Source organism: Physcomitrium patens, chromosome 2 (assembly GCF_059467195.1).
Source record: "Physcomitrium patens ecotype Gransden chromosome 2, ASM5946719v1, whole genome shotgun sequence".
Taxonomy (NCBI): domain Eukaryota; kingdom Viridiplantae; phylum Streptophyta; class Bryopsida; order Funariales; family Funariaceae; genus Physcomitrium; species Physcomitrium patens.
The window spans coordinates 17,025,315-17,087,600 of record NC_143411.1 but is presented as its reverse complement, the minus strand read 5'-3'; the positions used below and the strand labels follow the sequence as shown (position 1 = coordinate 17,087,600).

The 62,286-nt window shown below is 30.3% G+C and overlaps 4 protein-coding genes across 15 annotated transcripts in view; 1 reads left to right on the top strand and 3 right to left on the bottom strand.

The window, feature by feature from the left end:
* Nucleotides 1-29,502: 29,502 nt before the first annotated feature.
* On the bottom strand, nucleotides 29,503-30,400 carry LOC141044530 (uncharacterized). The gene is made up of 2 exons (XM_073529052.1): nucleotides 30,121-30,400; nucleotides 29,503-29,823 (listed from the first exon to the last, which is right to left on the bottom strand). Exons 1-2 carry the CDS (start codon nucleotides 30,310-30,312, stop codon nucleotides 29,641-29,643), a joined length of 375 nt encoding a protein of 124 aa, XP_073385153.1. The 5' UTR covers nucleotides 30,313-30,400; the 3' UTR covers nucleotides 29,503-29,640.
* A 234-nt stretch (nucleotides 30,401-30,634) lies between these two features.
* LOC112278831 (ACT domain-containing protein ACR3) lies at nucleotides 30,635-35,808 on the top strand. 12 transcript variants are annotated; one of them, XM_090248137.1, is made up of 8 exons: nucleotides 30,635-30,869; nucleotides 32,340-32,465; nucleotides 32,595-32,640; nucleotides 33,137-33,251; nucleotides 33,381-33,448; nucleotides 33,556-34,173; nucleotides 34,371-34,472; nucleotides 34,669-35,808. In XM_090248137.1, the coding sequence occupies exons 2-8, from the start codon at nucleotides 32,353-32,355 to the stop codon at nucleotides 34,993-34,995; spliced, it is 1,389 nt and encodes a 462-aa protein (XP_090104263.1). In that variant the 5' UTR covers nucleotides 30,635-30,869; nucleotides 32,340-32,352; the 3' UTR covers nucleotides 34,996-35,808. The 12 variants fall into 12 exon arrangements, with proteins under 12 accessions (XP_090104263.1, XP_090104252.1, XP_024368438.1 ...); XM_090248126.1 differs by having other exon boundaries at nucleotides 30,638-30,699; XM_024512670.3 differs by having other exon boundaries at nucleotides 30,692-30,712.
* Nucleotides 35,809-40,821: 5,013 nt separating this feature from the next.
* On the bottom strand, nucleotides 40,822-45,715 carry LOC112279018 (SWI/SNF complex subunit SWI3A). Its single transcript, XM_024513051.3, has 9 exons — nucleotides 45,235-45,715; nucleotides 44,394-44,783; nucleotides 43,896-44,071; nucleotides 43,443-43,625; nucleotides 42,603-42,923; nucleotides 42,116-42,294; nucleotides 41,805-41,860; nucleotides 41,466-41,623; nucleotides 40,822-41,284 (listed from the first exon to the last, which is right to left on the bottom strand). The coding sequence occupies exons 1-9, from the start codon at nucleotides 45,584-45,586 to the stop codon at nucleotides 41,111-41,113; spliced, it is 1,989 nt and encodes a 662-aa protein (XP_024368819.1). The 5' UTR covers nucleotides 45,587-45,715; the 3' UTR covers nucleotides 40,822-41,110.
* A 16,118-nt stretch (nucleotides 45,716-61,833) lies between these two features.
* Nucleotides 61,834-62,286, bottom strand: part of LOC112279034 (uncharacterized) — a 1,701-nt gene continuing 1,248 nt past the window's right edge. Inside the window, exon 2 of the mRNA XM_090248113.1 lies at nucleotides 61,834-62,111. Coding sequence (XP_090104239.1) covers nucleotides 62,011-62,111 — 101 coding nt within the window. The 3' untranslated portion in view covers nucleotides 61,834-62,010. The remainder of the gene's footprint in view (nucleotides 62,112-62,286) is intronic.

Here is a 62,286-nt window from a genome sequence, read left to right as displayed (position 1 = left end):
TAGTCATGTGATGTTTATTTAAGATCAAAAATTCCTCATCATCAACATTACGGACTTCTTCAACCATTACCTATTCTAAAACAACCATGGTCTTTTGTTTCTATGGATTTTATTATGGAATCTTTCAATCTCTGGTTTTTATGACTCTATATTCGTGATAGTAGATTGTTTTACTAAGATGGCACATTTTGTACCATGTACAAAATTTATTATAAGTGAAGAAACAACTAAATTCTTTCTTGATAACATTTATCGATATCATGGATTACTCAAAGATATTATATCACATAGTAGAATTCAGTTTGTATTAAGATTTTGGTGGACTTTTTTTAAGATTCTAAAAGTAGATATAAAACTATCTTTGGCATTCCATCTTCAAATTCATGGACAAACAAAGCGTGTTAATTAAGTTTTGGAGCAATATTTGAGATGTATCATCAACTACCAATAAGATGATTGGATAACTATTTCGCCATTAGTAGAGTTTGCTTATAATAACACAATACATTCTACTACAAAACAAATATTTTTTTTTGCTAATTATGGTTATCATCCATGACTTGATACTTTTGATTTTTCAAAAGCTAATAATCCTGTACCAGAAGATTTGAAAAATCATTTATCAGAGTTACATGCAACAATGAAGGTGTAGTTAAAAGAAGCTTAAGAACAACAAAAGATCAATGCGGATGTCTATCAAAAGGAACAATTACCATTCCACAGGAGTGACAAGATATAGTTACTTCATTGTAATATCAAGATCACTCATTTTTTGACAAGTTGGACTATCATAGACTTTGACCATTTCCTATATTTGCACAAATCAATCCAATTGTATATTGTTTACACCTACCAAAATCAATGAAAATCCATCTAATATTCTACGTGTCTCTTCTTGAACCATATAAGATAGTAGACATATCAAGAAGAAGACAAGCTCCACCTCCTTCTATAGAAGTCGACAATAATGAAGAATTTGAAGTGGAAGAAGTCCTAGATTAAAGGTGACACCAAAATAAATTGGAACATCTTGTCTATTTACACGGATATGATATTAGTGAATACACATGGGAGCTAATAAAAAATCTTGCAAATGTAGCAAAGGCGATAGAGGCTTTTCATCGATGTCATCTATCAAAATTAAGATGAAAACCTTCTTTATAAAAGAAACAAGATCTAGGCAAGATAACATTCTACTTTCAATCCTTGTTTGTAGCTTCTTTGTAGTTGTGATGCTAAGGAGATGGAGAACCAACAACTAGCAAATTTGACTAAAAAGCCTTTATTTGCTGACTTACTGGATGAGACATTATGATTCTCACAACCTTCAAGACGATGCAATCGAGATGAAGATCCTCAAGAATAACATATTTTTCCTTGAATAGATGGTAAGATACAATGCGTTTGATATCACGACTTTGGAAGAGACTCTTGATGTTTGATAATTTTATCAGAGGTAGGAACAATTCATGATGGTATTCCAAATATTTTATTTGAAGGAAGTTATGAAGGCTTCAATAGCAATCAGATAACATGATGGTCTTTCCACCCTGGTATGAGTCACTATTGATGGTTGAGAGGCCCTATCAACCATCTTCGAAGAGAACAAAGATTTGAGTATATTGCAAATACAATTCATCGCATCATAGATTTTCTCAAAATATGATGATCCCTCCTCGTAGAATTCATTCCTAGAAAGAAGGATAATGTCATGGACATATGCATGTAAGCCAATAATTATCTGTATAAATAAATAAAAGTAAGTAGAAGTAGATAAAAGCAAGTTAATTCTATAATATCTTCTATAAAAGCTTCCTAGAAGCTTCATAGATGCTACTTTGACTTTATAGGTGTCTTTAATTGACTTTTTGGATTAGAAACGTGGTTAACAAGTTGGCCATATACCACACATGTTGTTAGCTTGAAAACCAAATTAACTATGTAATCCACACATAAAAAGACTTGCCTTGTAAGTCAAGGCATGTATCATACAAAGTCAACACATATTAGAGGTCCTATAGAACATTGCCACATAGCCCCTAATTAAATAGTATATATAGAGACAAGAGTGAAGCCCGCTTCACTCTTGTCAATTCCTTTCTTCCTTCTAGTCTACTTTCAAGAATCTCAAGTTTTCTTGTCTTTTGGCAATAAGCCATTTCAGTTCTTTTTAATATATGTACTTCTTTATTTGTATTTTGTGACTCTTTTTTTGACATGGATTTCATTGGTTTATGCATCATCTTTTAATTCATGTCTTTGACACATGGTGATGAAGTCTAAGATGTAATAAATTATATTTGCAAGGTTGTTGATAAGTCTTTTTTTTTATTGATAGTATCTTATACTAAGGCATGAAGACCACCATGTAATATGAATATTGTTGAAATATTTATATCTTATTTCAAATAAATCATTTGAAATACCATCAAAGGTGACTTCTATGTAGATTGATTAATATCATATCTATACTATTGTATAGGATATTCCAACATATTTTGATTATTCTTTAAGTCTAAGACTTCTATTACTTCAAATTCTTGATTATTGTCTACTTCTAAAAGAAATAATATTTTTCTTCTTTTTGATATATTCATTGCCTTATATGATTCAAAAAAGTATACAATGAATACAATATAGATCTTCACAGACTTTAGTAGATGTAATTAATATACAACTAGGTTAATTTTTTCACAAATAGAAATAGTCTCAATCTTTAAATATTATACTTATTACAATGATAAATAGTCTTGATATTACAACATACTAATTATTCTTTGTTGTCAATGTAGAATTGATGTTGTTCTTTATAATATATATTTTCATTGATCTTTTATTATTATTCTTTTTTTTCTTTTTTTTTTTTAATGTATCTTTATTGTTGTATGTAACTTTGATTAATAATTTTTAAAATCTTTTACTATATGATTATTGATTATTAAGTCAAAAGCATCAAATTATGGATAATAATAATAATTAAAATAAAAAATATTTTTTGAATAGAAGAATATATTATATTATTATAAAAAATTCCATCAATGAAAAAAGAATTATTCAATCATTTTAATGGTAATTAATGGTACATTTCAAATATTGTTCTAAAATTTAATTCATCCATTTTTTTATCCATCAATTTAATGATGAAAAATCCAAAATAGTTTTATATCTACCTTCAATATTTTGAAAAGGATTCTCCAAAATCTTAATATAAGTTGGATTCATCTATCCATTATAATATTTTTGGTTTTTTAAGATAGTAATAAATAATATCAAAGAAAAATTATATTATTTTTTATTTTTTATGTGTGATGGTTTTTATATATAGAATATAATGTGTTATTTTGGTGAAATTTTCTACTATTACAAATATATAATCATAAAAACTTGAGATTATAAGATCTGTAATAAAATCCAAAGAAACAAAAGACCATGGTTGTGGTTCTTAGATACCTAGGTAGTGGTTGGAAAAGTCAATAAGATTGATCACAAGGAATTTTTTATCTTAAAAGAATATCACATGATTATACAAAGTTTTTAATTGTCTTCTTTATTTGAAACTAATAATAATCTTTGAAGATTAATTTTAAGGTCTTGTTATATTCAAAATGTCTTTTAGTTTAAAATTATGTACAACTTAAGAGCACATGATTGTATTTCACCTTTGCAAATATATGAATATTTTTTCATATACAATAGATTTTTTAAAAATTCAAACTTAGAATTATATAGAGATTGAAAAGAATTATTTTTAATATCATAAATAAGAAGATTTGAAGGCATATTTAATTAAACTTAATAAAAAAAAATTGGATCAGTAGCCAATGTTGATTTTAATTCTTAAAGATGAAATTACTTTACTTTTAAAAGAATATTTTATTATTATTAAAAAAAATAAATCTTCTTCTTTTAATAGAAGATAAAAATATTTACAAAGAAAATTTGATAAACCTTATTGTTTTCTTCACCAATAAGTAATATTAAATATAAATCTTCACAAGAACATGTCTCAATAGGATTGATAACAATTTAAAATTCATATTGACATAAATTATTCTAAGCTCCTATGATCTATATAAACAATCATTGGATTAGAAGTTCATTTCAAATAATAGCAATATTCTTTAAAAAAATTGACAATTACAAAAAAATCTTTGTCATAAATCTCAATAATCTACAAATATCCACAAGAATCTATATTTTTTCTTTACAAATAAGATAGGAGCTCATATTAAAGTTTTTGAATTACGTATGAGGCTATTAGCCAAGTTTTCATTAATATATTTTTTGAATGTAGCCAGTTTGTTTTATCATAAGCTACAAATTGATTCAAATGGTGGTTGAATTCTTTTTTGAAGATTATTTGAACAATCATAAAGATAATGTTTTAAAAGAATATTTGTATTTTTTTTTACAAGAACATTCTAATAATCTTGATATTGAATCAAAATATTACTTAAAGTTTTTCTACCATTAAAAATAGATGTAATATAAATAGAAAAAAATTATATTTTTTTTAATCATATAAGAAAATTCTTGCACCTATTAATAAGAATTTTTATGTATTAGATCCATGACTTTCTACTTAAATAATAAAAATTTGGATTATTCTATAGAAAACATCAAGATTATAAAAATCCAATTTATTTGAAGATTACACTTCTCTAGCTACAATAAATCTAAGAATGTTTAGAATAGAAAAAGATTTAATAATATTTAATACGATTAAGCTTTTATATCCATTTATTTTTACATCTATAAAAATAGTTTTATAAATGACATCTTTGAAATAAAAAAAGATGGCTATCTATTCCCTCTATATGTACAATCTTATTTTTCTCACTAAGGATATTTCTTGATTTTTTAAAAAAATCTTCATTTATAAAAACAAACTAAGACCCTTAAATCAAATAAGGCAAAGGCTTTATAATTTTTTGGTTCTAAAAAAATCTATTTTAAAAGAAGATAAGAGATTTGAAGAAAGAATATGAGATTTTTAAAGTGTTGCATAAGATTTCAGCCATATGGTCCTTCTTGTAGCTAAAACAATTTATTTTTTGATACATTGTTTTCTTTAGTAGCCATGCTCTTCTTTTTATGGTTATATTATTTTTTAAAATAATATTATGTTAAGTACTTAGGTTCTCTATAATATAAGCACAATAGTTTTTGACAATGTTGAGACTTTTTTTGCTCAATAAGCAATTTAAAATGTACTGTATGAAATCACATAGTTTTTGGTTTAATTAAATAAGTTTCTAAAAACTTTGGAATTATTGCCATGATTTGGCTCATTCTTCTTTCACCAAATCTTTGTTCTTAACATATTTTCAAAAGTTAATTTTTGAACATAAATGCTTGAGCAATCAATTATTACAATAAAATTGCTTTTGGAATTGTAAATTATAAATCTTTGAGATTATCTTGTAATCTATATTGAAATTGATTGATAAAAGCTTTATCATTTCAATCTACGTTAGAAGCAAGGTTTTGGAATTTAGTAGTATGTATGATATTTGATTGTAGTTTTTTTCATAAAGATAAGAGTTTCATTTTATTTTATTATTTTTTTAAAATATGTCTTTAAATAATTTCAAAAAATAATTTAAATTATATAAGAGATATGAATCATTTTCTATTAATGATACATATAAAAAGATAATACTTCCAAATAAAAATACCACTATGAATTAAACTTTAGTAAATCCATCAAAATATTGGATAGCATGTAACCTTAGATATTACTTGACTTATTGTAGAAATCTTTAAAATTTTGATCTTGTTCTATCAAACTTCTTTGACATACTAATCTTTACTTTTCTTATACTTGTAGTAACAAGACTTCTTAGATTTACTTTTGAGATTGATCTACTTGCTTCTCTCAACTACATAATTTCATAGCATAGACATTAGCCTTAATTGTTGACTTCTTCTATAGATTGTAAATAATAGTTCTATGATTGATATTAGTAATACGTGAAATTTTTGTCCCAAGAGTATTAGCAAGCTTATAAAGTTCAACAATAGTTGCAAATCTATTTTCATTCCTATGAAGTGAAGCATCTATAATTTTTCCATCTATCTCTATAATAAATAACTTTAACAAATCTATAAGTCAATGAAAGAAAATTAATCCAAAACTTCTAATATCAAATAAAAGTATTTACAAAGAAAAATAATCTACTTTCTTTAAGAAATTAATCAATAATAGATAATAAATTTGTTTATTTAAAGGTGGATAGACTGCAACCTTTTAAATACAACAAAAAAAGTTAAGTAATCCACTCATTTCTTAAATAAAATAAGAATAGAAAATTATCATTCTTGTCAAATTATCAAGGATGTGAATTACAAAATAATTAAAGAATCAATATATTCTTGGATTACTAGAAAAATTAAATATTCACTTAAAAATATTCATAATATTAAATTTAAAATAAATATTGTTAAAGACTAAAAAAAAAACTAAACTCTTGAAATAAGACTAAAAATAAGAAAAGAATTGACAAGAGTGAAAAAGACTTCACTCTTGCTTCTATACATACAATCTAATTAAGAGCTATGTTATTGTATAATGTATTGTCTTACTTGAGAATGCATTAAATACTTAGTTGTAGAAGGTATATTCGAAATTGCAACAATAAAGGTCCTAAAAAATCTTATAGAAATTTAAATAAATTCCAATTAAACCTATAAAATCCTAATCAAAATTTAATCAATTTTTAACAAATCTTTAAGTAATTCTAAAAATAAATTATAAAAAAATCATATAATTTTTTTTAAAAAATATTAAAAAATTATAAATTAAAATTTTAAGAAATACTAAAAAAATATAAAGAAATAAAAAATATATATTAAAAATAGAAAATTATAAAAATTATAAAAATAATCATAAATAAATCATAAATGAATCTTATAGAAATTCTAATCAAATCCTAATGTAATTATAAATAAATTCTAAACAAATCTTAAATAATTTCTAAATAAATTCCAAATAAATCTTAATAAAATTACTATAGTATTTTTAAAATCCGAATAACTATTAATCAAATCATTGATTTCGATTAAATATTTTCTTAAATTTTAATCTTTAAGCAAAAAATAAGCATAAAAATTTTGAAAAAAGAAACATACTAATTAAAAAAAAGAATTCCTAATACTCTTAGGTATTGGTCGTTCTCTTTTTTCAACTTGGATGTTAATCTTTCAGCAATAATTATTCTTTGTTGAATCATTTAATTGCTCTTTGAATTATAGCAAACATAAAAATCAAAATCTATTATGCTGTCACAAAATTTTGATTCAATCAAATCAGAAAAGTTGCTAAAGATTATAAAAAATCTCACTAATCCCAAAGTTAAAATATTTGAGATTTTAATCCAATTAAATTCTTATATCCCTTAATCTGATCATTTAATTAATCTTAAATTTTTTTAAAAAATATTTAAGACAAGCACATTTATAAAATTAAAATATTCAAATCATACATCTTTTATAAAAATTTATAAATTCTTCAAATTTGTAAACTTATTTTTATTTTTTTAAATCCAAAATCATTGAAAAAAAATTTTATTTTTTGAAAAGCTCTTAGAAAATCAATGTCTATCTGCATCACTTAAAAGAAAATCTAAAATAATCCTCTTAAATTTATTTTTTTTCCTAAACTTGCTCTTCAATCAACAAAAGAACCCAAGAATTGTTGTATGTACACAATTTTATGCCTTGGGGTCTGATTTCAACCTTAGTTCATGACCAACCTTCTTTGGATATTGGTTATTGATTTCTTAAGGTAATTTTTGCTACAAATTATTCTTAATTCTTTCATAAAGATGTAAATATTATATAATTTTTTAATCTATTTTATGTTGCCTTATTTATGGCTATACAAAGTAAGTAGAAGTCTTATTTTTTTAAAAAAAATTATCAATATTAAACATTTTTACTACCTCTTTGGCTTTTACTTATATTTTGCTATAATATTTTTTTAATAGAATTTTGCATTAAAATGAATTGATCTTAAAAACTCCATTGATTATTCTTAGTATATTTTATTCTAAATAAGTCTAGTCCACTATATTGCTTGTGATATATTAATCTTGCATAGATTATTGTTTTTATTTTTGAATTCATAACGAGCAATTTATATTTAAATCTATCAATATTATAACTTAAAAGCCCTAATAATTTGAGTATCTATTGGTTTCAAAAATAAAGTTATGTTTGAAGAAAAAAAGTAGCAAGTAATTTTTAAAATATTAACAATATTAAAATTATAAATTATATAGTTGTTAAAGAAAAGAATGATTTATTAATCTTTTCATTATTGGAGACAATTGAACTGTTTAAGTCATTCAATGAACAACATAGATGTCATTTAAGCTTTTAAATTTTAACAATAATAATTTTAATAATAAACCTAAACCTGGAATAATAAATTCCAAGCTACTTATCCAATTTCTTTTCAAATATGTGTGATTTCTAGATCTTGCTAATAATAAATGGCTATAATTTTTTAACTTTTTAAAATACGTACAATAATAAGAAGAGACAAGTGGCCTTATTTTAAGTCACAAATTAGACAAGTGGGCTTATATATAAGTTGTATCTAATCTTCATAAAAATAACATGTTGTATAATAAAAACTATGATCTATAATATAATAAGTAAGTATAAATAGTTATTTTCTTGTTCAACAACTTAAACAAACCACAACTAAATTTCTTTTATAATTGCAATTCTATTCTTTATTTAATTATAAAACAAAGATTGCACAACTACCACACTTGTCTTAATTACATTTATTTATATCAAAAAAATATTATATTATATGTAATTTTGATAAAATTAACATATAAATCTATTGTAAATATAAAAAATAATTAATAATTCATATTAAAATAAATAAAAAAAGAAATATATACAAATAAATATAGAAATAAGTAATTATTTTTTATTTTAAATATTAACAAGAGGCATCTAATTAAGGCTATAAAGTCTATCTAAAGATTCAAGATCAAAATCTTAAAAGATGATATTAATAAGAATTCAAAAACTAAAAAAAAATCATTAAAAATAATCTTTATAATTTTTTATTGTAACATATTGCTTAAAAAACAAAAAAAAAAAAAAAAAAAAAAAAAATCAAATCAAATCAAATCAAAGCAAATCAAATTGCTCAAATTCTTATTTTTGTTTTCTATCTATCTCTCAACACAAAACCAAAACTACAAACAATACCTTACTTCTTTGTGATATATATAAGACTTCTTCAAGATATTCATGCATAAAAAAAGAAATATACTTTACAAGCACAAAATCACACTCACTTCTAAACTTTGATGATTTTCTAGAAGTATATCATTATTCATGTCTTTGCATTAAAAGATCTCATCTTCATTTGAGATTAGTAGTTGCAAATATATGTTTGAGAATCCTTTGGAATTGTTCTAGTCAATCATGTTACAACATATACAACACTTGGTTAGAACAATAAGAAACAACATCAAGAAGACATAAAAAATCTAAGATGCAAAACACAAGATATAAAACAAAGTTGAAGAGTTTAAGAAGGCAAAACTAACATAAAAAAAAACTTGATAACAATTCTACAATGCACCATAGATTTTAGTTCTCTATCAAAAGAAAAGACAATACTACATGGTACAATATACAAAAAGATGTCTTATCTTAAGAAACTTGGTTGTCCTATACTTTTGTTCTTTTTAGAGTTGGTTAGTTTTAACTATGTTTTAAGAATACCAATAAACTTACATGGCATTTCTATTCATAGTCTTTAGTCCATGTATCACTTTGCCACATATATCAACCAAATGATTAACTTTGTAATGTCAAGCAGTGTCAAATTCTTACTGGTTTAAAATGTTGACAATAGCCTTGCCGTGACTCCTTCAGTAACCTTTGACACACTATGTGTTGATCTCTAGCACTAACTCTCTTGTTGTTACAAGTTCAATCCATATTCTAAACATTGTTCCACAATGCACAACAGATCAACATTCAATTAGAGGCCAGATCTTCCGCTTCTCTGATCTAGTCTTACAATCTCGCAACTTGCGATAAGGTTTTTGAAGACGAGTTTTTCGCATCGCTGCTACGAATCTACTCAAAGCAATGAACACAAACATCCACTAAGCGCACGAATAAATTCACGTCCACATATATACAATGACGGTCCAAAACCATACTGCTCACCTATTGTTGTTGTAGTCTGCACTCATTCCCCTCCTGCAAACATTGTTACATTCAACAACATATGCGAGCGTAATCTTGAAGTCCCCAGATATGTGTTCAACATCGGCAGCTACCCACATGAGAAGATAGTTATAGGGGGAGGAGCAGGGCTTTATACAAGAGTAACTGGGATTTAGGCTTCCAGATGGGTTCTTGCCCGTAAGATGGATTCTGTTCGTTTCACAACTTTGTTCTCTTTGGCTTTGTTTAAAACGTGGCTTGTTCAGCAATCCTAAATCTCTCAAACAAACATGTTGTGGCCATCATTTCAACACGCTCATGCAATGTCCTATTAGAATGTAGACTGAAATACATCACACATGCAGTGCTTTGGTAACACCTTAAGAGGCTTCATCCTTACATCGTAGAGTTGTCACCATGCGTTGTGACATTTGTACAACTTTTGCTTGTATTGATCTGCTAGTTTCGGGAGTTGCTCAAACATGCTTTGACGATCAGGTGAAGCTTCAACTTTACTTCAGGAAGTTATTTGTTGATGCCCATTCTGAGCCTTTTGATGTTATTGATTGCATGAGAATTTACATGATTGCAAGAAAATCAAGAATCTCTTTTGTGCAGGTTGATTTCAGGAGTGCTATACCATGCTCTCTAGTATTAATCAACATGTCATGCGAGGGGAGTCGACGCAATCGGGCTAGCCGAAAGGTATTAAAGAGCATCCCCGATTGCATTCACAATCTATTATTTCTATCACTGTTGAAATTGATATTCTTTCTTGATGTATTCCCAGGTTTTTCTTGAAGCTAAACTCTTTTGGTCGTTCATACTTGACCACAATCTTGTTTTTTTCACACTATGATTGACCGTGTAGGAAAAGCTGACATAATGGTTTAGCTTAGATTCTGTATAGCTCGACTAGTTGTAAGATTACTGCTATTGAGCCGAAACATTTTTCAATGTGTATGAGACTGAGTGACGGCCTTAAATTTGAAGTTCTACGTATAGAACTTCATACAAAAGGATAGGGTCTGATGGTGTTTCAGAGAATAAGATAAGTTGAATGCTGCTAGAACAAAGTGATAAGATTTGAATGGGTGGAGGGTCTAGATTCTTTTCTCTGTCATGTGTGCTCACAAGGTGATGTATGCTGCACCATGTCTGCAGCCTGCATCACGTTCAAGTCTCCAACCCAGTGGACAGGTACGACTCATCTCATTGCAATATTACCATGCCTCTCCCTACAGTTGCATTTGTGTTGTTTACTTCCATTATGTGAACCTGTGGACGTTGTTTAATTACTTCAATGTTTCTATGCATAAGAAAAAAGAGCCACATGTGTCTAACTTGGACCCTCCTCCTGAGCAGTAAGCACTACCAACCAGCTAAAAATTCCACATTTTGATTCTTGAGTATGCAACATGTAACATAAGATTATCAAGGTCTTGTGTGATGCCATTAGAAGAGCAGTTAATGTCAAGTTTGCTGCAGCAAACGGATTGTATATATATTCTAGACATCCTGTGCTTTGGGCTTGATACACTGTTACTATGTACATGCTTGAAATACATTTTTCTTCACCTTTGTGCAAGTACACACAATATTTATATTTTCAAGTAAGAACAAGATTTCAAGTATATGTATAGTAGACTTGTTTACTATATTATATAATAAATCTCAAACCCTAAATGCATAAAGAAATGATCTCTTTTTTTGTTATATCCATATTTATTTATTTTAAAACTTAAATGCATTAATAAATTATCTTTATTCTTGTTAAATTCACATTCATCTATTCATTGGAGGAGAAATCAACACTTATGTTATAAATTTTGTTGTTAAATTTCTCAATTAATTTTTGAATTTTCACATGTTTGTATTAATTATGCAAAGAGCAAGGTTATAAATTTACCACCCTAGAATAACCTCCATTCTAGCAAATATTATAAGCTAAGCAAGAAATATTAGCTAAAAAGTATGAATTTTGCATAGTACAATTGTATACATTGTCATGTTATAACACGACTATATGGTGAAAATATAATCAAAAATAAAATTTTAATTAATATCTAATTATCTTGATTCAATAATAATTTAAGATATTTAAACATAGTTTTTATAAAAGCCTCTTAGTTTTTTTTCTTATCTTAATAATTAGTAGGTTAAAGGTTGATTAATAATTTTACCTTCTAGACTATAGAGATTTCACAATTTAATGTGCTACTCTGTGAAATTTTGTAATAATCTAACAATGTTGTTGAGAGATCTCTAGATTTTGATACAAGAAGGTATTAGAAGTTGGCAGTTTGGAGTTGAATAGGATTTCTATGATATTTGAAGATGTACTAATTGGATTAAAGTAAAATTTGGCATGGTATTAAAAGACTTAAAGATTAACTTACAAATCAATTTTGAGTTCAAGTTAACAATTAAAGAAGGAGAAATCGTTGTTGAAATATTTGCATTAACTTTTAAGTTAGAGACCAAGTAACATTAGTGTGATTTTTGGACGTTTTCTTACAATTTATAAGTTGGATTGAAGTGAATTCTTTTGAGCACATAGAAGACTTATAGTAGCATTTGTGTGAAATTTTTTGCTTCAAGTGGATGGTTAAATTAGGAGCTACAAATTGCTAAAACTTATTGATTAAGATTAGGACTTGCAAAGAAAAATCAAAATTACCTAATTATAAGAATAATAAGTCAATTGGAGATTATATATGGTTGATATTTTTAAGAAGAGTTTTTTTGAATACTTTGTATTGGATTTAAGTACTTTGAATTAAAATTAAAATTACATTCTTCTTATAAGAGTGAAATATACTAGGATTCTTGGATATTTATAAAATACAACTTCATCTTTCATAGTCAAATGCCCAATGCATTCTCAAACATGACAATACGTAATATATATATATATATATATATATATATATATATATGTATATATATATATATATATTTAAAATATTATTTATATAGATGTAGATTGTGAATGATAGATATTTTGTGTAGCTTTAGTTGGTTTATAAAATTGATTAGTTGAATTGTATGCTTTGGTTGTTAAGTTATCAATTTTTTTTGTTGTATATTTAAATTTTGTAATTAGATAAGAAAATGAATGTATAACTTTTATATCATTGAGCTTTTGAAGTTAACAATGATGACAAGTGGAGTTCTTGACCATGTTTTAAATATTATTTTGTAATTAAATAGTATGTATTAAATAAAAAAAATGATAAAAAAATAGTAGTTAAAAAAAATTGTATTTTTAATATTTTTTTTCTTAAATGATAAATATTATCATTTTAATAATTTTATCATTAAAATAAATAAATAAATTATATTTTTATTAAATATTACAATTGAAGAAAGAAATATTTGATTAAATTGGTATGGTAATCTTTTTAATTTTTTAGATAAATTTTCATATAATATTATATACTAATGCTTATAGATAAATAATTATAAAATTTTTAATATTTAATTTATAATAAAATTATATAGAGGTATATTTTACATATTTATTAGTATCATTATGTAATAGAAAATTAATTTCAAGTTACATATCATGTTTAAATGATTTTTTAAGATGTAATATTTTATCACAAAAAAATTTCAAAGACTATAAAATATAAATATTTTATTTATAAATTCATAATATTGATAATTATTAGCATAAAAATAAATATAATAGAAAATAAGTTCTAAACATATATTTTTTTAATCTTGTATTTTATTATATCTATAAGTAAAATATATTTTGTATTAAAAAATTATGAATAACTATGACATTGCAAAGGACTTTTGTAGATATTTGTACAACCATTCTAATATCCATTGTTGATGAATTAAACAAGCCATACAAAGAAGATGAAAAAAATAAAATTAATAATTAAAATAATATTATTATATGTTAGTTCATAATTATCCATAAGATTCATAAAGATGGTTGTGTTGCTCAAGATCATATGTTGAAAATATTATTTAATACTAAAACTCTAAACTTACATAATATTATAGGCAATGATTGATGTGTCAAAGTAATGAAAATATTGGTACTTTAGATTGTAAACAAAAAATAATTGTTTGTTAACCTTCATAAGCCATTATTTTAGAATGTTTTAAAGACACTTTGCTTATATTACAAAGTTACATGTCCTCACACACTAGAGAAAGTACTTGATAATAAGTTTGCTACCAAACGCTTAAAATTTTATTCATTATTAGATAGTAGAACTTCTTATTTTAGACTTATTATAGACTATTGATTATCAAAAGTATTTTGTGGCCATACTACTATTACTATCTATTAGGTGAATAAAGATTAAGAGTTGTATTTGACAATCTTGTCATTTAAATATTTTATACATCCATATAATACCACAACCACTAATAATATTATATATAAATTACTGCAAAAAGTTTGCATGTTAATATGCATTATAGATATCACTACCAATAGTCACATTGAAATACCAAATACAATGAAGTATTTAGAAGAATTGGCAAATAATAAACATGCTTGCAATATTGATGAGAATTTTCTCATCTACTCCCTATGTCTTGATATTGACTACATTATAATGGATATAAAGTCTTATATAAGGAAAGGTTTCAATAAAGCATGTGAGATATTGAATCTCATTTACTACAATAATATAATATATTTTGAATTATACACAATTTAAATTTATTTAAGTGAAACAAATATTATTCAAATATCATGACTTAATTGTAATAAGAATTAGAACTTATTGTTTGTTATGGTAAAAAATTTCTACAAATTGAGCAATATAGATATATTTTTTATTGAAATATTGAGTTGTTGTCATGGATATATATAGGTACTTTAATAAATACATATATGATTAGGTAAAAAAAGGTAAAAGTAAATAAAAGTAGATTAATTTCATAATACCTTCTAAAAAAAAATTCTAGAAGCTTCATACATGTTACTTTCACTTTACATGTGTTTATAATTAATTAATAGGTTAGAATCTTAGTCAACAAGTTAACCACATATTGATAGCTTGAGAAATAAGTTAACTATGTGGTGCATATATATAAAATTATCTTGTAAGTTAAGATATGTATCTTGCAAAGTCAACATATTTTGAAGGTCTTATAAGACATGGCCATCTAGCTCCTAATTAAGAGTGTATATGAAAGCAAGAGTAAAGCCTTCTTCACTCTTGCCAAGGTCTTTTTAGTCTCTAGTCTTATTTTTAGACTTTTTAGTCTTCTTATTTTTGACAATAGTCATTTTTATTCAATAATATATCATCTTTGAGTGACTTTTAAGTTCTTTTCAGTGTCACAAGAATATATTGAGGATTTCTTTCTTTAAGATTCATGTCTTTTGATAGTTTGGCAAGACTGCTAACTTATTATTTTTATCTTGTTTTAGAAGTGAGTGAATTATCCTATTTCTATTGTTAAGTTTTTGAAGGTTATTAACTACCTATCTTTAAATAAAAAATCTTATTTTTTAACATTGATCTTTTCTTTAAAAAAAGTGGACTATTCCTCTTTGTAGAAATTTTTATTTGATATTAGAAGTTGTAAATTATCTTCTTCTAATTTAATTTTTTGAACTTGTTTGAGTTGTCTATAAAAAGAAAGATTATGGATGCTACTTTCAATAGAAATGAGAATAGATTTGTAACTATTGCACATCTTCATGAGCTTACCAACACTTTAAGAGTAGAAATCTCACATATTTCCAACATGATTCATAGAAGTACTATTCCTATGTTTATAAAAGACGTTCAAAGTCTGCGGCAAGAAGTTGTGCAATTGAAAGAAGCAAGTAAATTGACTTCATAACCAAATCTAAAGAATTTTGCTTCTACAAGTATAATGGAGACAAGGATTAGTGCATCTAAGAAGTTTGATAGAATAAGATCAAAATTTCAAAAAAATTTGTAAGAAATCAGGCTCTATTTAGGATTGTATCTCTTCCAATATCTCAATGGATTTACTCAAGTTGGATTCATACGCACACTTCTATCAAGAATTGCTCTCTCTTGGATTGTACCTTTAATGAAAAAAGATTCACAACTCCTTTATGATTTGAATTCATTCCTAAAAGTATTTATGGCCATATTTAGAGAAAGTGATCGAAAAAGAGTAACAAAGACTAAGCTCTTATCTTTGTAGCAAAGATCATTGTCAGCCACCATATATACTGTTGAATTCAAAAACCTAGCTTATGATATGGACTGGAATGACAAAGCCCTTATCAATCAATTTTGATATGTGTTGAAGAATAATGTCAAAGATTTATTATTAAAAATGCCAAAAATAAAAAATTTAGAATGATTTATTGCTAAAGCCATTACTTGTAATAATTAATTATTTAAAAGTTGTCAAGAACAAAGACTTATTTGAAGAGGAACAAATCAAATAATGATAGCAGCTCTCAAATTTTCAAAAACACATTCATCAAGGCTAGAACCAATGTAAATTGTTACAATATATTTTAAATCTCTCATAAAGCAAGAAAAGACTCAACAACGTCAAAAGATCTTATGCTTATATTATAGAGAAGCTAAACATACTATTCAATATTGTCCAAAAAAACAACACAACCACAAAATGAGAAGTATGGTTGTAAAAGAAGATGATGTATCAAAAAATAAGTTTTTCTAGCTACAATAGATACTATGTAGTTAGAATCTTATATAATTCCTAATAAAAAGGTCCTATTCTCTCCTTAGATCTCTCACCTTGTTTTATAATAGAAGTTTATTTAGGACCAAAAAATCACAAAGTCTTAGCTTTGTTAGATTCAAGAGCCTTAGTCTATTTTATAGACAAAGATTTTATCAAAAAATAAGATATATTATTAATTAAAAAAACTAAACATATACATGTAGAAGTCATAGATGGTCGTTTGTTATCTTCTAGAGATGTTACGCATGAGATTGTTCCTTTAGATATAGCAATTAAAGATTATAATAACATAGTAATATTTAATATAATAAGATCTCCATTCAATCTAATTATTTTAGGATTATCTTGGTTAAAAAAGTATAATCCTTGGATAGATTGAATTTTTCATAATCTAAATTTTTTTGATAGCTCAATCCAAAATCTCGTTGGTCAAGTAGAAATACATAAATCTAATACATTCAAACTTTATTGATAAGTGCGAGAGTTTTTATGTATACTACAAAAGAAGAATTATCTTTTGTTTTACATACCTTGTCCATTTCTAATAGTGAAAAGATGTCAAGTGATATTCCTAGTGAGTATCAAGATTATCAAAATGTTTTTGAAAAAAAATATAAATATTTTTTTTTAGAACATTGTCTTTATGATTATTCTATCAATCTTCACAAAAGAGCTCAACCACCATTTGGACCAATCTATAGCCTATCACAAATCAAGTTGGTTGCACTCAAGGAGTATATTGATGAGAACTTGGCTAAAAATTTCATGTCATTCTAAATCTCCAATTGAAGCTCCTATCTTATTTGTGAAGACAAAAGGCTGATATCTGCAAATGAATGTGGACTATTGAAGACTCAATAAGATCACCATTAATTATAGGTATCCTCTACGTTTGATTTTAGGACTTTTTTATTAATTGAATCAAGTAAAGATCTATATAAAAATAGATTTATGAGGAGCATATAATTTGGTATATATTAAAAAATGAGATGAATAGAAAATTATATTTTGAATCAAGTATGGATATTTTGAATATAATTTCATGCCTTTTGGATTCACAAATATACTAGTTACTTTTTAATATCTAATAAATGATATTTTTCATGAGTTTTTTGATGATTTTGTTATTTGTTATTTAGATGACATCTTAATCTATTGTAAGAATACAAAAAGGCATGAAGTTCATGTTTATCATGTTCACTTAGATATACAAGATTATATGTCAAGTTACAAAAACTTAGATATACAAGATTATATGAAAAGTGTGTATTTCACATTACTTAAGTTGACTCCTAAGATATATTATTTCTAATGAAGAACTAATAATGGATTCAAAAAAGCTTTAGACTATCATAGATTAGAAGATTCTAAGAACAGTAATAGATATATAATACTTTTTGGGCTTTGTCAATTAATATCAAATCTTCATCAAGAATTTTTCTCAAGTTGGAGCTCTACTTATATATTTGACTTATAAAAATAAACTTGAGTGGAGTAAAGAAGTCAAAGCATTGTTTGATGCTTTAAAAAAAAAAAAAAAAAATTGCACCAATCTTATATTGTGTTGACTTTTTTAATGTATTTTCATGAAAATAGATGCATCAGACTTTGCCTTATGTAGAGTATTATCACAAATGGGAGTAGATGACAAACTCCATCTAATAGCTTTTCATTCCAAAAACTTTTTAGTAGCCAAGATTAATTATGAGATCTATAAGAAAGAACTTCTAGCAATTATCGATTCATTTTTAGAATAACATCATTATTTAAAAGGTGCTTTGAGTCTAGTCACTATATATATAGATCAAAAGAATCCTAAGTATTTTATGTTGGCATGTATTTTGAATTATTGCCAAGCTCATTAAAGCATGTCTTTATCAAGATTTGATTTCAAGATTACTTATCAACTTAAAAAATATTTAGGTTTATTGGACACCCTTTCTAAATATTTTTATCTTGTACCAAAAGAAAGAGATGTATCTTTTCATCAATAAAGAATAATCTTTTTGAAGTTAGAGCATTTTCATCTTTGAGCAATAAAATCAACATTAACTGTTGATTCAACATTTGTTGAAAAAATTCAATCAAGTATGTCTTTTGCTCTTTTTGTCCATGATATCAAGAATAATTCTTCTAAGTCTCATGATACTTCCAAGTTCAAGTTCAAGTTCAAGTTCAAATTCAAGAACAACCTACTCTATTTCAAAGAACAATTACACATTCTAGAAGGTGGGGCATGATTACATATTCTTCAAACTTGACATGACTTTTCAATAGCTGGATATTTTTGTTACAACAAGTCTTTGGAGCTAATATCAAGAGATTTCAAGTGGTCTTAAATGTAAAAGACAATCAAGGACTTTGTACAATCATGTGATATTTGTTCAAAGTCCAAAATTCCTCGCCATCCATCTTATAGACTCTTCAGCCATTACCTATTCTAAAAAAAACCATAGTCTTTTATTTCTATAGATTTTATTACGAATCTTCCAGTTATAGATTTCTATGATTCTATATTTTTGATAATAGGTCATTTTACCAAGATGGCACATTTTGTACCATATACAAAATCTATTACAAGTAAAGAAACAACTAAGCTTTTTTTAACAACATCCATCACTATTATAGATTACTTAAAGATATTATATTGGATAAGAAGATTCAATTTATATCAAGATTTTGGAGAACCCTTTTCAAGCTTTTAAAGATAAATATAAAGCTTTCTTTGGCTTTTTATCTTCAAATTAATGGACAAAAAATATAAGTAAATCAAGTTTTGAAGTAGTACTTGAGGTCTACCATCAACTATTATTTAGATGATTAGACAACTCTTTTACCATTTGCAGAGTTTGTATATAATAATTTGATATATTCTTCCATTCAACAAATACATTTTTTTATCAATTGTGGTTATCATCCACAACTTCATACTTTTGACTTTTTAAAAATTAATAATCCTATAGCAAAAGATTTGGTAAATTATTTGTCAAAGCTACATTCAACAATGAAGAAGTAATTAAAGGGAGCTCAAGAATGATAAAAGATTAATGCAGATGCCTATTACAAGTAACAATCATAATTCAACGTAGGTAATAAGGTATGATTATTTTATTGTAATATCAAGATTATCTATCTTTAAGACAAGTTAGATATCATAGGCTTGGATCTTTTCCTATTAGTGAACAAGTCAATCATGTTGCTTATTGATTATATCTATTGAAGTCTATGAAGATCCACCTTATATTTCACATATCTTTTTTTAAGCCATATAAGATAGTGAATATCTTGAAAAGAAGACAAATACCACCTCTTCCTGTAAAAGTGGATAATAATCAAGAATTTGAAGTGGAAAAAATCTTAGATTCAAGAAAGCATTGAAATAGGTTGAAATATCTTGTTCATTAGTGTAGATATGATATTAATGAATGCACATGGGAGCCAATAAAAAATCTTGGAAATGCAGCAAAGAAAATTGAAGCTTTTGATTGATAACATCCATCAAAGTCAAGATGAAGAATAAAAAATCTTTATTATAAAAAAAATAAGATCAAATGAAGAATAACACTCTAGCTTCTATCATTTTTTGTAGCTTTTGTATATTTGTGATGCTAAGGAGATAGAGAACCAACAAGCATTACATTCAACTTAAGAGCTTTTATTTATTGACTTACTACACAAGACATTGTAATTGTCACAACCTTTAAGATGATGTAATTAAGATAAAAATCCTCAAAAATGACATGTCTTTCTTTAAATAGATGATAAAATATAACATATTTGATACCACAACCTTAGAAGAGAATCTTAATGTTTGATGATTTTATTAGATGTAAGAATAATTCCTAAAAATATTCTAAATATTTTGTTCAAAGATGTTACAAAGGCCTCAATAACAATCAAATAACAAGGTGATTTTCTTGTCCTGATATAAAATACTATCGATGGCTAAAAAGACCTATCAACCATCTTCAAAGAGAACAATGATCAAAGTATAAGATAAATATAATTTGTGACATCTTAGATTTCAACAACTTATAATAACTGCCACTTATGATAGTCATTCCTAAAAGGGAGAGTAATGTCACAGATATACATAAGTACTCTAGTAAATACCTATATGATTATGTAGAAGTAAGTAAAACTAGATAAAAGTAGATTAATCTCATAATATCTTCTAGAAAAGCTTCTTAAAAGCTTTATAGATACTACTTTGATTTTACATGTATTTGTAGTTGATTGATAGATTAAAAACTTGATCAACAAATTAATCACATACTAGTAGCTTGTGAAATAAACTAACTGATATAGCACACACATAAAAAAAAATTGCCTTGTAAGTTAAGATACATGTCTTACAAAGTCAACATGTTTTAGAGGTCTTATAGGACATTGCTACCTACTTCTTAGTTAAGAGTACATATGGAGGCAAGAGTGAAGCCTTTTTTACTCTTATTAATGCCTTTCTAGTCCTTAGTCTTATTTAGACTTTCTAGTTTTCTAATTTTTTTCAATAGACATTCTAATTCAATAATATATCATCTTTGAGTGACTTTCAAAGTTCTTTTCAGTGTCATAAGAATATATTGAGGATTTCTTTCTTCAAGATTTATATCCTTGACAGCTACATTGTTCTTCATTGTTCAAGTTTCTTTCTAATTTTATTGACATTTCTAAAATTATTATCAATTTAGCCTCATCAAAGTTACATGTGATCATATTTCTTCAATCAATTATATTCAAGTCACTTTTGATTCATTGTAATAACATTATATGATGGTATTATTTAACAAGAGTTACAATATTGGAATCCAAGAAGGTTATTTTTACTGTAAAAATAAGCTTTTAAAGTATAAGAGTCATTTGCTATCTAATCCTATCTAAGCTAATTATGTTTGTGGATCCAAGTTAAGATAGGTATCACTTTAATGCTAAGAGTATTACTAAAATTATTTATAATATCTTCTTTGTAAGGTATGGCATAGCACCAATTGATTTTGAAAGTGGAGACAAATTAATGGAACAAAAGTATAATTGATGGAACATAATTTAATAAGCAAATCCAATAAATATGAAAATCAAGACAAAGTTTCTTATTACTTAGAGATCATCCAAAATAATAAGACAAGGCTTGTAAAAATGTATTAGAATGGTAAAAATCATTTGGCTATAAGAAGATCAAATTCTTTGCTTGTTGTTCCATATATATATTTTATATTGAAGAATTGTTACTTCCTTTGAAATTAATGTTCTTTAATAGTAGCTAATTTTTTTAATCAACATGCTTTAATATTTCTAATAAAAATTTAGAGATAAAAATGTTGTTCAAATCTTGAAATCAAACAATAGATGCGTTAAGTAATTATAGGTATAACGAAAGTTAATCAGCTTTAATTGCAACTAGCTTACTATAATTTTTTATTAGCTAGCTAGTTATTAGCCATGGTTTACACTAGCTTGGTTTTTTGAATATAAATATTATAATTTGATTTGATTTTAATAAAATATTTATTACTCTTATTTTTAGAAAAAAAAATTATAGATTTTTCTTTTATTGTTGAAGTAACATTTGAAAACTCAAGCATGACATTCTTTGTGAAAAAATAAATAAATAAATAAATAAATAAATAATCTCCTATCAAATTGCAAATGAAAAAAAGTTACATTTAGTTCAAATTTTAATTTGTCTTATAAAATGAAGATATATCAACATTAAAGATGTTTCATTAAGCATTGTGCATAGCTATTTAAGGTTTTTTGAAATATAGTTGTAAAAGAATTGAAAAGATATTGTAGTAAACACTTTATCCATGTGTATAGAATACAACCACACTTTGAAAGAACACATTTTCTCCTCCTTATCATTATGATTATTGTTGCTATTTCCCTTTTGATAATCTTAAAATTATTTTTAAGATTTATATTAAAATGGCTTTATCAGAGTTTAATTTCTTAAGCAATGAGAGTTTATTATTAAATGAAACCATTCTTATATTTATAACACATCAAACCTGTGGGATTTAGTGAAAAAATGATATACGCATAAACTTTGCAATCATGGATCCACATGAGAGCCAGTGGATTTGAGAATGAACCCTAAATCCGCTTTGGACAGTTAGTATGACTTTCAACCTCATGATTTGAAGCTTGACAAAATAACAAATTGTTAGATGTGCCATACAAATCTTGGTAACTTTTGTAAAAAATAGTCGATATGAGATGAGAAGTCATGTATATTCAATTGTTTATTTATTATGAATTAGGATGCAATTGTTTTATAGTATTCATAATTAATCTTGCAGCTCTTTAAAAGTATATGTGATTAGGTTTTATTTTTTATTAATTAATAAAATTATTCTTTGGAATTCCTACTTAGACCATCTCAAACATGTGGATTTTTATTAAAATAGTGTCAAAATTTCTTAAAAAACCATCAAAAATGAAAAAATATTAATTTTTTTTACTTTTTAAAATTCTTTGAATTAAGATACAAGTTAGCATATTTAAACTTATAATAAAAGAATTTTTTGGTCTATTTTATATCATCTTCTTACTTTTAAATTTATCCAAAAATAAGACTTTTAAAGAAGAATTTTTTTTTACCAAATAAGAGGCCTTGATGAGCCTTTTGAATCATGGCTTTAGAGAGTGGACTTCTGGATATAAAATGCATGTCAATATTCTCTTAGGTACAAACAAATATTTAAAAAAAAACAAAAAAAAAAAAAAAAAAAAAAAAAACTAATTTAAAATTTTTCTATAGTAAAATCAAATGCATTAAAGTTATATATCTAAGCCATCTTGTAATGATTACATTTAATTTACATTAACAAAAAAACAACAACATTTTTAATAACATGAAGATTATTCATTTGTAACAATATCAACAAGAAATTATTATTTTATTCTAACATTGAGCCATTGTTAATTCCAAACAATGTTTTAATATTGTTTTATAAGAATAGTCTCTCTCATTACAATACCTTTAAAAATAAATAATGAAGAATTGTTTCCCATCAAAGATTGATATCAATTTATAAGAAAAGTGTTGTAAAATTCATTCTTATAATTGGTACAAAACTTGGAGACAACTTTGTTTCCATTCACATTAACTGTCAAAAGAAAACTTTACATTATGCTATAAAAAATAAAATGTATTTAATCATATTTTCATTAACCAAGAGCATGGTTTGTCATGGTATCTAATCTTTCTATACACATATACATATTTAATCATAATAGAAATGTCAACTCTTGGTCTCGCAATAACATTTGAAGATGTAGTAGTTGAATCATCTTTTGGTCTCACGCTTATTGTTGGCTTTAATTTTTACAAGCTTTAAATTTTTGTATAGGACAGCCACAAATTGAAGTCCAAATGGACTAAATGTACATCCAAGCCAGTATTTTTTTTTCTACTTTTCAATTAATTGTTCTACTCAGTACAATGGGCATATGTTTTCCACTTGTTTTAAATTAAATAAAGAAAAAGGATGGAAAAAGAATAAGCCATGAATAAATAAAGAAGAACTGAAGGTGTGATAAAAGGAAAATTAATTTTAGATTAAAAGAGAGAGAGAGAGAAGTACAAAGTACAAGAAGTTAAAGAAATAGGAGGGGGAAAGAAATGGAAAAGGCAAGTGGGATATGAAGGGAGAAAAAGACAGAGCATGGAACAGAGAAGGAATACGTAAAAGTAAAAGTAAACGTGAATGAAGAAGGAACTCGGATTCGCACCCATTAATGAGGCTTTTCATCCACTTGCATGTCATTGACGAGGAGACGAGCCAGCAGAGCACCTTTAAAAATGCTGAGCTGGAAAGTCTGAGGACGGGTCCGTCCAGTCATGCGTCACATACGCGCCCGGTATTGCTGACAGTGCATGGCAGCTACATACACTGCATGAAAGCTTCCATTCGTATGACCTGTCATGGCCACGTTGGAAATGGACGAATGAAAACATTCATCCTCGTGAATGATGTGAAACTTGAAGTTATGTTACTTTTTTCATAATTGTGGTTTTGAGCACATTATTCTAATGTCTTCTTTCTTCTTTTCTTTTTGTGCACAATTCTAATTAGTCTATTGACATAAGAGAATGAAGCATGTACACTGTTCTAAAAGATCATAAAGTTTTGATTTTCATTACATAAGTGTTATATGTATACTCTAGTGGAAACCTGTGATGTTGGCTACAAAAAAAAACATTGTAAACTACGTGTTGTAAATTAACTTTTTGTTTGAAGCTACATATGATGTGAAACTCCATGTTATATGTTGTTTCACTATGCTCCATGTTGTTTCATGTTGTGGTGCTTCCAAGCTTCATGCTTAGTGATCTCGCAGAGCTATTCTCAGCAATCTACAACACCAGCATGCAGATTTTGATCTCTAATTGATCGAAAGTTGAATTAATGCTTTAGTTTTGAGATGTAGAGCCAAATCAAAGGTCTTTTTTGTCTCCTCTATTGAAAAATAATGATTGTTAGTGGAAACTTCTAATTTTGAAAAATAATGATTCCACTAATAATTTTTCAATGCTTCATTCATTGTTAAATTATGTACAATTCTCTTGCTAACTTAGATGGCTTATAATGAATATGTGTTTATCAATTGCTATCATGGCATAAATCATTGAGATATTTTTTCTAATAGCATCAATGATACTTAATGTTAACTGAACATGTATTAGTATAAATTATTTTTAAACCTTACTTATTGATGATATAAATTTTTTATTTTTTATTTTTTTATATTTTCAATTCACCAAATTCACAATGTTTGTTTTGCAAGTATATACTTTCTTAATTATAAATTCAAGCAAGTTTGATTTCACTTGTCAATCCAACAATAAAAATTTGATTCTTAGAGCCCATTTCTTTTGATTAAATTAAACAAATTTCAAGCAAAAATGCAACAAAATTGACAATGACTTCAAAATACATATACTTTAATATTTCAATGTTGGACTCTTACGTTTGAATTTAATAGTCATTATCATTTTTTTACTTCAGGTTAATTATTAATAAAACCCAACTTCGAGATTATAATTTTTCTCTCAAAATAACAAAATAATTATACATGCACATGAATTTATAAAATGCATTTATAAACTTATTTTAAATAAATTGTAATCACGTTCATATCACACACACACAGTTGAAGAAAAAAATAAAAATAAAAATAATCAATTGCAAACAGAAAAAGTTATATGCAAGACGAATCATCTTGCTCAAAAGGTGAAGGCAACAGTAGCATAAAAGAATACTGCAAAAATTGGATCAACTGAATAGATTTGATTCCTCCAGTATTGACCCTAATCAAGTTAATTACTTAATTAATTAATTAGTAAAAGAATAAAATGGACTGAACTCAATGGGAACCATTATACTCTCCTGAAATTATAAAAAGTTAATAAGAACCTTTTATTAAATTCGTATGTCACATCTTATCATAATATTTTTATTCTAAAAGTAAAAGTAGAAGGAATTTTGTGTACTGTATAGGCAAACCAATGGAACTGGGTCCCACCTTTATTCTGAAGCATCCAGGTCGGGCACAGGACGAAAGGGCCCGGCCCGTCCACCCCAGCACGGGTGGGGTCTCTCCCAGCCCCGAGATTCGCATGAGGAATGGGGCCCTGGTGGGAAAGGGATCGTGCCCGCCCGTGATCCTGGAGCTGAGGTCGTGCCAGTTGGAGCCGGACGGGCGGACGGGTGGGCAGGGCCAACCCGGCGCGGCGCTCGCCCGGCCCTCGTTGACCCCTACTCTACTACCAGGATTCATGGCCTTTTACTTTTACTTTTACTTTCTCATTTTGCTTTTGAAAAACTGTTGAAATCACTTCGACGCATCACAAAATAATGGGGCAAGCTTGATTTATTATTATTATTATTATTATTACCGTTTATTCAAGCTTTGGAAATTTTTACAGGACTGGAAGTGATCCAAAGTTAGGTTGCAGAACATATCTCAAACATGGGTGTGTGAATGTGAATGTGAGTGTGTGTGTGTGTGTGCATATATACATATATATATATATATATATAAGCAAAAAATTGTCATAAGTCCATTATACACCAAATCAATTTAATATTTTGATTTGGTGCATAATACCAAACGTGTTTTTCTTTTCTAAAACATTTAGTTTTTTTTTGTTTTTACAATTAGCTGTATGTATTTGTCATAATTATTTTGCACCTCAATGGCATTTTTTTTTTCTCAAATAAAATACAAAAACCACTTTCCTCAGATTTTTGGGTCAAATCTTGATTACTTTCATCATTTTATTATTGCAATTCATCTGCATTTGTTGTTGTATTATTTAATCAATGTATGTAATGTTCTTAAAAAAAAAATAAACAATAAAACATAACAAGCATGTTTATATAGATGTGTGTGTATATATATATATATATATATATAATCTTTTCAAAACTTTGTAATTTTTCTGAAAACGTTGTGTAACATTTGTGATGACAAGTTGATATCCTTGATGACCTCACTTGGTATATTTGATGGCAATCCATCCAGTGGGAATGATACTAAATACTTCTATTTAAATAGAAATATTTATTTTTTCCGATGCTAAATTCACAAAACATAAATTTAATTAAACATAAGTAATGTTAAAAGTATATGCAATGTAAAGCAAAAGTTCTTAAGAAGTATGGACATAAGAAGGAAAGACATGATTTTTTGTATCAAAATTGCTTTCTAACCATTAAAGATTTATTTTTGTTTATTTTTTATTTATTTTTAACATGATACAACTAACATGACAATATAAAAGAATATGTTCTCAATGAGAACATCCTACATAATAACATATTGAAGTACAATGAAATAGCAAAGTATTGATCAAATTTAAGTAAGGATTATGAGTGCACCTTGTTTTTACATTATTTATCTTATTTATACATTTTGTTAATATTAGTATTAGTATATTTGTATTATAATTGTCATCACATGAATTTTGAATGTTTTTATTTTTGCTTGTATTTAGACATTCCAATATTAAGTAAATGGTTTTGAGTGAACATATAGAAGTGTGTGAAACTGAAGTCTAAGAAGAAGAAGGAGAAGAAGAAAAAAGAAAAAAAAAAAAGAAAAAAAAAAAGTTTTTCTGCAAACAACTCAAATTAAACAAATCAACATGTGGTAGAAAGCAAAGTCAAATAAGGAGGACTTGTTTCTTGTGCGTGTACAGATTTCATATTCCATGTTGCATACTTTTCTTGTGACAAATATTGCTACTACTTGTTTCAAAACAAAAATTTGAATAATAGTTTTTAGTAAATTTTGTAATGCTATAAAAAAAAGAAAAAAAAAAAGAAGGTTAACTTGAAATAATACTAGTGGTGCCTTTGATTTGATTTGATTTTGTCAGTATGATGTAATTTGTGTGAAAATAATAGTAGTTTTCATAAATTAAAATGGAAAGCTCGAGCTTCAGCATTTATTTTAAAAAGTAAGTAAATTTCATAGACATATACATGTATATATTTTTTGTAATATTCTACCATCACACATTGCACTCAGTTTTTTAACTCAACAATCGTCCTTTCATCATTCTTCAGCACATTTTAACAAGGTAGTTATCATATTTATAATCAAGCTTGGCCATTTTATTTCGTGTAATATAATATTGATTTTGCTTCTGTTGTTTTAAGGATTGTACACTTTAATTAACACTGTCGTCTTCAAATCTGGTTTATATAACTTTATAGCTAATTTAGTTGTATTTACTCAAATGACAAACTCAGTCAAGAATTGATTAAATGCAAACTTTTCTTTCTCTAAAACTATCATTACTATATTCTTTCATTATATCAAAATTATTGTGTCCTCAGCGCATATGTAATGATTGTGTATTTATTCTTAGAAAGTGAATTCCAAAAGTAATAAAGCTCTAAACTAGAAGCACGTGAGTGTTCATTCTTTTGCCAGAAGTTAATCATGCCATGAATTGTATATAAACACTTCAATAAATAAATAAATAAATAAATAAATAACTGTTTATATATATATATATATATATGTATATTACCCACTCAAGAGAGATTTGTTGTCAAAACCTTTTTTCAGAGTTTCATGTGGACCCAAATTCAAGCCTTGATGACAAAGGGGCTTTAGCCACACTGCAGGCAGGATGCAGAGGCTTGGATGCATACAAATCTTAGGCTTCTAAGGGGGGACAGCTTTTTGGTCCCCATGTCTTTTTCGCATTTAAGACTGATGGATAACAAAACAGTAACAAGTGGCAGAGAATCCAGAAACAGTACAAAAAAATTATTCACAATGATACAAAAATAAAAAAAAATAAAGGACGTTCACTTACTTCTTTCTATTTCTCCCTGGTCCTTGTTAAGTGCAAGAACTCACACCCACCTGGTTGTCTTATCATAGAACAACAAAAACTTACTGCAGAAACCTTCAGAGGAAGAAACCCACAACACACACACACACAGGGGAAGTAACCAAAGAAGCAACAGGAAAAAGGAGGATAAAGCAGCGACGGTGAAATAGAAGTTACCGTGGTTCTATAATCCGTGCCAGAGTTGCTTGCAGCGATGGAAATAAATGGGTTGTGGGAAGTGGGGTTTCTTTAAGAAAATTTGTCGTAAAGCATGCAAAAGAGATACCCAGTTGTGGCAAAGAGGATCCAAACTAGGGTTAGGATCCATGATTGCCTCGAGAGATTCAACTCTCCACATGAATCAATGGACCGCAGATTTGCAGGAGCTATGGTGGATGGCGTCACGCACTCACTGCACCGCTAACTCCAAACTGCTGCTCTTCCTCGACTGTGGTCATCATCGCCGTTGCGCCTGGTTGGTGAAGGGGCACGAGGGCTAGATCCGGCTTGTTGACCCCATCCCTGAATAGCCCGAATCGCAGCGAAAAGTAATCCGCGAATTGCTCCAACATGCAGTTTGCTCCCTGGCATTCACCCATTCCTGAAACCCGGTCAGATGCCATTGAACCCCTCGAATACCCTACCTGCACAAATTTTACCCCATCCGGCAGCGTTTTTTGCTTTGCTTTTTACTTAGGAACCTTTGATAGCGGAATCGTCGAATCACAGAGACCAAGGTTCAGTGTCTGCGCTGCGGTCATGGATTCCCCAGCATTCATTTGGTTTGCGGATTGAAGCGAATAGAATCAACCGGAGCACGAACTTCATTAGGGGGTGGGTTCTAAGTGGCACAAAGGAATTGAGACTGGGTTTGTGTGTACCGAATCGAATGGGGAACAACACGAGGACGATTGTCGGCAAATGACCATAGAAATTAGGCATCTGCAAGTGGGGAAGAATGTTCCAGACGTCAAGAGGTCTTTCTCCTGTGAGAGACAGTTTAGGCGAATCAAGTGAACGAAATGCGACATGTTCACTTCAGTTCGCTCACCACGGGACAACCAGTCCCGCATGACTGCCAATTAATGTTTGATGTGGACCCAACTTTCTAAACCAGGAAGTATTGTTCTGGAGGGATGGAGATCCCTCGGATGCTGAACACGGCAGTGCGTGTATAATTTAGCATTTTGCCACATGTTGTTACCTGGCGCTTCGTCATAAATCTAGTTTGAGGCCATGTAACTTAGGTGAGAATGGACCCTCACGATCTGGCACGCGGATGAAAGTAGAGCCCATAGACCTTGGAAGACTCACGGGGCTCTATTCATTCTATTCGGGGGGAATTGATATCTAATGACGATTTCATGGATCGGAAATTAGTATTTATTTGCATTGGGTTACATTGGATGGAGAGATATGATCGGGATTTCGGAGAACATATTATCAGCAATGGTCCAAAGGTGACTTTCGCAGGTGGGTGCAGGGATTAGTCCCCTGGGCCCGGCCCTGTCATATTGCCACAGAGCCTGCACCATTTCGTATTAAAAGTTTCTGCCCCCCTCTGGGGGAAAAAGAATACTCTTCTTTGGGGTGGGAAATGTTTGGAAAAGAGCCCCCCCCCCCCGGGCTGGTAAGATCCCTGCCGGGGTATTCAAATGAGGAAAATCGGCGCAGGTGGATGCTTGGCTGTGCAAGGACCAAGTTGTTGTTCGTAAATTCGTCTCAGTGGTGTTTTATTTTTCAGAGACTTCCGTCGTGTATTATCATCTGGGGTTGAATTACAGTGGCCGAGTTTGAAGTGGCATAGGGGGTAGGGTGGTCTGTCGACGGAGCTTGTTGATTGATATGTGATGCGGTATCATGTGATTTGCGTTGATTGACGCGGTGAGTGATGCGTTGTCGACCTTGTGGTGAGTCAGGGAGGGTTGGCTTTTGCGCTGGCAAGGGAGGAAGAGTGAGAGGACAAAACGGGATGATTTAAATTGACGCGCTGTTTGTTGTTAGAAAGTTGTTTTTTATAAGGGTTAATGGATGCGTTGCTGCTTAACGCTAGTGAAGGTAGTGGCAGTTTGTCCGGGTATTGTCTGTAAGAGAAGGGGAGAGAGGAGGTAAGATTCCATTGCTTTTTCGGAAATTAAGCATCCCTGTGGTGGCATTGACAAGGTTTCGTTTCTTTGTGGTTGTGGAAAACTGATTGGTAATCGCAGGCTCGCTGCGTCACGTGGTTCGTACTGACGTGTGTTCCGAGTGTGTTCCGAGTGTACACATTCTTTGTGATTGTTAGAGAGGAAGAGATTAGGAGGTTATAATCTTCGAGTCTTCCAACTCGAGAAATTAGAATCTTATGTTCTGTACCGCTCTGTGCAGTGTTCGCTCGCACATACGCTAAGACCGAGAGAGAGCGCGCGCGCGCGAGAGAGAGAGAGAGAGAGAGAGAGAGAGAGAGAGAGAGAATTTGTGCGTTCGTCCTTCGTTCCTCTATTTGTGTTGTCTTTTTTTTTTGAAGAAACGGCTGGTCGAGAATACTTATTTCGTCTCTACGTAGTGTGCATTCATGGCTAAATGTGAGGAATGTATTCGAGAAACGGTTTCTGAAAACGCTCAGCATAGCTCATATTTGTGTTGAGACTAAATCTTTGGAGTTGGAGAAGTAGATGCAAACCTGGTAACAGTTCTATCGAACCGTGGAAGATTTTTGGAGGCGATGTATTTTTTTCTTCTGCTAATACGCTGAGTGAACTGCAAGATTCCTTTCAAAAGATGTTTAGATTGCAAGACTAGACTGTTTCGAAGGTTTCTTGTTCTCCCGTGGTACGTCCTTGCGTTTCTGGTCTCAGCCTGAATTTCCTGTGTTGGGAGGTCCGCTCAACACACCTCCTGCATCTGAGAGTAGATTGCGAAGTTATGTTCTTATGTATATTTTTAATTCTGTTTCACTTGGTACATGTAGAATTATGCTGGTTTGTGCATTAGTCCAGCCACTCATCTTCGACGTATTGCTACCTTCCTAGAATTTGTTCTGTCTGTCTGCCTGTCTGTTTGTTTGTTTGTTTGTTTGTTTGTTTGTTTGTTTGACTCACGTGATGTTTGGTGCCCGCAGGGAATTCGTCAACATGTTGGCTAGCCCGATGTCCCTTAGTAATGCACCGACCATGACCTCAAGCAGGAGTTGGCCGTATTTTGATCCGGAGTATGATACTATGAGCTCTATCATTGACCCCCCGAAGTAAGTGTGTGGTTGTGGTTTGACTGTTTGAATTGACTCTCCTCATTCTAAGATGATTCGTGTGTGTAGCTGTTTCAAATTCGTGGCCATCCTAACATGATTTTTTGATTTTGATTTATCTATTTGCAGGGTTATGATTGACAATGACTCTGAGAAGAATGCCACTCTTGTGAAGGTATTGAGCCACATCTTTTGCTCCAGTAGATCAGTAATGCTCAAGAGGGCAGAACCTTGAGTTTTCTGCATATATCTCTGAATTTGTACACCTTTAAGTCACGTATTCTTCACGTGTCAACTCAGAGATTTACTGTAAAATTTCTTGAAGTCTTAAAGCTTCGTAGGGTAAGCTACTTCTTGCGCCTTGGGATGCGCGATACTGTCCTAGTTACCCTGTGCCTTGGTCGCTGTCGAACTGGGATTTTGAGGACACAAAGTAGACTGAACATGTGTAGCTGTGGATCTCGAGACCTCTTTTCGCTACACGTCAGTGTGGGGGAAGATATGCACGAAATTATAACCGCATGGATTTGCACTCTCGATACTGCTGCATGTAGTTACCTGTAGTAAACTTTCCACAAGAATGTGTTTTTTGTTGGAGATTTCTCAGCAAGCGATAGTTGAATGTCACTACTTTAAACCTTTATTGTTTCTTTTGTCGAATGTGTATGCAGGTCAGCAGTCAGAACAAACATGGAACTCTGCTCGAAGTCGTGCAAGAGCTGATGGATATGGACTTAACAATTTCAAAGGCCTACATTACTTCTGATGGAGGCTGGTTCATGGACGGTGAGTCATTGTTTTCTTGACCAAGCCTAGTTCTGGTCATCTGCAGTTGTAAAATAATAGTCAATGATTTGATAGTGTCTCTTCATAGAATCGCATGCTAACATTGTCATTCACGCGTTCTGTCTGCAGTATTTCATGTTACGGACCAGAAAGGGTTGAAAATTCGTGACGAAAAACTCATTGGAAATATCCAAAAGGTCAGAATTAAAACTTATATGTATTGCTTTGATCTTAGAGGTTTCTTTCTCTATTTGATTGTACAGCTTGAATTGCGCTTTTTTAACGTCTTTCTGTTTTTGTGTAGGCTTTGTCATTGCAGAAAAAAAAATGGACAGCTGAGTTTCAAAAGTGTCCTGGGAGGAGCGTTGGTACACAGACAATCTCTGAGCACACAGCGATAGAACTCACTGGAACGGATAGACCTGGATTACTTTCTGAGGTTACAGCTGTCTTAGCTGAAATGTCCTGTCGAGTAAATGCTGCAGAAGTATGGACTCACAATCGTCGAGTAGCCTGCGTCATGTACGTAACAGACGAGGACACTTTGGGGCCCATTGAAAATGTCAGAAAATTGGAAAGGATATTAGAGAAACTCAATCCTATCATGCAAGGTTGTGATGACGAGAAAGTTGCTCGATCGGTTGTAGCAGAGAGCTTCACTCACGTCGAAAGACGTTTGCATCAGCTTATGCTCGCCGATCACGATTCTGACCCCTCAGTTTCGCAGAGTCAGATATCAAGTAGGAAACAGAAAAATCCAAATATCACAGTTGAGATCGGAAGTGAGAAGAATTACTCAGTTGTTAAAGTGCAATGCCTGGATAGACCGAAGTTACTTTTCGATACCGTGTGCACATTGACAGATTTGAAATATGTGGTCTCTCATGCTACCATTTATCCTTCTGGTTCGTATGCAGTTCAGGTACGTCATCAATTTTGAGACTATTTATTTTATAAACTTGCCCAGGCTCAATGATATGCCTCTCTGGAGATTTTGTGAAACTTTCAAGATCTATTGTGCGGGCGAATCCTTGTTAGAACTTGTTACACGATCCATATACATGGTGGGTTCTTCGCCAATTCGATTTCGTATTCATTGGAAATGTTGTGAGCGCGCAGGAGTATCATATCCGTAGCATGGATGGTCGAACCCTTGATGATCCTGCGAAGGCGAAGGTAAAAAGATGCCTGGAGGCAGCTATTGAGCGTCGATCCTCTGAAGTAAGTGTTGATTGAAGTTATTGTAATCAGAAGTTTCGATTTATGTATGACAAGATATTGCCCCCATGCATGGATGTGTAACGGTTTGCCTCCAATTAGAGTTTCCTTGACAGATTTTCCTGGATTCCAATTTATGGATGTGGATTAATCTACAATGATCTTCTATAAGAACTTCCTTTCAAATCTTTATTTGCAGGGTTTGCGGCTATACCTGTGCACAACCGACCGACCGGGGCTTCTGACCGAGGTAACGCGAACCTTTCGTGAGAATGGTCTCTCCGTCACAAGGGCTGAAGTTTCTACTCAAGGTGATAAGGCTGTGAACACCTTCTACGTCACTGATGTAAACGGTCTCCCTGTCGACCTCAAGAAAGTGGAAGCTATCCGGAAAGAAAATCCATTCTTGGAGGTTCATGCCGTACCTGCAGCTTCTGAAGGCGCTCGCGTTCTGGATGCGTCTCCATTTTCCAAGTTTATCAAATCGTCGGAACGCCTTCTGCAAGGTCTTGGTTGGAGGGTTTGAAACTATTTCGCAGTTCACGAGCTGTCTCCATCTTCAGCATGAAACACAAAGCAACTTCATAACACACGTACAAGGTAATTAGTCCGAGTGAAGATCTTTACAATTACCCAAGACATGTGTAGGCGACAAAATATCTTGCTTGACCTGTCTTTGATGGCAACTGGTCAGGTCTGCATATTTTTCTTTTGTCGCTGCTTGAAGGTTCAGTACATCAGCTGTGGCCATCTACTCGTGGTGTTCTCATACCATGCCTTCCTCTAATTGGAGGACCATTTCCGCTATCGCCAGTCATCTATACTTAGGATTCCGGCAAATGGTTAGAGCCGAACAGAAGTAGGCTCTTTACTCTCTCAATCATCTGGTGGCAAGATTATGTCTATCTTTGATAATGGGCTCCAGCATGCATGGAGGTGGTAAGCACTCCCACAACTTATCTTCGATGATTCGATTGGGCAGATCTACCACTGTCGTTTACAATTTTAGGGTGTATCCCCTTTGTTCGAATGCACATCTTGTACATACAGGGATCCTGCGCTGCAAATCACCATGAGGTTATGTGGAATCTACATAACCCCTACATCTCTTCCCATTCTTCAGCATTTACCTGTACATAATAACTTTACCCTGTGCACTTCAGCGTAGCACACAACGAACATGTATACTTGGGTGTTCTATTTGGCAATTGCCGATACTGAGAATTTTATTCTCTTTTAACCTCTGTAAATATCGGTCATGGGGAATCCCTCGTACCTGGGTATATATAAAAATAACATCTAGAGATGTTTTCACATCTCAATGGACTTTTGAATCAAATGTAGGGTTGCATCCGTTCTTTTAGTTCTGGGTTATGTTTAAACCTCCCTTGTTTTTTTGTAAATGGTGTTAGCCTGTGCACATCTCCTGTGTATGATGAGAGCACGGCTGTGTGTGGCGAGTACATTAATCTGGAATGTAGTTGACATGTAGTTGGACACTCTTCCTGCTATCATCGTCCCCTGACCGAGCCTTTTACATCCTATCAAGCAGTTCACATTTGCTAGTACTTACCCAGAATGTACCTGCACTCTCTTCAGTATTTTCGATTTGTGAGAAGTGATTTTAAGGTATAATTTGATGTTCGGTCTTCAAAATTATGATGCATTGTTTAGTTTTTAGGCCACATCTTTTCTTTCCTTTGTTGCAGACTAGTAATTAATAAGATAGAAAGTTCACTTGAAGTTTCAAATAGAAATGAATTGGGACAACATAATGTAAAGAAAAAGTGAGTCTTATCAACCTCCTGTACAAATTTCAGCGTTGCTTTCAGTTCTGTGAATAACCGAAGAGACTCCTACAGAATTGGTGTCCTGTTACCAGCAAGGCTTCTTCGAAAATGGATTGTTGCATGCCTCGTCCCCAGGTAACCAGCCTTCGAAGCTTTCTTAACTCTGACCCTGCTTTTCTATTGAAGTCGCGGAAGTCTTATGAAACGATTCACTCAAAAGTTATTTAACGTCTTTGAAGTTATTCTACACTGTGATCATTTATTATTATTTTTATTGTTGACACGCTCTAAGTTTACTAGTTGCTTAGATTAGTTTAGGAGTCCAGAGCACACTTCACGTTAAGTTCTAAAACCCATAATGGGTGGACGTAGGGACCACAACTTCATAGGAGGTTTTAAATTTACATTGTTAAATATTCTTGCAAAAGTATAGTTTAAAATCATTATGTGGAATTCTAGGTAGCTATTTTATACTTATTCTTTCTATTTGTCTTATTAACATTTTTGTCATCCATATTTTTATCTCATCTACTAAGTGATAGTTGGCTATAATAAGGATTTTTTTTTCTAATTTTGCTGAGATTTATTTCTAAGTTATGCAGTTATAATTTTGGGGGTTTTTCCGCATTCATTGTCTTATATGATTGTCCTTCCATATTTCTCCTTCGAAAGTGAGAGCATTGCACTCAATCCATATTGTTCACATGTAGATATTTAGAAGTGATTTTACAACGTTTAAACCTTGTGGATATTGGTTCAAAAAAATTTAATTGTTGTTAAGTAAAAGGCTTCTATGGTCTGGACCTTCTCTAAATGGTTACCATTTTATTGAGCAAGCTTGTGGTCTACTTTTATATGCATTTTGTTAGGAAGTATTAATAAAATCAATCTATTATTTTTTCCAGAATTTGTGGTGAGTTCATCCCATAATTCATGAGTTTTCTCTAGCTCCCTTAACATTAACAACCACTCCCTTGTACCATAAGAACCATATTATGGCTTTGTATTCCTTGTAGTTAATACTAGCTCTATTCATTGAAATATTAGGCAATAGCATTTTATATTTCTTTATTATTTATTGTATTTTTTTAATAATTAATATGTTTAAAAATATCTTTTTTTAGTCCATTGTATCAATTCTATTTTTTAAAAAATTAAAAACTTTTATCCTTATTTTGTGTCTAAAAACATTTTATTTATGTTTAGCTGTGTATGCTTAGATAAATTGGTTTGTACTAACATTGTGTAAATTTATGGTCTTTTATAGAAATAAGATTAATTCTTAATATTCTAGCACATTCATTTTTGTTTCCTTGTAATTTTGATCTGTGAAAATTAATTTACTGCCTCTTCACTATGGTGAAATTGTCTATACAAAGTATAATTTTATAGTATCTAGTTTTGTTTTATTGAATTGAATATCTTGATCTATTGTCCTTTAAAAGCAATAATGTGTTAGTTGAGACTATAAATGATATTATAATTTATCCCTTCTTCAAGAATTTTTTTTATTGCTTTTATATTTTTTAACAGTTCATTGTATTATTTTATTATTTCAAAAACAAATCCATTTTTAATCTGTAAACTATTATAATCAATGATTTTTTATTTTTTATTTTTTAAATTTTTTGTTGATAATATGATTGGTTGTCTAGACTTTAAATTTTAATCTGTTATAGAATTAAAGGCTAAAAGATACTTAGTTCAATATATTTTTTTATTGTTTGCTATAACTTCAAATTAACCTTATAATTTTAACAACTGCTTGTGGAGTAATCTTTACAAATTGAATTAAAAAATAACAAAAAATAATCCATGTGAGAATTTTACTTGTTCCAAATTTTATAGCTATGTCAAGATTTTGTGTGACTTTTGGATCAAAGTTAGGATCTTGGACTTAAAACATGTACGATCCAATTGTAAAGATATATGTTAATTTTGCTATGGAAAAAGCATCAAAATCTATTGTCCATCATTATAATGTCCATAGATTTTTTTCACATAAAAGTAATTTTGCCAACATATTTTCTTTAAAAGATAGCATCATTTGTTGTGTTTGCTGTTTAATTAGTATATTTCTTTAATTATAGAATTATTTCTTTTGTAGGATAGTTTTTTACATAAAAAATACAAAATTAACACATATCTTCCTAAGTAATATATTCTTTCCTTTTCTATGTCATAATCTACTTTAATTGTTCAAAACTTGATACATACCATAATCTAGAGTAGCTTTGTGCATAACTTTTAGATGATACTTTGCTAGAAATAACTATGGTAGAAAACAATTCATCTTACTCAAGATATAAGTTGAATGCTATCCCTATTACTTATTCTACGCATTGCTTCAAATGCACCTTAGTTGGTTCATTCAATTGACCCACTTCATTGGTTGGTTAGCAAAAGCTTTCTTTCATTGTTCTCCTCCATTGCAAATCTCAGTTGTATGTGTCACCATCCCTTAACCAAAAACTTTAATAATAAAAATTCCTTAGTTGTCCATGCACTGCATCTAATAATGTATGAAAGCCTGTCCTAAACATTTGACAGTATAACGACAGTATCATGCATATAAATTTTTCAGTAATAATTTATACATTTTAATATGTATAAATTCGTCAGTATAAATTCGTCAAATATTGCATGCATGATACATGATACTGTCATTTGGTACTTCGTGAGTGCACAATGCTCATACCAGCATTATTGTGCCAACTAGGGCTACTGTTCTTTAAAAATATCAATTACTCAATCAATCAATCAATCTTCATAACAAAAATGTTCATTGTGGCGCACGAAGGTGATTTTCATCAGAATCTTCTACCTAGACCGAATTAGTTTAATTCCATGGTATCAGCAGTCTCATCGGATGGTTTCACTACAGATTTGGATGGTATCAGTAGACGATTTTGGTTGTATTTGTGGGTGTGGTAGGTTTGAGTCACATAATCTGGACCACAGTGTTTTACAGTCCAGAAAGAGTGACTCTGTAAATCATATCATGGACATGGCCACGAAAGGGCAGATTCTTTATTACCTAGCTAATTGTAGGTTTGCAATTTTCTTTTGTCAGCTGGTACAATGTTATCTATTAGCTGAGGCAAAGGCAGTTATGACCAGATTGGTGGCATATCCTCAATTATGAAGGTGTGCTTTCTGCAAACTTGATTGTTCATATCATTGACTCTAATGAAAGTAGCAGTCTCTGCTTCTGTGCTGAACTAACGGATCTGGAATAGACGGAATGACTTGAGGGTCAGCAGTGGTGAAGTCAGCAGAATGTTTGTTCTTCAAGGCGAACCCAGGGCGGTCCGTCAATTTCGTTTTTGTTTTTGAAGTAGAATTCTGCTCACAGAATCGAGCATTCAGCTTATCTTCATTTCCACGGTTGGAATACCTCTCGTCTCATGCCCCATAACTCGCTGCAGGGTTTTCAATGTGTTAGTCTTTTCTTCAAATATTCATCTATTTACCATGAGTCTGCTAAAAATTCGATTCGATCAACTCATTAATTCAACATGCAGAAGTTTTAGTAAGAATTCGTAAAAGGTTTGAACATCTGAAGTGTAAAACTATACAACTTGTACAAGAGTTGTCTCCTGAGTCTTCGTTTCAACTACCAGTACGTTCTAAAAGGTGTGAAGTTGTTGGTCTGATAATCAATGGAACAATGTTCTTTTGATGTGTATGTAAGCTATATTGTCGACTTCAGTTTTACGCAACACAGCATGGATCGGGTGCTGTCGAATGAGTTGGCAAAGGTGCTTTCAATGTTTTGGACAAAGATTAGACAGTTATTCTCCTGAGATATTTGTCAAGCTTTTTATTGGTTCGAGTTGGGTGTAGATCAGTTGTCTCGAGTTGTAGCCCTGCTGAACCAACGTAACATGTACCAATGAGGCCTGTATCGCATAACACTATCCCACCAGAGTTTCCATTATCTACAGCAGAAGTAATTCAACCCAACGAGACCTTGAGATCAGAAGCGGAGCAAGATACTCTTGAATGATATGAATAGGAAGACGTAGCTTGATGGGAGGAGGTGGTGTCAACTCCAGCCAGCATCTAGTGCACGTCGCAACCGGGTCAGTACACAATCGAGGCAGACTCTCCAACCGAATATCCTTTTGAAATAAAACTAGCTCTATGTCACATCTCTACAGTGACATCTTGATTTGTCTTCGCAAACAGCGTAGTCAAGATGCGAGAGAATCTTGAACATATGGACTAATGTATAGAAAATGAAGTCCTGATGATCAGTTCAACTTCCAAAAATATGGCTTCTCGTTTTTTGTACTTGGTCGTCTGAAGCCCTTTCTGGATCATTTTCAGGAAGAAACACTAGAGGAAACTCCGGTGACCTACAGTGCCTGCTCAATTCACAATAATAAAAGTGGAATATGCAGGCTGCCAGTCAACACCGCATGATTCACGGCAACCAATCTTCACTTAAAGAAACATCACTTCATATGTTATTTACTTATCAGACTACAGCACACATTCTTGACGTCGCAGTTACAGCACAGTAGCCATTAGTGCCTTCATCGTTAGAGACTCATTGCTCAAGTTAACAGTGGATGATGCATTAATTCATTGGGACTGTCACACTCAAATGCAGTCTCCACATTTGGCAAACCTTGCCACTAGGGTCAAAATTATGGACATTGAATATTCTTACAAATTAAGGACGAAGTGCTGAGTGAACTTTGATCCAGCGCAGGCTGGCCACACCTACACTAATTGAAAAACTGGGAAGAGCGGAAAGTGCTACCACCCACGTAGCTTTCTCTAATTGACTCAACCTCTTCACAATTGTAGACGAATTGAATTCCAACATAAAAAAACGTGCTGTCAACTGGGCGCAGGGTTTCTTAGCAACGATTTTGCGCTTGCTGTTTGAGCTTCCGCATAACGTAAACGATCCGCATATACCTGTTGTCGTGCTCGCTCAACCTCCAGACGTTCCTTTTCCAACAGCATCTCCAACTCCTCAAAATGCTCTAGCTTAGTGTACAGCTTCTTCATCTGCAATCAAACAACCCCTTTCCAGTAAACAATCTTCTACCATAACGCATCAGGGTATAGACCAGTAACACAACCCATCCAGGATAACTCAGCAAGAGCGGTTCTTCTTTGCACATCTATTCAGTAAATCAGCTTATGAAGCCAAAGCTACACCAACTTGAAATGTGTGAAAAGACTATACCTGATTATCGATGATGCTGGCAACCAGATGCTCAATCTCCCGCTCCTCCTGATCAGCTAGCAGCTTTGCATTTGCAGCAGCCACGCCCAGTGCTGTGGCCACGCCAACCCGTGCTTGAACAGCAGATGGCAACTCCTCACTGCTTGCACCTGGCTTTGCTGCATCCGATAGGTTTGGAAGTGCAGATTTCTCAGAAGTTGATTCCTCGGCAAGATTAAAAAATAAAAAAAGGGTTTCTAACTTGCAGGACTAAACAATAATCAATCGATTGATAACACCCATCTGGTAACCCACAGCTGACGAAGCTCCCACACATACACAAGAAAGACGAGAATGTACCTCGTGGTGGACCATCGCCGTTGCACTGCAGTTCATCATTGCGATCCTCCACCAAACTGTGACACATCACATAAGCAAAGAAAGTGAACACTTGGAGCCAGCTTCGGCAACAGTAAGCAAGCAAAATGAAAATACGGCAAAAACACCCACCGCACTCTAAAGATGAGGATTCCTAGTACCAGAGTGACTAGTGTTACACAATCTGCTGAATCTAAATGTATATGATGCGGCACACGTCAGTTACTTTGGCGCCTATCTAGCAATCTTAAAACTCTACATAAATCTTTCACGATGGGCTCATTTTCAGGTACCTCTCGGCATGATTCTGTGTAGTTTGAGATGCATGCTTCTTTTGACCTGAAACCATTCTCGACCTTTGCATGAACGGCAGCTCCAACACCCCTGGCTCATCCTCTGCAATTGCTGCAACAGCTGCCTGTGCTGCCGCTGCTGCAACCCGTGGCCCTACCATTCCTGAAAGCAATACTACCTGAAACCACAAAGTAGATCCCCTCATCCATTGAACATGTGGCTTGGTCCCAGCACAAATTGCAACACTGAAGTAGATACAAGCTGAGTAAAAGCAACTCAAACTGCTAGTAGATGGACTGCGAGCCCAAATTCGTTACCGAGTATTTCGGAGATTCTACAATGACGATCAACACCGAACTCCTACGTGTTACATACAAAGATTCAGAATGGCGGCAACCGGTGATCACTCTCACACAATGTCCTACCCTCAAGCAAAAACCTTAGACGTTGTATAAGTTAATGCATCTGCACGAGCTAACTTATTACCTGAGCAAAAAGTGGATGACTTGTGTCAGTGAATGGAGACACTAAGTCATGTGCAGCAGTTACAACATTGCCCTCTGCATGTTGTGTTGCTTCACAGGTACTCTCAGGTGGAGCTATCCCGTTCGCCGCCGTGCTATCGCTCAAGGCAGCCTCCGTCGTGCCCTCAGACATTACTAACTCATCATTCTCGGCTGCTCCAGAACCGGCAACACGAGTGGCCTTTGGCTCTTCGGGCTCCACACTGTAGCTGTCTCCAAATGGCAGCTCGATGAAATGTTTCACACATTCAGATTTCGATCTCGTGGGCACATGCGCAGCAACCTGCAGCCAACAAGAATCGGTAACATAAGCCAGCAAGTCGCAACATCAGGGCACTCTAGCTTGGATTTCACCCACCACAGGCAACCACAACTACGACTACAAGTAAATTTAAAGTTGTTCACATCATACATTTCGCGATCAATTGGGTAAACACATATACCGACACAGCATTAGCAGTCTATTATCAGTATAAAAAAGTTATTGTTTTGAAAGCAAACATACAATAGCAGCATCTCCAAAATACAACCCATCCATTTTCTTAAAACGTGCAAAAGCTACAAATACGGTATACGCGTTCAAGTAGGCAGCAACTGCTACAAAAGCGTGCTACACTACCCATCGTACATATGTCCACAGGTTGTCGCCAAAACTATCAGTACCTTACGTCAATGGTTAATGAAAGTGCTGGCTCATCATTCTACTTGCCCACCAACCCCGTTCCTACCCATGATGTCCTAGTCTAATAACATCACTGCGACCAACTTCTGACGAGGAAAATGATAAAAAGGTCCTACTTACCTGATTCCAGTTCTCTCCAAAGCGGCTCACGGCCTCAAGAAGAAGCAATGTCTCCTTGCTTGTCCACTCTTTAGTTGCAACAGTTGCCTCGCCGTCTGTTGCTTGCAGAAAGTCGCTTGACGAACTGCCTGGTGGTAGCTTGCCTTTCTTCACACAATCCGGGCAAAAATTGGATCCAGGTTGCTGGATGCACAACCCAAATTAGTAAGCAACGACAAGCCACCACAAAAATTTGACGCACCCACACAGCTGCTGTCCACTTAAATACCACACTTAAACACACTACCGCACCTAACACTCCTTAAATGACAGGCGTGGCTACCGCCGCCACTTCCTTCATGCATGCAGCAAGTCAAGACGTCAGGCATATTAGGATGAAAACACTCTCGAAGCAGAAAGCAAACGCCGGGATGGTGAGGCTTACACTAGAAGGGAAATCCCTTCAGCACTCACCTGTTTCCTATAGAACCGTTGCTTTGAGCACTCCTTTTTACACGACTGACAACGTAATTCTTCATCTGGTGTCTTGTGCCCATCCACAAAACGAGTTCCCACTTTCTTACTTGCGGGCGAGAAAACGTTCCTGTGGGTAGCAAGATTGTTCGCATGGGTACCACTAATAGAGTGACCTGGCAAATCAAGATACAGCTTCAGTTCTCGATGACATATTTTCATGTTAATGTAAACGGATCAAATGCTGCCAAACTTAATTCCGCCCACACTTAATCAGCCGTCAGAGATAAAAACCTTCATGCGTACGTCACTCACTTCCGAACACCATCAAACCAATGTAATTGGGGGAAACGAGGTAGAAGTGACGCTCAATCATCGTAGCCTGACTCAAGATGCATAAACAACATAGCCAGATTCGCTGCACGAGCTTAACGAGTGAAATTGGTCAAACCTGCTCAGCAAGTGCTTGTGACCCGTCTGCACAGAATTGCCACCTACCTGATGATTCAAATGTGGATATTCCTGACGATCTTGCAGCATTCATCACGGGCATACTGATCACGTTCAGCCTGCTTGGGAAAGAATCCATCACACTCAGCGACGGAGAAGGCGCCTCTGACGCGGCTTGATCCAACGAAAAATGTTGGTTAATCAGCCCCCAGTGTTCCAAAAATTCAAACACTCGACTCAAAGAATTCACATCACCACTCAACATGCGCCGCACTTCATTGAACGTTAGAGCCTGCTTTGGATTCTCCCTGTACTTGTTTATTATGAAATCCCTGTACTCTTTGTAGATTCTCGGTGTTTTTGCGGCTGATCTCTTATCGAAAAATTCGCTCATCGCTCGTTTCTCTAATGGGTGAATCTTGTCCCAACGAAACCAAGCTGCTCAAACACATATCATCAAAATCAGGTATTATCACAACTTCCAATAGCAACATAGGATCACCCTGGCAACGCAAATACCAATGCCATATTATGTCCTGAAAGACTATGCAACTCCATCACTCCAGGTTCAAGATATTCACAAAGTTTCTCAGACTCCGATCAAACAAAGTGCACAACTGGCAGACTGCCTTGGCAGATAGCTTAGGAAACAACGTAATTGCACCAGTTAATGAATTGATTTTATTTATTTATTTATTTATTTTTTAAATCATGCATATCACAAACCTCCAAAACAAACCTCCAAGTCTCCATATTTTCATGCGCACAATATTAGAACAAGCTAGAGAAACCTACGCCTATCCACACATACACACGCACACATACATCAAGCAGTTCCCTATTCTCCAGTACAACACCGGAATACTAAGGCATTCTGAGTTTCAAGCACCTGCATAGCTGGGTATTCTGTACACCTCTTGAGTAGGCGCTTCAGGCCGGGTCGCAGCCTCTGGAGTGGCTGTGGGTATAGCTGATGGTTCCACGGAAGCTGGGTCACTCTTGTGACTAATTTCTGCATTTTCTTGGGGAGCCCCCTCTGCATTCTCTTCCAACGTTCCATTGTTTTCATCCTCTCCTTTCCCCGACGCAATTTGATTCCCCGCTTCGGGAGTGGGCTCCGGCACTCCGCTCTGCCCAGCTTTCCTGCTCTTCTTGCTCGGAACATCCACACCCGCGTTCTCCTCTTCCCTCTCCCTCCTCACTTTGGACAACCCCGTAGGCACGCTCGCCGGGTTCACCATGTCTACCTCTCCTCCTCTGATCCACGCTCACTCCCTCCCCTTTCTAATACACATCACCTTCGAACAAACCCACTGTACCTCCACCCTGCCAATCATCAACTCCCAGCTTCCCCCCAACAAAGACTCCCCATAAACTACCAGAATTCACACCTCACTCCTGCTCCTCATTCCAAAGAACCCCACCTCGCACGCATTACGTTTCGCCTCCTTGGAAGCATCCCAGCTTGCGGAGCCAACACTCCCTGCTCCCTCCTCCGCTCCTCCTCAAGTTAGGGTTCTCTCACCATCTCTCCGCAAACCTCTGGTCGCCACACTCGCTCCCCACTTTCGTTAAAACCCACCCAATCTCCCGCGCACTAAAACTCCTGCCTCTCCCGCACCTCTCCGTCCTCGCTCACAATTCACGCGCTCACAGCCATGACCCGAGCTTCTTGCCTGCGATTGGGAATCGAAACCCTAGTGGCCGCGCGGGGGAGGTGCAGTCACACAGCATTGCAATTGCTCAATCACGCAACCAGGCTGGGATGGGGAGCGCAGCGGGGCTGGGCGAGGCGGGGCGGGGTGAGAGGTTGAGGGGTCGTGGTGCGCGGTGGAATCATGGGGGCGCGCTAAGGAGCTTCGAATCGGTTCAAGGCATGCAGAGGTGGCGCAAGGAGGCCGCGGGCACGCACGCACCAAGGCAAACAACAAGCGGAGGTTGCGGGCGCGGGCGGGAGGCCATGCTCATCATCCCCTCGTCGTCGTTGTCGTTGTTGTTGTCGTCGTCGTCGTCGTTGTCGTTGTTGTTGTCGTCGTCGTCGTCGTTGTCGTTGTTGTTGTCGTCGTCGTCGTCGTTGTCGTTGTTGTTGTCGTCGTCGTCGTCGTCGTCGCGGTGCTGGTTGTGGTGTTGGTGTTGTTGTGCCCTGAACCCTCGTCCTTGTCTTAAGAAACGCGCGGTATTCTCAGCAAACCCAGCTATTCAGTTCTGTTCTGTTCTATACTCTCATTACTCTTCACCCTCTTCTATGTGAGGGGAGAGAGAGCTGGCTTTGTTCCAAGCACCAGAGGGCTTTTTTTAATGGTTTTGTTCCTATCTTTATTGGGGGTGGGGTGGGGGGTAAGTTCCTATCACTTCTCGCCATCAGCAACACATTCGATGTAAAGGTCAAACTAGGACATAATATATTATTTTAAATGAGTGTGATTACATAATAGAATTAATTGCAATAGAAAGATAACCCATTATATTTTAATTCATTCTATATATATATATATATATATATATATATATATATTTTGTCATTGTCACGGATTTTTGACACAGATTTCCAAAAAGTTTAGTTTGTTTATATCAAGATCTTAGCTTCTTAAGCATTTCACCTTACACATTAGTAGGAAATTTTGCATTAAGGTTCTTCAAAAATTAATTCTACATTAATATAACAACAAAGTCTAGAAACAAAAAAAATTGATAGATTGAGGAAATATTATTAAGGATAATTTATCTTTTACAAATCAGGTCATAAACTTAACGTACAATTAATTGCACATGTAAAACAATTTAATTTGCTTTATTTATTTTTTTACATATTTTCAATAAATAACATATTATTATTGATGATCTAAAAAAGGTTAATTAATAAACTTATATCTAACTTTTGACATGATGTTATCTTGGATGTTATTGTTGTTGTAAGTACAGACAATAAGTGAAAATAGACAAATTGTATTTAAAATATTTAGGTGAATGAGAAATCAAGTCATACTGTAGCAAATGCAAGCTTCACAAATGGATAAAACACAAATAAATCAATCAAAAAACACAATACTAATTATATTTTAATATTATAATAAGAAAATTAATAATGGTGATTTTATAATAATTTAAATTTTGAATTAAAGTAATTTTAAAATATATAATATGTGGCAGGAAATTGAATAAATTATCATATATATATATATATATATATATAGTTCTATATAAAAATGTGTATTGATTTTGATTTTATTTATAACATCATATCTTTTGATATTATTACAGAATACAGTTGAGAACATTTACTTGATTTTTTCCTTGAATTTTAAGTCAATCACCTATTGTAATTAAAATAATTTATTTTGAGAAAAAAAAAATCAACATCAATTTATTTTATAAAATTTGTTCAAATTACATTTTTTCTGTTATTCCACATCTATAGAGAAAATTTTAAATGTTATAGCATATAATAATAATTAAGCTAATCTTATATTGGAAATACAATGAAAAAAGAAAAAAATAACTTAAATTCAACATAGTTCAAAAACACATTTACACAATCAATAATTCTTATATGCCTTTTCTATTTATTGTGCCAAAAAAATAATTACAAACTTGATATTGTAATTGTCATCAATTTTCAACAAACTATGGAATAATTTATATATGAATTGTTTTTGCACAAACATAACAACTTGTTAAAGTGAATGCCACAAAAAATAGTACAATAGAAGTTAGATTCATAGGTGCAATTATTGGGTTTTCAATCATTTGAAATCTTGTTTCTTCTAGATGTTAGTGCTCTAATATGCTCCGCTTAGCATTGCTTGCAATCAATTCTACAAGAATGATATAATCAATTGCATTGATACATTAGCTAATTGCTTGCTTATATATATATAAATGTCTTTGGAGGTGAATTTTTTTACAAATCACATAAATACCTGAAACTTCATTATAGTATGACAACATGCACAAACAAATCCTATTGAACAGACTTGTGAAGATCATGAAAGAATAGGCTTTGATTTTGTAGTAGAAACTTCATCCATAAAAAGAATCAATAGTAATAAAAAGGAGCAAACAAACAATGGAGAAGTAATATTGAATGTGATAGAAGATCAATGGAACTGTATAAAATTAATCATTAAAATAATAATTAAATACAGTACATAGTAGGTACAAGTACTTGATCAAGGAGGTCAAGTGTCCATACCTGAAACAAAATCAAAATCCTTCATAGACAACGTTCTTGAATGAGCTTCTGGAACCCGATGAAAATCAAAATCTAATGCAGCTTCAAATCAAATCCAATCAAAATTGACACGATGAATCAAAAAATTCAATGAAAATTGAAATCCAATGTTGCTTCTAAGGCAACTAGAACCATAAAAATGCATCATAAATCTAATTGAAATTGATTCACTTACATCAAAATAATGAACATTGTCTTGCTTTTGTCCTACTTAATCACCTTCTTGTTGCTCCAATGCTATCACCAACAATATAGAACACCTTGTGAAACGCCTTGATCAACTACAAAAAGCCTTACAGAACGCCCTGATCATTTGTAAAACACCCTATGGAATGCCTTGTGAACTTCAAAAAAGATGAATTTTTTCGATGAAAATGAAGACCCATCCATGCAAGCATTGAGAACCACTACTTGAACCCTATAGAACTCCCTAATCAATTGTAAAATATAGTAGTGAATTGTAAAATAGGTTGTGAACTCCACAAAACATGAACATTTTTGATGAAAACGAAGATCCATCTATGTGGTGAGTGAGAGCCACTACTTGTCTCCTTGAGCAATCATAATATATATATATATATATATATATAATAGCAAAAGGATCTAAAAGCAGCTCTCATTCTACAAGAGGAGGGTGTTGAGTGCTTTTGAAGATTTTCAATGCCCGTGGGCAGCTCTTATTTGCTTCGGCATCCCCCCTCTCCCCCCCCACGAGGAGGTCCACAGATACCTCACTTACACAAAGTAGGAATGTGATTGAGAGAAGATTGGGTGTTGAGATTTTTTCTTAGCTTAATAATTAAGAAGTCACATACCAAGAAGGATTTGAGAGATGGAAAAAAAAAAGGGAAAAAAAAGAAGATAAAATAAAGTTCTACAATACTATATATATATATATATATATATATATATCTTTGAATTAAGATTTTCAGAGTATTGCACTAAATATTGTAAATTTCAAAAAAATCAAATAAAACTCAAGAGGATTCCTAAGAAATTTGTAATATTGTTGTATTTAGATGAAACAGATCTCAACTGTGGTCTGAGATAATCCGAAATTGTTAAGAGATCAAAGCTATGATTTGAATCTTGGCAGTGAGATTCCAGCCTAAGTTGAAACAAAATTAGTATACTGCCCACTTGGCCATTAGTAATAACTAAGATCTTGTTTGTTTATTTTTTTTTATATGAAAAAAATAAAAGAATATAATTTTAAAAAATCATAAATTCAATTCAAGTGTCTGTTTAAAGTAAATTTTTGCATTCTAACTAGTTACAAATACAATTCACATAACAAATTTACTTTTTAATAATAAGATTAATTTTTTACATAATTAAAAATTAAAAATATAAGTTTAAAATTATAAGAATGATTTTTCAATCATAATTTATTTCTTAAAATTTAAAAAATTATACTAATATTTTTAAAAAAATATTTATAAAAATATTTGAAATTTATACATTATATTTTGTGTATAAAGCTGAAACAATTATAAATATTTAGAATTGTTTTTGAGTAAGGTTTGTATATGTATATAGATATGTGTAAATGTGCATGTGTATAAGTATGTCTCTACATATATATACTTTATGTATAAAACTACAATATTGAAGAATGTTAAAGCTAATAATTTTAAACATGCAATTTTTAATTAAACACATAATTTTTAATTACATGCAATACACACACACACACACACACACACACACATATATATATATATATATATATATATATATATATATTATTTTATTATTTTTTTGATTGGCTACCAAAAATTTACTTAATATTAGCAAACCTATGCCATTAAGTGGAAAAAATATTTTAATACAAAATTAAGCAAAATATGTAAAAGAAAATATACATTTTTCTATTGTAAAAAGACAACATATATTTTTGACCAATGAAGACATGTTTTTATCTCAACCAGTGAGAAGGCTTTTTTTTTATCTCTTTGTCTTGTAACTAAGCTTCTTATTTATTTATATAGATACTAAAATGTTTTACCAAAAGCATCTTCTATTATATTATGAATGATAACATAATTATAAAGAAATATATTTTATATGAAAAATAACATAAGAAATAAATTATTTTTAAATTTAGAATACTAAGAATTTTAATAAAATAATACTTAAAAAAAAAAAAAAACCGTTATCTTTCATTAAACTGTACAAAATTGCTTTACACTTTTTTTTGTGTAAATATTAAATCTACTCACATTAAAAAATAATCAACAAAATTTTATGTGTGATTTCAAAAAATTGATTGTGTGTGTTAAGGTAATAATAACATCAATTGCATGACATGCCACACCAAATCAATTAAAGATAACATAAGTATTACAAAATTTAAAATATTAACAAAACAAATGTGTTTTACATATTGCACATAGCAATTAGTAAAAAGAATAAAATTAGAAGCTTTGAGAGTATTGAGAAACAAGTTGACTTTGCCAACTAGTTTTAAATACTCATGTTACATTGTGTTTTACTTCATATTTTAAAATTTTATATAGTTCTTCATTTAAGTGATATTTTTAAAATTATGTAAAATAAACAAGTTTATTTTGAAATTTGCAATTATTTTTTATTTTTTTATTGTTACAATGTTGTTTATCATAATTATGTATGATATTATGTCACTTGATAAAACAAAATAATGATATGATGACAATGTTATTCTGTGTATGTGAGGGTGTCTGGCTCAAGGGGTGTTCACTTAGCAGTTTTCTTAAATATTCATCCTTACAAAAATAGTCTCACTAATAAATATTTTACATTAAATAATTATGTTTTGATATAAAATATGATAATTTATGAGATGGTGGTCTGTTTGAATGACCTTCTAATAATAATGAATGTTTTTGTTTTTAAAATAAGCATTGTGTAAAGTTTAGAAAAAAAAAAAAAAAAAAAAGTATTGATTTTGTTGTATTTTAAATGAAATGTAGAACCCTCAATTGTTTAGATCATTCTCTTGAAATCTTGTAAACTAACATTGATTTATGCACCTAACTCTTAAACTGATCCATACTAATATTATACTTATGGTATTGAAATATTCCACAAAAAGAAATTATATATATGCACAAGGATAAAATAATTCAAAAAATATAATTTAAATATCAAAGTTTTTAAGAGAGTAGAATCAATATGTAATAAAAATAAAAATTCAACAATCAACTAAATTATATATATATATATATATATATTTCAATTTTAATAGGTTGAACATATATTCAAATTTATTGAATATGCACATATGTCTAATAATTAATCCCCTTCAAAAAAAAAGTTGCAATAATTAATCAAAATTTGGAAAATCAAATCTATTCTATAATGCATAATTAATGGAAAATTTAAAATGATCCTTCCATTTACTAAATCGACCCACACCATTGTAACCATCATAAAAAAATAGATAATCTCTAAAAAGCATCATTATAATTATGGCCCTCATTCTTACCTCTTTGGATCTATTCCTTGCTCCATCTATTTTCAGCCTTCTTTATCCCAACCTCCCCCTTTTCTTATTTTCCCTTGTTCTCTACAATAAGGTGGGTTGATTCAATAAATGAATGGATCATTTTAATAATTTTCTAAATAATAATCTCTAATATCTATTAATTAATTGAATTTCATTGAATTTAATTATTTAATAGAAATAAATGCTTATATATGTATATATATATATAATTGAATAGTAACAATAACAAGAAATATAATAAAAACAAGAAAAAATCTATTGAATATAAATATATATATATATATATATATATATATATTTATATGTATTCTTTAAGATTTGATTAAATATTAGCTTCTTAGTTAATATAATATATAATACATTAGATTAAGTATTAATTAGTTGATTAAGTATAATACTCAATCAACTATATAGTACATTAAAATTAACATCCAAAACAAAATAAGACTATTGTAATATTGGATAAAATTAGAATAATTTTAAATTTAGTTATTTAATATTAAAAAAAACTATTCTTAACTATCAAAATCCTTGAACTTACACTTCAATAATTCTTTATAAATATAAACAAACTAATGTTATATATGTTTTGTCATTAAATTCATAGTCAATACTATTGAGAGTTTTTTCTCTTTTTTGTTATAATCCTTGTTTTTATTGTTTAATTAGTTTATTATTTTTATTATATGTATATATATATATATATATATATATATATATATATTTTAGAAAATATTATTTATGTTCTTATTAATAAAAGAAAAATAAAATAAAATAAGATTTTGGATTAATTTTAAGATTTTAAATATCTTAATAAAAATTAATATAATTTTTTTTACTTAATAAAAAAGAAATCTTATATATTAAAACACCTAATAAAAAAATGTTCATTTTGAATTGTTTGCAAGTACTTGAAGATACATTGGAGTGATAGTGACTTGTAAAAAAGAGATGCTACAATACCTCTATAAAATATAGAATTTGTAGACAAGCAAATTTTTTTATTAAAAAATAAATATAAAATCACAAAAACTAATTTAGATATATATGTCAATGATAATAATTGATCACCTATATAAGTCAATTGATTAGTTGTATAGTATAGATAATATTAGGTTAAGGATGTAAATGATATCTAAGAAAATAATGGATGTATTAAATTAGATATTTTAAATATCAAGAATAATTTAAATAATTATAAATAAATAAAATAATCCATACAAAATATTTTAAGAATTAGTTTTAATTATAATTTTTTTATTTTTATGATCTTGTATAAATACTCATTAAATATCATAATATGATGTGGTTATTGTTATCGAATGACTTCATGCATTTTTAAGCATTGTAAGTTTTTCTATCATATAAAAAATAATAATAACTTACAATTAACACAATTTCATAAAATATTAATTTTTAAATTATTTATTAATATAAATATAAAATAATAAATTAATTTGATAAAAATATTTGAAATAATATCATAATATTGCTTATGTCATAAAATATAAATTTATATCATCTTTACTTTTTTATTTGATTAAAAATTGTACATAAATATTAAAACATTAAGTCTTACTGAAAAGTGGTTTAGAAGTCCATAAGATAGATCTTTGAACTTGAGACTTTTAGAATAAAATAAATTGCACAATTTTTTTATTTGAACTTAAAGAAAATATTTCATATTTTAAACCATCAAATAATTTTATGATTAAATGATTGATATTTCTAAAAGCCTTGAGAAATAAATTAAGTAATCATTTTAGATAGTTGGTATAAGATTATATATAAGCAATATTACTTCTAAAAATAGAATTATTTATGTTAATTTATACAATCAAAAAATATTAATATTTTATATAAAATTTTAAATTATTATAATTAAATATAAATATTAGACCAACAATAAACCAAAAAGTAATATATGACATAAAAACTAGTTAATATTTTAATTGGATGAAAGGAATAAAGTAATTTTTAATGATCTTTAGAGTTTTTAATAATTTTAAATAGAAAAAATATTATATGTAACTTTCAAATATGCTAAAATATCAAAAATACCCTTGTATTCTTAAAAATAATAAATATATCCTTCAAATTTGTAATAACAACAAATAAATTCTTGTTGGTAATAAGTTATCATTAATATTCATTCTTTAATTTTCACTTGGTGTCTAAACTATGGTTTTCATATATTTTGTTGCACTCTTTTTTAGCTTTTTAAGAATTGCAAAAAAATTGCATCAATTTTTTTTCTTGATTTACAAATCATGCCTTCCATTGTAGATTTTTGGCTGTGCCAAGCTAATGGCAATTTTTAGAAAAATTCTTGTATTTTTTGAAGAATCTTGAGATTGAAAGAAGTTGAAATAAAAGCTTAGAACACTCATTGGAATACTTAAATATTATAAATTATTCAATTGAAGGTGAAAAAAAAAAAAAAACTACCTAAAAAAAGTGAAATTATCAAATTTTGTATTGAAATTTTGGTTGGCATCATGAATAGAAAGATGGAAAAATATATTTTTTTAACATCACTAGGAATAATAGTCTAGGAAGTTTAAAGCACTTTGTTTCCTTTCAATACATGACTAATTGTCAAAGACATGAACCTTGAAGAATTGAGAATTCAAGATATTCTTGTGTCACTTAAAAAGACTAGATAATCACTTACAAATGATATAATATTAAACTAGAATAGCTATTGATAGAGACAAGAAAACTAGAAAGTCTTCAAATAAGATTAAGAACTAAAAAAACATTTACAAGAGTGAAGAAGGCTTCATTCTTGCCTCCATATATACTATCTAATTAGGAGCTAATTAACAATGTTCTATAGGACTTCCAATACATGTTGACTTTACTAGATATATATTTTAACTTGTAAAGTAAGATATATATATATATATATATATATATATATGTGTATGTGTGTGTGTGTGACATAGTTAGCTTGTTTCACAAGCTACTAAATCGTGTAGCATGTGGTTAATTTATTGACTAAATTTTTAATCTACCAATCAATTATAAACACATGTAAAGTTAAAATTGTATCTATGAAGCTTTTAGGAAGTATTTTAAAAGATATTATGAAATTAATTTAATTTGATTTATTTCTACTTAATTATATAGATAATTATTGAAATAAACATATATGCCCATAATATTACCTTTCTTTCTAGGGACGAATTTTATGAGAAGCAATCATCATCTTTCATGGACCTTGCTATTCTCTATCTTGATTTTGATAGATGTTGTCAATAAAAGCTTCAAATATCTAATATTGATTACTATTTTATTATTTTTATTTATTTATATATTTTAAAAAATTAAATTAATTTTTTTTATTTTTTTATTAAGATTTTATATATAAATATAAATTATGTTAATAATAATTTATTAATTTAATTTAGTATATAAAAATTATCATGTATATAGAAGATAAAAATAAATAAAGTTAAAATAAAATAAAAATAGAAAAAAAATGAAATAAAAATAAAAAAATAAAAATTTGAAAGTTGAAAGTTAAGATTTGAATTAAGATTAAGTCAAAAGTTAGAAGGTGAAGAAAAAAAAAAAAAAAAAAAAAAAAAAACAAGATAAAGATGGAAAGAAATAACCTCAACCATGCTCCACTTGAGGGTATTAAACCTCTTTCTACTCCAAAATTTGCCAAAAATTTGAATCAGATTTAAATCTGATGATTCTTGCTTAATTGAAAATCTAACTTAAAGATGCACTTGTTTAAAAAATATTCATAGCAATTTAATACTTGAGATCAAGAAATATCCCTTTAAAGTTGAGTAATTGGAACTACCATGGATGCCTATCCCTCTTCTTTTGGAAATTCACCAAAAATTCAAATTGGCTTTAATTTATATGAAATTAGTACCTTTAAAAGATCAGCTTGAAAAACTTATCATTCTCAAAATTTTATAATAATCCAATTATAAGACATTGAGGATTATCTTTTCAAAATTAAATAATCTAAACTACTAAGACAACCGACCCCCTTATATTCAACAATTCACCAAAAATTTGTTCTAACTCCAAATCAAGCAAACCTTAGCTTGTTGAAAATTTGACAACAAGAGGTATTTTTTTTAAAAAAAATACTTCCAAAATCATGAAAAGCACAGACTTATTGAGGTAAAACTAAGGCCCTCTAAACCCCTTTGACTATTGAAGTATTTGGGAACCACTAATTCCAATGGAGTGCCGTTTAAACCACAATAAGCACAATCCACATACAAAATTAATGCCTTGACATATTCACAAGATGCAAAATAAGATCTAGAATCCAAATGAGATTAGTATTAGGTTTTGAGGCCAAAATTTGGCATGGCTTTGCCTTTCACCAAAAAAAATGATAGAGAGAGCTTAGGCAACTAAGCTTTCTTATACAAGTGACTGGAGGCTCATGAGAGGCAGCCACATCTCCATCCTTAATCTCTAAGTTTCCTAATCTAGATCTATGGTCTTTATTCATCTAATAGCTAATTTCATTATTAAGGTTGATGGCTATTGTAAGTGGTCAAAAAACACTTGTTGATAAATCTAAGTTTACCATTGTATTCAAATCACCTTTTTTTGCTAAAATAAACTACTTGCATGCCCCTATCTATGGTCATATGTGATTTTTATAAAGATATTTACTTCCAAAGATATTAGCAATCATTGAAAATTCCTACAAAAATAACATCTTCATGGTTCGACTTATATTTTGGTAAGAGAGGTGTTGTTTTATTTTCTTTACTCTATGAGGTAAATTCAATGCTGCCATTACATTTGAAAAGCTTCTATTTATTAGAAAAACAACTTTTCTATTTGAATTTGTTGAATTTGGAGAAAACTTCAAAACTGCCATTGTTAAACTTCACTAAAAACTTTTGAAAAATTATAATTCTAACTCATTTTAAATCATATGAAATAATTGTAAGTAAATTCATAGGTTTTCAATCAACTCTTATAGAAATAAATAACAACCTCTAAATTATTAAAACTAACTAATTTGCTATTCTAATTTTCTAAATCTTATCACTTTGGTCCAAATTAATCCAATTCAAGGAATTAGGCTAGAATTTGTACCATCAATGGTTAAAAACTTCAAAATTCTATAAAATTAAATTATTTTTATATAAATCACAATCTAATTTATTTAATTATTATAAAATAGTAATAAAAAATAAAAAAAAATTGGAGCATAATTGAGAGCTCACATTACTTGCAATAGGCATTTGTATTGATCTTTTGTCATTCTTGAGCTTCCTTTAACTGCACCTTCATTGTTGCATGTAGCTCTAATAAATAATTTTTTAAATATTTTGCCACAAAATTATCAACTTTTGAAAAGTCTTTGACTATCTTTTATATTTAAAGCCACCAAAAATCTCTAAATATTAGCTCTAAAGTCTTATTGTATCTAAAATGTCTGGCTATTCGAAAGTCCTTATAAAATACATAATTATCCTTCAAAATAGAATAGATTATTCTTGAATTTCAACTTAGAAGTATCATGAGACTTAGAAAAATTATTCTTAATATCATAAATAAGAGATTTGAGGACACACTTGATTGAACTTATTTAACAAAGATAGAATCAACAATTAATGTTTATTTTATTGCTCATAGGTGAAAATACTCTAGCTTCAAGAAAATTATTTTTTATTAATTGAAAGATATATTTTTTTTCTTTTGGTATAAGATAAAAACGTCTAAAAAGGTATTTGACAAATCTTATTATATTTTGGATCAATAAGTAAATTTGAAATCAAATCTCAATAAAAATATGTTCCAATAAGCTTGGTGATGATTCAAAACATGTGTTGACATGATACACTTGAGGTTCTTGTGATCCATATATATAGTAATTAAATTTGAGGCATCTTTTAGATAATGATGCTATTTTTGAAATGAATCTATCATTGCAAATAGTTCTTTGTCATAGATCTCATACTTAATTATGATTGTCAAATATTTCTTAGAATAAAAGCTATTGGATAGAACTTGTCATCTGCTCTCATTTATGACAAAATAATAATGCACATGGAATATATAGCAAAAGATGTGTAGATCTTTGTTTAATTAAATTGGTCAAGAAGTCCTGAAATCAAAGAGAGGGGATATCTATTCTTAATAGTGATCATATTAAGTCTTCAATAGTTTATGGACATTTGCAAGAATCCATCTTTTTTCTTTACAAATAAGATAGGAGCTCTTATTGGAGATTTTGAATGGCATATGAAATTCTTAGCTAAGTTCTTGTCAATATATTCTTTTAATGCAGCCAACTCATTTTACAATAAGTTATACATTGTTCCGAATGGTAGTTGAGCTCTTTTTTGCAAATCAATTAAATAATCATAACGTCAATGCTTTGGAAGAATATATATATTTTTCTTTTTAAAAACATCTTAGATATCTTAATATTAGCTAAGAATATCACTTAACATCTTTTTGATATAAAAAATACACATGGAATATATAGCAAAAAATGATCTTTCTTTTGTAGCATGCGTGAAAGCATTTGTACCTAGTAGTAAAGATTTTGATATATTAGACTCATGTATTTCTACTTGACTAATAAAATTTTGAATCAAATTAAAAAAAAAATTAAGACTATAAGAAATTTAATCTATCCAAGGATTATACTTTTTTAAGTATAATAATCCTAAAATAACCAAATTGGAGGTAGATCTTATCACATTAAATATTATTTAATTATTATGATTACTTTTTGTTACTTCTAAAAGAAAAATTTATATTTTTAACATCTTTTAAAGAGTCAATTATCACATGCAATGGCTTGAGTGATAAATTACTTCAATAAAACTATTCTTGGTATTGTCAACAATAAATATTTGATGTTATCTTTTAACCCAAATCAAAACTAATTGATAAAGGCTTTGTTATTCTAATCCATGTTGCAAGCACGATTTTGGAATTTAGCAATATATGTAGTGGCTAAATGTGAACTTTGTCATAGCGATACAAGCTTAATCTTTTCTATCTTTTTTCAATAATTTTTTCTAAATATAGCTCTAAATACTTTCAAGAATGAATTCAAATCATAGAATAGTTGTGAATCTTTTTGCATCAAAGATGCAAATCAAGAGAGAACACTTCTTGATAGAAATGTACTTATGAATTCAACTTGAATAAATTCATTAGGGTATTGAAAAAGATACAATCTTAATTAAAACTTAATTTTTTATAAAAATCCTTAAAATTTTGATCTCATTTTATCAAAATTTTTAAGCATGCTGATTCTTGTTTTTTTATGCTTTTAGAAATAAGACTTCTTGAACTTGGTTGTGATCTTGATCTACTTAATTTCTTCAAATATACAACTTCTTGATATAGACTTTCGACTTCTTCCATATATGTAAGAATAATATTTCTATGATTTACATTAGAAATACGTAAGATTTTTTCTTTTAGAGTATTGACAAGCTTGTGAAGATCTGCAGTAGTTGCAAATCTATTGTCACTTCCATTGAGAGTAGCATCCATAATCTTTTCTTTTATAAAAAACTCAAATAAATTTAAAAAATCAAATTAGAAGAGTGTAATCTATAACCTCTAATATCAAATAAAAATTTCCACAAAAGGAGTAATGTACTCTCTTTAAGAAAAAAATTGGCATTAAAAAACTAAATTATTTATTTAATAATAGATAGTCAACAACCTTTAAAACAAAATAATAGAAGTGAGATAATCCACTCATTTTAAAAATAAAAAAAGAATAATAAGTTATCACCCTTGTCAAATTGTCAAGCACATTTACACCCTTATCACTCAAAGATAATATTATATTAATGTCCTTGATAATTTGACAAGAATGAAGAAGGCTTGCCTCTATATATACTATCTAATTAGAAGCTAATTGGCGATGTTCTATACGATCCATAATACATGTTGACTTTACTAAACATATGTTTTAACTTATAAAGTAAAGTTTTTTACATGTATGCCACATAATTAACATATTCTACATGCTATTAACATGTATAATACATGATAAATTTCTTGACGATATTTCTAATCTACCAATCAATAATAAATATGCATAAAGTCAAAACTATGTCAATGAAGCATCTAAGAAGCTTTTCTATAAGATATTATGAAATTAATCTACTTTTATCTACTTCTATTTAATCATATTGGTAGTTATTGTAATAAATATGTATATCCATGATACTTAAGAAGTCCATCTTGAAAGCTAAAGAAAAGAAACTGATGATTAGTAGAAGATAGTATCTAACCTTTAATGGATCTCACAAAGTGTCATGTATGTACACAAGGTGGTCTGATAACAACATGGATTGTAATACGTATAGTGGGTCAAGGAAGATGGTTTGCAATAATTATGGTAGCTATAAGATTGGAAGACCAATACATGTATAGATTTATACTTCTAATATTCCTAAAAATAAAAAGTCATAAAACGTTGGCAAACTTCTTTTTTTTGATTTCAAGGTATTGAAGATATTAAGTTCCACTATGTAAAAAAATAATTATATTGAGCACATCTTCTACCATTACCACCACCATCACTATCATTATTAACATTTTGGCAATATATTGAACTTACATTGTCATAGCAAAGATTATTTTATTTTATTTTATTTTATTTTCTATAAATAAGAATATTAAAGAGATTCCACGCAAATAAGCCTTTGATTGTTTTTGGCATTAAAGATGTATTTTTACATATTATAAATATACAAAACATTTCAGTTTTGTATAATAGTTATCCCATAATAAATATATTTTTTACCTTTGCTATCATATATTTATGCATTTATTTTTTGTATTTTATATTTTTCTTGTTGAAAAAATTTTAAACAATAATGTTGAGTAATTATCTACTTATCTGGTTTTGGTAAAATTTTGCAATTTTCAAAAAGTAAAAAAAATGTGTGATAAAATCTGTACAACTAATAATTTATACTCTAGATGATAACTAATGAAAGGATGTTGGTGATAATTTATCACCAACAAAGGCCCATTTATTATTATCATTGATATGAGGGATATATTTACTATTATCAAGAATTCAAGGATATTCTTAATATTCTAGCATTTTCAAAAGATGTATATGATATTTTCTTGTAATATATATATATTTTTAAATCTAAGATAAATATAAATATTAATTTACAACAAAATAACTAATCATCTATTTAACTCTTTACATCTTGAGTTTCAACATAAAGATAACACTAAGTAAAACCAAGGACATACAACTTGTCATTTAAATTTTATTACTTCATATCCTATAGCATATTCATACTTAAATTATCCTAATCACACCCAAAATATCTAAATCCACTATGACAAATAGTGAATTAAATCTCTATTATATATTTAAAGAGTGACATATATCACAAAACTTCCCTCTTTAAATTCAAATGGTTTGGAACATTAGCACATCTCAATAAAAAGTCGAAATTTTTTGATGTGCTACTAATAGTTAAAGTGATACCACCTTGTACATTCTGCTTGACATTTATAGATAGTACAAAAAAATACGTTTAAATGAATATACATTGAACAATTGAATTCCAAGGCTGGATATCATGTGGTCAGAACTTGAAATAAGTTATTGCCTATTGCCACAAAAAGAAAGCACAAGTTTTCGTAACACAATGCACTGTAGTTACTAGCACAAGGAAATAACCAATAAGGGAAAAAAAAACAAATAAAGAAACAAAAAAAACAAAAGCCATTCCATCTTAAACCAGCATCACCAATCTAGATTCAAGGAGGATTTAAATAACGATTTTGTAATCCAACAAATAATAATGTCACATCTTCATTCAAAAATAAAAAAAATTCATGTTGGTTTATGTACAACATGTGCATAACAAAATCGATTACTGGAACAATGTGTACTACCAACAGCAGATCGTCACTCAAACTCGCAAGCCAAAAGTTATTAATTAATACATTAATCTCAAGAAAGAATCCAACACAAGCAGTTTTCGGTGCGATTCCAAGGCATATCCAATTCTGCCTTTCACAGACCGCTTATCGTGCATTCCTGCAACCACCATTACCTTAAATTCGTTAGCCCATGCAGTCACATGTGCTTGGAAAATGCTTATTTCCACTCATCTGCAAATGCACCCGGCCTTACTCCCACCATCAACACTCCATACATCCACCATCTCAATGTCACGTGCCAAACCAACAAGCTTGATATCACATCCCGTTTT

Bases quoted from the DNA above. Each gene is read 5' to 3' on its own strand.
- LOC141044530 (XM_073529052.1), bottom strand. From the start codon at position 30,312: ATGCGGGACTGGTTGTCCCGTGGTGAGCGAACTGAAGTGAACATGTCG. The intron at 29,824-30,120 runs GTACACACAAAC...GGTGAATGCCAG, and splicing joins GTTGTTCCCCATTCGATTCG to GGAGCAAACTGCATGTTGGA.
- LOC112278831 (XM_024512661.3), top strand. From the start codon at position 30,837: ATGTTTGGAAAAGAGCCCCCCCCCCCCGGGCTGGTAAGATCCCTGCCG. The intron at 32,641-33,136 runs GTATTGAGCCAC...ATGTGTATGCAG, and splicing joins AGAATGCCACTCTTGTGAAG to GTCAGCAGTCAGAACAAACA. The intron at 33,252-33,380 runs GTGAGTCATTGT...TTCTGTCTGCAG, and splicing joins TGGAGGCTGGTTCATGGACG to TATTTCATGTTACGGACCAG.
- LOC112279018 (XM_024513051.3), bottom strand. From the start codon at position 45,586: ATGGTGAACCCGGCGAGCGTGCCTACGGGGTTGTCCAAAGTGAGGAGG. The intron at 42,924-43,442 runs GTAAGTAGGACC...TGTTGGCTGCAG, and splicing joins TTGGAGAGAACTGGAATCAG to GTTGCTGCGCATGTGCCCAC. The intron at 41,285-41,465 runs GTATAGTCTTTT...GTTTGATTGCAG, and splicing joins CCAGCATCATCGATAATCAG to ATGAAGAAGCTGTACACTAA.